The following is a 72,089-nucleotide window of genomic DNA, read 5'->3' on the forward strand; positions in this document are numbered from 1 at the left end:
CGTGAAAATCTACATATATATATATATATATATATATATATATATATATATATATATATATATATATATATATATATATATATATATATATATATATATAGTCAGTCTTTCATTGTATCGTTATTAATCTATTTAACAACATGTTTTTATTATTACTTATTATTAGTTTTTATTATTACTTATCTCCTTCAATTAAAACATAAATAAAACATTTTTCATTTCCAGGCTTTTTTGTCCAGCCACTGATAAAACAAATCCCATATCTTATAAAATTGTGCATCTTCTTGTTCTCTAATTTCAAATGTCAATTTACTCATTTCAGCACACTCCATATCTTTCAAATAACTTCCTGTTTTGGTATTGTTTCATTTTTCCAGTTTTTTGCAAATACAATTCTAGCTGCTGTTAAAATGTTTACAATCAGATATTGCAAGTCTTTATTGTAAGTTTCTGGTATGATTCCCAATAAAAAATTCTCTGGTTTAAGGTCTGTGTTTGTGTATCATTTTCTCCAACCACATGTGAATTTTAGTCCAGTATCTTTTAGCTTCAATGCAAGTCCTGGTAATATGAGCCCAGTGTCTGATGACATTTCCAACACTTTTCCAATTTATTCTTGGATATTCTTGCAATTCTTGTTGGGGGTAGATGCCACCTGTAAAACATCTTATACAAATTTTCTTTATATGCAGTTGACATTGTCTTTTTATAATGTTGAGACCACAATTTCTGCCATTTCTCTAACTCAATCTCATGTCCAAAATTTTTTCCCCAAGCTATCAGTTTCTTTAACTTTTTCCTCTTGTAGTTTGACCTCTAATAAATATCCATATAGTTTTTTAATTACTCTTTCATCAGTACCTGTTAAAATTTTGTCTAGCTCAGTCATTTTATTGTAAAGATCTTTTAATTTTCTGTCTTCATTATATCTAGAGTGTATCTGCACATATGAATACCAATTCATTTCTATTCCTTCTTGTTTCAACTCTTGGATAGATTTGAGTTCACATTTTGCGTTCAATATTTCAACATATCTAACTGTTTGTTCCTTCTTATATATTATTGGATATGAAAATGCTTCAATGGTTGATATCCAGACTGGAGTTTTTAAGTAATGTAATCTTTTAACCTTTTCCCAATTTAATAGCAAAGCCTCCCTTATATAATGTCTTCTAAAATAACCATGCGCTTTAGTTCCCTTATACCATAAAAAAGCATGCCATCCCAACAGTAAATCATTACCCTCTACGTTCATTTTTTAGTGTTATCCACTCCTTAATCCACATCAAGTTTGTTGCTTGATAATATAATCCCAGTCAGGTAAGCCCAATCCTCTTCTTGTTCTAGCATCTTGTAGCAATTTGAGTTTTATTCTTGCTTTTTTCCCTTGCCAGATATACTTCAAAACTACTTTGTTTAGATCTTCAAAAAAGTCCTTGCCCAATCTGATTCCTTGCCTTTTGGTGTTTTGCCAAATAATTTGACCCCTTTGTCTTTAGAGGAGCCCCTCATATATTGGAAGACTGCTATCATGTCACCCCTAGTCCTGCTTTTCATTAGACTAGACGTACCCAAGAACCAGGAGAGTTCTGGAGGTAAAAAGTTTCCCCTGCACATTTGCACTAGTTGTTTCCGGTTTGAGGGGCGATGCTCATTTCCGTTTCTAAGCTGAAGAGCCAGCACTGTCCGAAGATGTCTCCATGGTCATGTGGCTGGAATGACTAAACACCAAAGGTGCACAGAGCGCTGTTACCTTCCCACCAAAGGTGGTTCCTATTTTTCTACTTGCATTTTACTTGCTTTCAAGCTGTTAGGTTGGCAGAAGCTGTAACAAGTAACAGGAGCTGATGCCATTACGCGCCATTAGCAATTCGAACCACTGAGCTGCCAACCTTCTGATCGACAAGCTTAGCATCTTAGCCACTGAGCCATTACATCTCCAGGAGATGCTAGACCTGCCTCATGGAAGCTGACTGGGTGAGTTAGCACCAATCACCAGGAAAAGGTGAGTTCTAATCCCATCTCAGGTACAAATTCTGGCTGGATGACTGTAGGATATTCAGCAGGAAATTGAGTTCTAGTCCAAACTTAGGCTTGAAAGCTGACTGGAGGACTTTGGGCCAGTCACCAGGAGATGGTGAGTTCTAGTCTTGCCTTAGTTGTGGCTGCATGAACTTGGACCAGTCCCTCTCTCAACCCAATTCATGTTGTTGTTGTGGAGAAAGTAGGAAGAGGAAAGAAACATTGTGTATATTTGCAGCCTTCAATGACATATCAAGAATAATAAAAGGGAGATAAAAATGAAACAATTAACAGCAAACAAATAAATATCAAGCTGGCAAGTCTAGCTCAAAAGTCAGGGGGGGGGGGGGAGAAAGAACAGGAAAGTATTCCTGCTTGGATTTGGGCCATGAGAGGTCCCACAACGAAAACTAACCATGTGATTCCTAGATAAAGAAGAGTTATCTGGACTCTGATTAGGAGGAGCAAAGTCACATATAGGTCTGTAGAGATTCTCAGGCATCCAGGTCATTCATGGTTGTCCCAAAGGTGCTTTTTCAGCAGACAACTGGACTTCCTTGTTTGTTTTTTTCCCCAAGACATTTTGCTTCTCATCCAAGAAGCTTCTTCAGCTTTGTCAGAAGAGTGGGGAATGGATGGATTGAAATGCCTTGCAGACAGCTGGTCATTTGCATCCTTTTTTTAGAGAGTCATTGAGGCCACTTGGAGGTTTATCTGTGTCCTCAAAGCCTCCTGAGTAAATGGTTCCTGTAGTCTGCAATTTTTCCTCTGGAAATCCATTCCTCCTCCCACACCATTCCAAGGGTGTCCATCCCAAATTGTACAGTTAAAAGTCTGTAAAGATTCTCAGTCCTCCAGGTCATGGTTGTCTCGAAGGTGCTTTTTTCAGGAGGCAACTGGACTTCCTTGCTTTTTTTTTTCTTCCAAGACATTTCGCTTCTCATCCAAGAAGCTTCTTCAGCTCTGACTGGATGCTGGGGAATGGGACAGTCACAGATAGGTCTGGTTGCCATCTATACAGACAGTCCTCAACTGTTGTGTTAATTTAGTGACCGTGCAAACAACGGCACTGAGAAAAGTGAGCTCTGGGCAGTGGTGGGATTCAACCAGTGTAACAGCCAGTTTGCTGAGTGCATGCTTTAAGCACGCATGCACACTTTGCACACCAGACGCACACTTCGCACATGCACAGTGAATTTGAAACAGCTCTAAAACTGACCTTCGACTGCAGCCCTGGGGAGTAAACAGTTGAGGAGCAGCAATCCACTCTGGTGTGCTGATTAGCTGGGCTTCAAGCAAAGGAACTGTAGGACAGACTCGCCGAGGGGAAGGTGGGCAGCGCCAAAACTACTGGTTCGCCCAAACCAGTCTGAACCGGCTGAATCCCACCGCTGGCTGTGACCATTTTTCACACTTACAACTGTTGCAGCATCTCCATGGCGAGGTGATCCAAATTCAGACACTGGGTAACTGACTCAGATTTACGACAGTTACTGTGTCCCTGGGTCACGTGTTCCCATTTTCCGACGAACAAAGTCACCAGGAACCCAGATTCACTTAATAACCGGGTGACCAACTTAACAACTGCAGTGATTCAATACAATACAATAGCAGAGTTGGAAGGGACCATGGAGGTCTTCTAGTCCAACCCCCTGCCTAAGCAGGAAACCCTATACCGTTTCAGACAAATGGCTATTCAACACCTTCTTAAAGACTTCCAGTGTTGGAGTATTCACAGCTTCTAGAGGCAAGTTGTTCCATTGATTAATTGTTCTAACTGTCAGGAAGTTTCCCCTCAGTTCTATGTTGCTTCTCTCCTTGATTAGTTTCCACCCATTGCTTCTTGTTCTGCCCTCAGGTGCCTTGGAGAATAGTTTGACTCCCTCTTCTTTGTGGCAACCCCTGAGATATTGGAACACTGTTACCATGTCTCCCCTAGTCCTTCTTTTCATTAAACTAGACATACCCAGTTAGAATAGAATAGAATAGTAGAGTTGGAAGGGACCTTGGAGGCCTTCTAGTCCAACCCCCTGCCTAGGCAGGAAACCCTATACCGTTTCAGACAGATGGCTATCCAACATCTTCTTAAAGACTTCCAGTGTTGGGGCATTCACAACTTCTGGAGGCAAACTGTTCCACTGATTAATTGTTCTAATTGTCAGGAAATTTCTCCTCAGTTCTAAGTTGCTTCTCTCCTTGATTAGTTTCCACCCATTGCTTCTTGTTCTGCCCTCAGGTGCCTTGGAGAATAGTTTGACTCCCTCTTCTTTGTGGCAACCCCTGAGATATTGGAACACTGTTACCATGTCTCCCCTAGTCCTTCTTTTCATTAAACTAGACATACCCAGTTAGAATAGAATAGAATAGTAGAGTTGGAAGGGACCTTGGAGGCCTTCTAGTCCAACCCCCTGCCTAGGCAGGAAACCCTATACCGTTTCAGACAGATGGCTATCCAACATCTTCTTAAAGACTTCCAGTGTTGGGGCATTCACAACTTCTGGAGGCAAACTGTTCCACTGATTAATTGTTCTAATTGTCAGGAAATTTCTCCTCAGTTCTAAGTTGCTTCTCTCCTTGATTAGTTTCCACCCATTGCTTCTTGTTCTGTCCTCAGGTGCCTTGGAGAATAGCTTGACTCCCTCTTCTTTGTGGCAACCCCTGAGATATTGGAAGACTGCTATCATGTCTCACCTTCTTTCTCTTAAGCTAGACATACCCAGTTCCTGCAACCGTTCTTCATATGTTTTAGTCTCCAGTCCCCTAATCATATTTGCTGCTCTTCTCTGCACTCTTTCTAGAGTCTCCACATCTTTTCTACATCGTGGTGACCAAAACTGAATTAATTTCATAACTGTGGCATCAATGGTCGTAAAATGGGGCAAAGATACACTTAACCCAAGTCTCACTTAGCAACAGAAAATCGGGGCTCAATTGTGGTCCTAAACTGAGGACTACCTGTAAAATGTACCCTTCAGGTGTGGTATTCCCTTCCCTTCCCTTCCGGTTCATAAATGTGAGCACATGCGCCATGTCCGTGCATGCGCTCCGCCTTCCATGCATGCTCTTTGCCTCAAAAAGGGGCCTAAGAGGGATGCCCTAGAGCCAGGGCAGGTGTGCGGGGCCACCCACAATTTTCGCTACCAGTTTGGGCTAATCAGTCCGAACCGGCTGAATACCACTTCTGGTACCCCTTGCACTTTTCTGTACTCCCCAAAGTTGTGCTTAACAATTTCTCCTGAGCTCTTTTGGGGACCAGCTGCTAAAATGACACATTCGTCACGCAGCACCTGAGGAACATTCTGGCAAAGAAAACCTCCAGATATTTGAGATTTGTGTATGCCTTTGATGACTATAATGTACAATTTTAATCACTGGATTGGCTTTCATTTCTGATCTCTTGTCTTCTTCTCTTCAATCTCCCCTTTCGGGACGTGTTTGTTATGCCCGTTAGGAAACACAACAGCTTAGAAATCTATTTTCCTCCTGGCTTAATCCCACCCTAATCCTTCCAAGCTCCAAAAATCGTAAAATGCTGATCTCCCCCCCCCTCCCACTCCTTCCCTCTCCGCCCCCGAGCCCCAATCTTACCCAAGCCCTACTTCTTCTTGTATACATTTACGGTTTCTGGGCTAAATCACTTCAGCGTTTTAAGAATTTCAATCACGCGGGAAGTCCTTGAGTCAGGTAGGGGGGGAAGGAAGAGGAAAGGGAGAAAATTAAAAGTTTCCCAACCCTACAGGGGACAATTCCGCTGAATGTGGCCCACAAAGGCCAGCTTTAAAGGAGAACAATCGATGCTTTCATCTCACTCTCACCATTTGGCAGGGTTTATTTTGCCGCTTGTATTGCCTGCACCTGCCGCTTCTCGTGGAACCTGGTGCACCGTGCCAGGAATTGCATCGGCAATGTTATTAAACTTGCCCTCCTGCTTACATTTGGCCTAGTAATGGAGTCAGAACAGCTCCAACTTCCCATCAAAGCAAATTGCTTCTGTAGATTCGTAAATTGGCATAAGGACGGTTCCTAATCCGGCTGGTATCGTTACACCGGATGGAATCGGAGAGGGACACAGTGGCTAAAGAGAGGGATCCACCTTAGACCACGAGATCCAGTTTGAGTCAGTCAGAAAGCCTCTTCCAAGTTTCGTGATGGAGCCCATCATCAGGAAATTTCTCTCTGTCTCCAGAATATGCAAACTGAACTGTTTCAGGCCAATTCTCGAATACAGCTCATCTGCCTGGAATCCACACTGTTTATCGGACATGAATACAATTGAGTGAGTCCAGAAGTATTTCACAAGAAGAGAACTCCACTCCTCTGCTCACAATAGAATCTCTTACGCCACCAGGCTCAACATTTTGGCCTTGGATAACCTGGAACTACACCGCCTATGGTATGGAGAATCAGAGAGAGATCTGAGTGAAGTGGAATCGGATTGTGATGTCATTTTGTAATGGATGATGAGGGATCCACCACCGATTCTGACATCAGCGATGATGAAGCCCCCAATAAAATTGATGGGCAGGTACAATCTACGCTGTGCAATAATTTATATGGCAAGAACAAATTCAAATGGTCTTCTGTGCCTTTTGGAAGCGATAGATCCAGAACTACTAACCAGAGCATAGAAAACATTTGCTAGGCCAATTCTCAAATACAGCTCATCTGTCTGGGACCCATACGGCGTATCGGACATTAATACAATTGAGCGAGTCCAGAGATATTTCACGAGAAGAATCCTCCACTCCTCTGCTCGCAACAGAATACCATAGGATGCCAGACTTGAAATTTTGAGCTTAGACAAGTTAGAACTATGCCACCTTCAGTCTGACCTAAGCAAAGTACATAAAAGTGTCTGCTACAACATCCTACCTGTCGACGATTACTTCAGCTTCAACCTCAATAATACACTGGCAGACAATAGATACAAGTGTGAGAGTGTGCAGAGATGGACAAACTCACAAAAGAAGTAAAGGAAAAGGAGGAAACAGAATATTATATGGTAAGGACTGTGATGTGCGGTGAGGTTTATGGCCGGTGAGGCTGGTGACGTCATCAGGAAGGCAGGGAATTCTTAACAAGGCACCGGCCACGACTTGGTTTCCAGGGTCCTTTTGCGAGCGAGCTGGCAGGGAAATAGTAGCCGACGGTCCGAAAAGTCCGTCGCACTTTCTGCTTTCGCAACCAACTTCCCGTAAACCTGCCATTGCTCAGTGTGAGGAAGGGAGTCACTCGCGCATGGGCATTCACCCTGGAACCATGAGCTCCAGCGTCAGAACCCGACAGAAGGCGGGAATGGGACCACGTGTGCAGGAGGGAGGCTGAGGCTAGAGGAGCCTCCTGCACCTCCCTCTGTCCTGCACACGTGGTCCCATTCCCTGCCTTCCTGAGTCAACATGCAGGGGACCGCGGCTCGCGCAGTCCCATTCCCTGAGGCTCCTCAGCGCCTTTTCCCTTTTCCCTTTTTTTCATGATGAGAGCGGTGAGGAGCTGCCTCCCCTGCCACCCCTGACCGCACATCCCTGGGTAAGGAACGAGTGGTACAAATGGCTAGAGGGCAGGTGTAAAGCTTAAGGAAAGAGTAAATGAAGAAGGCACAGCAGTTAGAAATTAACAATGTATAGGTAGAGAGGAAGGAACCTGTATAAATGGAAACGGTAGATAAGGAAGGATTGTAAATTAGAATAGAATAAAATAGAATAACAGAGTCGGAAGGGACCTTGGAGGTCTTCTAGTCCAACCCCTTGCCTAGGCAGGACACCCTACACCATTTCAGAGAAATGGTTATCCAACCTCTTCTTAAAATCTTCCAGTGTTAAAATTAAAGAATGTATATAATTGCATCTTATGTATACACAAAGAGAAACCGAAATAAGGGGGGGAGAAGTGTATTTACAATGGATGTATACCGAGGTGAAAATGTTTTACAGGAAGAAAATGCAAAAAAATATGTGTCTTTTTTAAAGAAAGAAACTGTTTAATAAAAATAATTATTAAAAAAAGAAAATTTAATAAATAAACACAATCAGAAGAAAAGGAGAACGAGGATGAGAACATGGAAGGCTTTTTCTCCTCTTTTCCAAAATCTAAACATTATCTTGGCCGAACGCCCTGAGTAGGAGCTGATAAATCCTCTTAGAAATTTGCTTGTGGCAACATCTCCATAGCAAGTTTTCCCTGATAAAACCCCGCACCAAATGCGATAGACGTTACAAGCATTCCTAATAGCGGGGAGGGGAAAGAAAGGGATTTGTGTTTTTTTTAAAAAAAAAAAACCTTTCATATCCAAATGTAGAAGAAAGAGCTGAAGAACCAGTTAAGTTGAGCTCCGAGGAAAAGGTGGGGGAGGCGTGGACATTTACTTTTTTTTTTTTTTTTAAAAAAGGTCTTTGGAGAATTTTCAAATTCCTGGAAAGAAACAAAAACAACAACGTGCGATTGAAGAAGAAAGGATGCCGCTCAGAAGGGCGAAAAGGAAACATCACACAGGGGCTCTTTGGCAAGCTGAGGAGTCTGCAACTGGAGAAACTTAGCAATTCCTTTTGTAAGGGGCCTTGAACTGTAAACACGCTTCTTTCAAAGGCGCAGAGGAGCTGGGATTGAAGGTAAGACCCCCTCCCTCTCATTCTCCTTATAAATCAACAAGGAGACACGCCAGGCTTCATGCATCTAGGTGTTGAAGGTCAAGTTGTCCTACTTTTCAATGACTTCAAGTCTTAACCCTACGAGCAACCTGGGTGCATCTGGACTAATTTTCTTTTTGTACCGTTTCTCTGGAAGAGAGGAAAACTGTGTTTTTTTCATCACGCGCCTGTATCGGTCCTGTAGCTGTATCAAGAAGCTGAGCAGGATAGAAAGCGGGAGACCGTGAGTTCTAGTCCCATCTTAGGCATGGAAGTCAGCTGGATGACTTTGGGCCAACCACCAGGAGATGGTGAGTTCTAGTTCTACCTTAGGCATGAAAAACAACTGTGTCACTTTGGGCCAATTACCAGGAGATAATGAATTCTAATTCTGCTTTAGGCATGAAAAATAATCGAGTGACTTTGGGCCAATCACTAGGAGACTGTGAGTTCTAGTGCTGTTTTAGGCATGAAAGTAGGCTCGGTGACTTTGGGCCGATCACCAGGAGATAGTGAGTTCTAGTCCTGCCTTAGGCATGAAAGCCGGCTCGGTGACTTGGGCCAATCACCAGGGGACTGTGAGTTCTAGTCCTGCCTAGGGACTGCCTGAACAACATCTTTGAACTGCAATTTAATGTATGGTCTTGATCCTTTCCACTTGATATCAACCTGGTAAAAAGTAGGAAGTTTTAAAAATAGAAGTCTAAATGTTTTATTGAAAACATTCAGAAAATATGACAATTGAGCAATACCAATCACAGATTGATGGAGAAGCCTTGTAGAGCAAATACTAAAATCTTACAGCATTTCCAGATCCATACATAAGTGGACAGGGAACAAATACTCAAAATAAGAGAGAGACCTATCAAACCCTGCACCAAGTAACAGCGGTGTCCCCCAAGGCAGCGTCTTAGGACCCACTCTCTTTATACTTTACATAAATGACCTTTGCGATCATCTCAAAAGCAGCTGCGTCCTCTTCGTTGATGACGTAAAACTACTCAACACCACCGACAATGCTGTTGCTTTTCAAAACGAACTTGACTATGTGTCTGAATGGTCAAACAATTGGCAACTCCAAATCTTAACCAACAAACGCTCTGTCTTAAACATTGGCAAAACAAAAAACAAAAACCCGAACACCAAATACAAGCTAGGCGTCTATGACCTCGTAGATGACCGCCACTCTGTCAAGGACCTTGTAATCCTCATATCAAACGATCTAAGCGCCAGAGCTCACTGTAACAGCATTGCCAAAAAGGCATTAAGAGTTATTAACCTGATCTTGCGAAGTTTTTTCTCTGGTAATATTGTACTGCAAACTAGGGCATACAAAACCTTTGCTAGACCAATCCTCGAATACAGCTTGTCTGTCTGGAGTCTGCACTGTATATCGGACATTAACATAATTGAGCGAGTCCAGAGGTATTTCACAAGAAGAGCGCTCCCCTCCTCTGCTCGCAACAGAATACCTTATGGTACCAGGCTCAAAATGTTGGGACTTGGACAACCTAGAATTACCTAAGGTCCTACCTAAGCATAGTACACAAAATAATCTGCTACAACATCCTACCTGTCAAAGATTACTTCAGCTTCAACCACAACAACAGACGAGCTCACAATCGATACAAACTCAAGGTAAAATGCTCCAAACTCAATTGCAAAAAATATGACTTCAGCAACAGAGTGGTCAGTGCCTGGAATGCTCTGCATGTATTCAGCTTCAACCTTAAAGTGTCTATTGTTGACCTCACCCCATTCCTAAAAGGTCAGTATGTGCTAACTTGCCTGTCCTTCTGTCCCTTATTTATTTATTTATTTATTTATTTATTTATTTATTTATTTATTTATTTATTTATTTATTTATTTATTTATTTATTTATTTATTTATTTATTTATTTATTTATTTATTTATTTATTTGTATCCATTTCCTGTGTTCTTATTCATGTTTATTCTTATTCCTGTTATCTTGTACATGAGTGACAAACTAAATAATAAATTGTGTGTGTGTGTGTGTGTGTGCGTGCATGCGTGCATGCGCGTGCACATGTGTGTATTTTGTCACAACCCCTGGTATGCCCAAATATGGGAGGGAGCATACTGCTTTCCTTTTCTGTCTATCGGCTCACCCTAGGAGCCATCCAGGCAGAAAGCCATTTTTTTACCTTGCCTTGTTACATTTGTGTTGCATTTGTGCTGATAAATAAACAAAGGGAGACCAGTATAGATCTATTTCAAGCTATCTAGCTGTCATCAGGCAGGATGAGAGCTAGATAGGTTGAAATAGATCTATACTGGTCATATATATATATATACGTGTGTGTGTGTGTGTGTGTGTGTGTGTGTGTGTGTGTCTGTGTGTGTGTCTGTGTGTGTGCCTGTGTGCATGCATATATATATATGTTTTGGGGACTGGATGTTTGTGACTTTAACTGATATCAAATTTAGATTTGCAAATATATATGTGCCCATTATTGTTCTGGCATTAAAATCAATGCTTTTAGAAGCAGGAACATTAAAATGTTCACACTTTCTTCACTTGACACCTTTTCGTAAGTTAATTAAACTTCTGTCCCAGTTGGGGGAAAGAGGGGATGGGGAAATAAATGGACTATTTCTAGTTGGCATCTGAAAAAATTGGACTTGTGTTAATTAACATTAATGAAGACTGTTGCTATTCTTCACAAGATGTCTCACAAAGTTTATAGGATTAAGTGAATTGCCATGGACTTCAATGTTCCCGAATTCCCTGAGGAAAAAAAAAAACACACAATAACATTATTATGCAATGTCTGTGTGACACACACACCCTGCGCAACCCCCCCTGTGCATGTGTTCATGGCCCCCTGCACTCCCCCATACCCCTGTACGTGCATGTGTGCCCCCCATGCCCCATTTTGGGCCTAGTAGGCCTCCCCGAAGCCTACTGGGACCAAAAACACTTCTGGGACTCCACACTTCTCCCCCCTAATGCACATGCACACAACCCCCTAATCCTAACCCCGCCACCTCACACATGTGAGCACATCTCCTTTATACACCCCACCCTCCACGCATGTGTGGCAGAGACCCAAAAATTAGCTGGCTGGTGGGAGGCGCACACAAATGCACAGTGGAGCTGAGCTGGTGTGATGGCTCATGTGCTCACAGAGAGGGTTCCATGTGCCACCTGTGGCATATGTGCCATAGGTTCGCCATCATGGACCTAGGTGAAGCTAACTCTGACTTCACCCCTTCACGCCTTTCCTCTGACCCTGTTTCCTCCTCCCCCCAATGCATGCCACCCGGTCACATTCCCCAATGAGGTAATTTCACAGGTGGTAGAAGTCACTCCCTTCCAGGCATTGCTGGTATCCACGGAGATGGCCTTGTCTTGCTCAGCCAGAATGCAGCTTGTTATGGCTGAGGAGTAAATTCCTTGGTGCAGCTGCGAGGCATGATTTCCCATCCCCCTGCCTATGGCAACTCAGGAGCAGGTCAGAGAAGCTTCAAAAGTTGACATTTGTCTTAATGGATACATCCATAAAGTTTTCTGCATAATTAGATAGAAATAATCCTCCTTTTCTATCTATTTACACCCAAAGTAATAGAACAATAGGATTGGAAGGGGACTTGGAAGTTTTCTCATCCAACCCCCTGTTCAAGCAGGAGACTCTATACCATTTCAGATTTCCAGTGATAGACAACCCAAGGATGATTGTTTTCCCAAGAGGCTACTGGACTTTCTGTTGTTGCTTTTCTAAGATGTTTTGCTTCTCACCAGTGGCAGATTCCAGATCCTGTCACAACCGGTACGCTGTGATGGGGCCAGACATCCACCTCGGGTATGCGTGCAGTGCACCCATGCACACACCACTGCCCTGTGATGCCACCTGCTGGTGAGGTTGCACAGACGTCAAATGCTGTGTGTGTGTGTGCAATTGGCCTGTTTCCCTTGAAAAGAGGTAAGAAATGAGGGTGGGCATGTGGGGCCCACCAAAACACAGTTCTGGTACGGTGGCCACTGCTCCCAGCTGCCACCGGTACACCGTACCAGGCTCTACCACCCAGAACCCACCACTTCTTCTCACCCAAGAAGCTTCTTCAGCTCTGACTGGATGGTGGGGAATGGAAGGATTTATAGTCCTTGCAGACAGCTGGTCATTTGCATTTTTTTAGGGAGTCATTGAGGCTACTTGGGGGTTTGTCGATGTCCCCAGGGTCACCTGAGTGGTGCAAATGGACGTGGATCCTTCTTAGAACTGCTGAAAGGACCATGTTGTAGACTGGAGATACATGATGTCATATCCATCCCCCTGTGTTGAGAGAGGGCTGTTTAATTTTGACATAGATGGCCTTCTTGACCCCTCTTTCAAACCAGCGGTCCTCTCTGTCCAAAATATGGACTTTGTTATCTTCAAAAGAGTGGCATGTGTCTTTTAAATGCAGATGGAGTGCTGAATCTAGTCCTGGTGTGTTTGTTCTCCTATGAGACCATGCCAAGGAGTAGCCGTTTGACTGCTAATTAAGTGTTATAGTCAGGCTGTAATTAGAACTATCAAATGATCCCATTCAGAAGCCACCATAAATGCATTCATGTCATGCCAGATGCTTGTCACTCTTCTGTTTATGAGTCTGAGCCTGCAAAGAGACATCTGGAGGACTTTACAAATCAAACAAACCCATCTCCTTACCTTTTTTTGTGCAAGAACATAACCCAAAGCTCAATATAAAGGCTCAGAATAGTAATAGGATGCGTGGTTGGTTTCTTTGTCCAGTTGTATCCTACTCTAGAGCACGTTGATCATCTCTGTTTCTTGGCTGAAGGAGCCAATGTTGTCCAAAGACATTTTCCATGATCGTGTGGCCACCATGGCTATACACCAAAGGTGCCTGAAACACTGTTACCTTACCACCGAAGTGGTACCTATTCATCTACTTGCATCCGCTTGCTTTTGAATTCTTAGGTTGAACAATTTGGTGGCACAGAGGTTAAGATGCAGTATTGCAGGCTAATTCTGCTGACTGTCGGCAGTTCGATTGACTCAACCTTCCCTTCCTTCCATGGTCGGTAAAATGAGGACCCAGATTATTGAGGGCAATAGGCTGACTCTGTAAAACCGTTACAAAGGGCTGTAATGAACTGTGAAGCAGTATATAAGTCTAAGGGCTATTGCTATTGTGAGGTGGGCTGGACCTGAGGCAGAAACAGGAGCTCACCCAATGTGCGGTGCTTGGGACTCAAGCCTGGGGTGTCAGCTTTCCAGGTGAAAATCTCAGCATCTTTAACCACTGAGCCATCACGCTCCTTAAAGGATGCTTACCGATTAATAAATGACCAGAACAAATGCACATTATTTCTTCCCTATGAGGCCACTATGTAGCAACATCTCCATGCATCAAAAGAGAATTAGGAAGCAGAGCAAAGGAATCAGCAAGGAGTTGCTTTGACCTATGTTCCAATCAATGGGCTTTCAAACTGACCTATCAAGGTTGTGTAACTTAAGCCCTTGTGCCTTCCAATGTAGCTGGCTTGTTGTTAGTTGCAAAGTCATGTCCAACCCATCATGACCCCATGGACAATGTTCCTCCAGGCCTTCTTGTCCTCTGGGGTTCATTTAAGCTCACGGCAATTACTGACTCCATCCAGCCACCTCATTCTCTGTCGTCCCCTTCTTCTTTTGCCCTCAATCTTTCCCAGCATTAAGCTCTTCTCCAGGGAGTCCTTCCTTCTCATTAGGTGGCCAAAGTTTTTGGGTTTCATCTTCAGGATCTGGCCTTCTAAAGAGCAGTCAAGATTGATCTCCTCTAGGTCTGACTGGTTTGATCGACTTGCAGTCCAAAGGACTCGCAGGAGTCTTCTCCAGCACCAGAGTTCAATGGCCTCCATTCTTTGGTGCTCAGCCTTTCTTATGGTCCAACTTTCACAGCCATCCATTGCAACTGGGAAAACCATCGCCTTGACTAGAAGCACTTTTGTTGGCATGGGTGATGTCTCTGCTTTTTAGTATGCTGTCTAGATTTGCCATCACTTTCCTCCCCAGGAGCAAGTTTTTTTTAATTTATTGGCTGCAGTTTCCATCTGCTGTGATCTTGGAGCTCAGGAAAATAAAATGTCAATACCTCCATTTCTTACCCATCTATTTGCCAGGAATTGAGAGGGCCTGATTTCATGATCCCTAGTTTTCTTAATGTTGAATTTCAAGCCAACTTTTACACTCTCCTTTTTCACCCACATCAAGAGACTCTTTAGTTCCTCTTCACTTTCTGCCATTAGAGTGGCATCATCAGCATATCTGAGGTTGTTGATATTTCTCCCAGTAAATTCTCATTAGTAGTTGACTAATGAGACACGATCTTCCTTCCTTGGTTGTGAGGGACCATTAAGGACTTAACAACGTATGATAGAGCAATGGAAGTTTGACAAATGTCATGATTTTTTTTGCAACGTATCATATTTGTTTATACCCAGAATGATGAAAATGAAGTGTTTTCAGATTTCCTGCCCTAACTTTGGGAATGTAGAGAAGTATTTGGGTTCAGCTTGTAGAAAATCAGCACCCACCATCCCAGAAGAATGAAATATTTTGGGAAAGATTAAAACAGCAGAATATTTTATTTCTCTTCAGGAGAAATGGAGAAACATGCTCTTGGAGACCAAAAGCAGCTCCCAAGTCTTTCTTAATACCCCCCCCCCCGCAGATATTTTGTCCCCATCAAGAAAGATTGGGCCAGACTATTTAGAAACCATCCCCAGTTTCCCTGCCCCAAGCAGAACCTGAGGAGGCCAGCTTTTAGAAATACAGATTTGGCAATTCATTCAGAAAGATTGGGTCAGCCTGAAACTCCTGATAAGCAACAAAATTAGGCAAACCAAAGATTGACAAGATTAGCTCAGAGAAACACCTAGGATTTGCATTTCCTCTTTTGCCTTTAGAGCCAACTATGACCCCTACATGACCCCATAGGAATCTGACAACAGCCAATAGGATATTAAAGGACATGTTCTTTCACAGGAACAGGTAGCTCAAATACAGAATCACATGTGCTTGGTGGTTCTGCTTCATTAATAAACCACCTTTCCAATCAGCCTCCACGTTTCCAGTGTCTTTCTCCTGGCTTGGAACTGAACCAGATAGATTTTTCTTCCCACAAGCTCTTCAAATACATTCTATGCATTTCTCCCAGTTCTTACTGGGGGAGGGGGGGCAAGCCTGGAAGATCCCTCAACAAGCAGAGCAGGAAAGACATTCTCAAACATCTCACTTAGTGCTAATAGAAGAGGTTTCCATTCTGCAGGAGAAATTTGAGATGGGTTGCAGGCTAATGCAAATCCATATTGTTTCGCTTTGTTTTATAAGCAAAGAGACCTCTATTGCATCCTGAAATAGTTGAGGAAGGGAAAAATTCTTGGCATTTTTGTCCCAAAGGTGCTTTTTCAAGAGGCAACTGGACTTCCTTTGTTTTTCCTTTGAGGAATGAAAGTAGTGAAGACATTTCATTTCTCATCCTGAACTGAAGAAGCTAGATGATGAATAGAATAACAGACTTGGAAAGGACTTTGTCGGTCATCTAGTTTACAAGCAGGAGACCCCATATCATTTCTGATGGCTGTCCACTCTATTCTTGAAAGCTTCAAGTGATGAAGCTCCCACAACTTCTGTTCCACTGGTTGATTGTTCTCACTGTCAGGAAATGTTTCCTTATTTCTAGGTTGAATTTCTCCTTGTTCAGTTTCCATCCATTATTCCTTGTCCAGCCTTCAGGTGCTTTGGAAAATAGGTTGAACCCCTCCTCTCTGTGGCAGCCCCTCAAATATTGGAAGACTGCTATCATGTCTTCCCTGGTCCTCCTCTTCACTGGACTAAGCATGCCCAGTTCCTGCATCTGTTCATTATGTTATGCAACCTAATCATCTTGGTTGCTCTCCTCTGCACTCTCTCTAGAGTCTCAATATCCTTTAAAGATTAACAGAGTTGGAAGGGACCTTGTAGGTCAACTAGTCCAACCCCCCACCCAAGCAGGAGACTCTACACCCTCCCTCTTTCAAGAAGAGTCTCTTCTTGAAAGCTTCCAGTGATGACGCTTGCACAACCTCTAAAGGCAACTTCTGTTCCATTGGTTGATTGTTCTCACTGTCAGAAAATTAATTCTTATTTCCAGGTTGAATCTCTCTTTGATCAGTTTCCATCCATGATTCCTTGCCTGGCCTTCAGGTGTTTTGGAGAATAGGTTGACCCCCTCCTTTCTGTGGCAGTCCCTCAAATATTGAAATATTGCTATCCTGTCTCCCCTGGTCCTTCTCCTCACTAGGCTAATCATACCCAGTTCCTGCAATCGTTCTTCATGTTTAGCCTCCAGACCTCTAATCATCTTTGTTGCTCTTCTCTGCACTCTTTCTCAACATCTTTTTTATGGTGTGGTGAACAAAACCGGATGCAGTATTCTAAGTGTGGTCTTACTAAAATTTTACATAGTATTAGCACCTCACATGATCTTGATTGAATCCCTCTGTTAATGAAATTTAGGATTGCATGCTTGGATGAGAAGTAAAATGTCTTCAAGGAAAAACATAGGAAGTTTAGTTGCCTCTTGAAAATGCACCTTTGGGACAAGTCTTGATGTGGATGACAGTGAATCTCCATACACCCTGGAATTTTTGCACTCTGGGCAATTTTTCTATGCACCAGAAGACCTTCTCATGTTGGAATTCTAATCTGTAAATTTCCCCTTGTTCAATAAAACAAAGAACTGGAGAGGCAGTAAAATTCAAATAATACAAGTGATTCCCGTTTCCCTCCCCCCTTCCTTTTCCAAAAATGTAACATTCCAAAAGAAGTGGGGGATAAAGCCACTATCAATGCAACATGTACTATCATAGCTGGTACAAACAAACCAACAACAGAAAACTCTCATTATATATGGTTCACTGACTGCCCCAGTTTGCTAGTAATTGAAAAACATGTGCACATACCTATTAAAAATGTTTCCCTTCATGAATGTTTAAGCAAATTAATTTGAGGAAGAAATTGTCTGATTTTTTTAAAGAGAAAAAAGCAACACAGAGACAAACAAAAAATTAACGAAAAGGCAAAGATCATGAAAAGTTGTTGTGACTTTCTCTTGCAGTCTTCTGTTTCTGTATTTTCTTTTCCTGTCTCCTTCCATCACTTCACTTTGCTAATTTTCAAATTCAGATCTCTGAAACCTATAGAGCCAGGGGTGTAATTCAGCAGGTTCTAACAGGTTCTGGAGAACTGGTTCTGGAAATTTTGAGTAGTTTGGAGAACCGGTAAATACCACATCTGGCTGGCCCTGCCCCCATCTATTCTCTGCCTCCCAAGTCCCAGCTGATCAGGAGGCTAATCCTGTAAGGAAGGCAGGAAGGAAACATTCTGGTGTTGTTTCTAGCCTGATCTTTATTGCCCTGCTTACAGAAACTGCCTCTCCGGTTAACCCTTGTTACATTGTAACAGCTAAGACAAAGCATCCATCAATGTGAGTGATGTTGAGTTGTCCATGCCCACCCAGTCACATGACCACTGAGCCCCGCCTACCCAGCTGGTCATTAGGGCAGAGATTGTTAAATTATTTGAATCCCACCACTGCCTCCAAGGTCTCTTCCAACTCTGCTATTCTATTAATTAATAGAACAATGGCTTGCCTCCAGAGGTTGTGGGTGTTTCATCTCTGGAGGCTTTCAAGAAGAGACTGGACAGCCACTTGTCTGAAATGGCTTAGGTTCTCCTGCTTGAGCAGGGAGGTAGACTAGAAGACCTCCAAGGTTCCTTCCAACTCTGTTATTCTGTTTCTTTTGGCCTATTCATACATGCCTGTTATCACTAGAATGCATAGGCAATCCTCGACGTGCAACACTCAAAGTTACAATGGCACCATTTTTTTCACACTTAGGACAATTGCAGCATCCCCATGGTCACATGATTTACATCTGGATGCTTGACAACTGACTCACATTTATGACGGTTGCAGTGTCCTGGGGTCACATGGTCCTTTTTTGTGCCCTTCTGACAAGCAAAGTCCAGGGGAAAAACAGACTCATTTAACAACAGTGTTACTAATTTAACAACCGCAGTGATTCGCTTAACAAATGGGGCAAGGAAAGTGGTAAAATGGGGCAAGACTCACTTAATAAATTTCTCACTTAGCAACATCAATGTTGTCATAAGTCGAGGACTATTGATAGCGGACGCTGACTCATTCATAGATTATTTCCGCACTTTTGGCTGGATTGCTGTTTTCTAGCTCTCCTTCCTTCACCTTCCCTTCTTGCTAATGTTCTAATCTTTGAGTACCTCGATCGCTGTTAGATGATAATGATCAGACACGGGCATCGCGATAAGGGCAGGAAACATTCTTTCACCTTTAAAGTTTCCACTGAAAATCAACTTTCAAAGTGAATGGGATGGTGACTCCACAGAGGGAAACTTTGCAATCACTTTGAGAGAAGCCGGTAAGATTTTGAGGAAAGGAGGAAACTGTGCTCTGTGATATTTAACAGTAACATGACCAGGGGTAAAATGCTAACGGTTTGGACCAGTTCGCCCGAACTGGTAGCAAAAAAAAATGCTACCGGTTTGGGGGAACCGGTATTTCCGACGATCAGAAATCCGATTTCCTGCTTTCTAGCTAATCTAAATCACGTGGCACAATGGATTTCCACCCCCCCCGCTGTTCTACTTACCTTTGCAAGGGCGCTCGGTAACAGGCTCCACCCACCTGCCCGAATGTCATCATGTCCGTTTTTGATGCTCTGCACATGCACGGAGGTGGAACGTGCACTCACATTTGCGAACCGGTAGCGAAGGTAAGTAGATTTCACCCCCGAACATGACCAATTTTTCACATATATGAACATCCCAGAATCCCCCACCGTCATGTGATCAGAATTCATGTGCTTGGCAACTGGCTCTTGTATTTATGACGGTTGCAGTGTCCCCGGGTCATGTGATCATCTTTTGTGACCTTCTGATGAGCAAAATTAATGGGGAAGCCCAGATTCACCTTACAACAGTGTTAGCAACTTAACAACTGTGGGGATTTATTTAACACAGGGTTCGGCAGTCTTAAACACTCACAGAGCCACAAAGATCCTAACTGGAAGTCCCCCCGTTCAATTCTGGAGTCAACCGGAAGTCCGGTTCCCCCACCATAGAGTCTCCTCCTAGCACAGCATTGTTTTTCCTCTGCTGACCAGAAGTCCGGTTCCCCCATCATAGAGACTCCTCCTAGTGCAGCATCCTTTTTCCTCTACCTGTCCTAACCAAAATCCCTATCAATTGTGGAGCTGAGTGGCAACAGGGAGCCGCAAGAGAGGGATGAAAGAGCCACATGCAGCTCCAGAGCCGCAGGTTGCTGACCCCTGACTTAACAACTGTAACAAGCAAAGTTGTAAAATGAGGCAAAACTCATTTAACTATTTTGCTTAACCACAGAAATTTTCGGCTCCGTTGTGGTCACTAGTTAAGGTTGACCTGTATTTTGGGGATTTGTTCAAGTGTTCTTTATTTTTCTGAGAATGGTGAGATTCTCACCGTTATTTATTTATCTGAGAACTGAGAAAAATTTCTTCCAGCCAATTACACGTCTTACACCATTTATTTCTGATATTTAGAAAGGGTGAAAATGTTAAAAGCCCACATTCTCTGGTAGGAAAATTAACAGTTTCTTTGGATGTCCAACTGCTGAATCAGTCGTGTTCTCTTTTTTGTTCTCTCTTTCTTTTCCCATTTCTTTTCCTTTACTTCTCAAGATAACAGGAGCAAATAAATACAGATTTTCATCTCCATCAAGGGGATATGCAACATTTGATTGAGCCGGAGAGGGAAATAATAAGAGACAGTAGCAAGTTATAGGAAAAATGGAGAAAAGGAGAGAGAACGGACTCTGCTGATCAAATCTTTCATTCCCAAGCAGAAATAATTACAGTCATGGTCAGTGGGGATGTTTTGACAATTTTACAATGGCAATGCAGCAAGTTGGTTTCGACAAGATTTGATATTCAGGACAAAACACACCAGCCCAGTTTCTGAGGCACTGCCTATAATCGTTATTGCATTTTACGGATGTTATGCTGTTCTAAAATGTACAAAAAGGAAATATGTAAAAAGGAAACAAGGAGGAGGAGGAAGGGGAGGAGGAGAAGGAGGAAGAGAGAGAAGAGGAAGAGAGAGAAGAAGAACAGGAAGAGGAGGAGAAGGAGGGAGAAGGAGAAGAGGAGGAGGGTTTGATTTGGAGTCAATCATCAGGAGATGGTGAGTTCTAGTCCTAACTTAGCTATGAGAATAGATGATAGATAGATAGATAGATAGATAGATAGATAGATGGATGGATGGATGGATGGATGGATGGATGGATGGATGGATGGATGGATGGATGGATAGATAGATAGATAGATAGATAGATAGATAGATAGATAGATATAGAGAGAGACAGACAGACAGACAGACAGACAGATGATTGAAAGATAGATTTAAACAGATACCCAGATGATAGATAAATGATAAATGATAAATGGATGGATGGATGGATGGATGGATGGATGGATAGATAGATAGATAGATAGATAGATAGATAGATAGATAGATGAAAGCAAGAGAGAGAGAAAGAGAGAGAGAGAGATGATAGATTGAAAGATAGATTTAAACAGATACACAGATGATAGATAAATGAAAGATAGATAAATGATAGATAGATAGATAGATAGATAGATAGATAGATAGATAGATAGATAGATAGATGAAAGCAATAGATAGATAGATGATAGATAGATAGATAGATAGATAGATAGATAGATAGATAGATAGATAGATAGATAGATAGATAGATGAAAGCAATAGATAGATGATAGATAGATAGATAGATAGATAGATAGATAGATAGATAGATAGATAGATAGATAGATAGATAGATAGATAGATAGATAATGGATAGATAGATGAGTTTGAAAGATAGATAGCTATAAACATATACACAGATGATAGATAAATAATAGAGAGAGAGATAGAGATGAGAGGATGGATAGACAGACAGATAGATGATAGATTGAAAGATAGATAGCTATAAACAGATACATAGATGATAGATAAATGATAGATAGGTAGTTGATAGATGATACATAGACATGCTGTACACATACACATGCACACAAACATAGATAGATAGAAAAGAGATACAGATATAAAGAGATAGATAGATGGAATAGATAGATGGATGTAGATACTGTACACACATATAGAGAAAAGAGATACAGATGATAGATAGATCGATAGATCGATAGATCGATAGATCGATAGATCGGTAGATGGATGGATGGATGGATGGATGGATGGATGGATGGATGGATGGATGGATAGATAGATGACCCAGGAGACAATGACTTCTCATCCCACTTTAGGCATGAAAGCTGGCTTTGAGCCAATCACCAGGAGATGGTGAGTTCTAGATCCACCTTAAGCATGAAACCCATCTGGGTGACTTTGTGCCAAGCACCTGGAGATAATGACTTATGGTCATATCTTAGGCTTGAAAGCCGGCTGGGTGACTTTGGGCCGACCAGTTGGAGACGGCGTGACAGGGGGGAAAAAAACCCCATAAAGTTATGGCACATGAACAGAAGTTTGAACTTGCTTGAAGGAATCATGTAAGCTTTACTGAACAAAGCCCATTTGTTGTGCGCTGATCGATCGTGTAGAAAAAAAAAACTTTTGTAGAAAAGCAGACAAAAGAAGATCAAGAGTTTATGCTCATTTGGCTACACATCCACAATCTGTTTTTTTTTTTTTAACAAAAAAGGAAAGTTCAAAAGTATCAAGAAAATACAGATTGTGTGAAGGTGAATGCATATTTAAATTTTTCTTTTATGTTAATGATTTTTTCATTATTTATTCAACATCCCGCATGCCAGGTTCACTTCAAAGTGACTGTTGAATCAATATCTTTGATCTCGGAGCCAGTGGGCTGTTGGCCACCAGTTGCTGGAATGAGAAAATACCCATTTCTCAAAGGACAGACAGTTATCTCCTCCTGCCAGCCTCCCAGGCACTTTCTGGCAAAATTCAGAAGTCAGTTTGGCCAGCATGATGGATAAAGTAAAAGGTCATTAATTCCAACCACTTTGTTTCACTGTTCTGCAAGTTAAATGACTCTGAAAGACAAAAGAAACTTCTGGATGAAAGCCTTCTTGCAAAAGGGGTCTGGGAGTGATCATTAAGACTTGCTGGACCCCATTCTTCATGGGGACTAAGTTTACAATAGTGTTTCCTCTGTGGAGCATCTGAATGGGAAATGGACCAGACACTTGGTGAAGCAGGGATTTTGCTGCTGATGAACAAACGAAACGAGAACCTCCAGCTTTCATTCTCTGGGTTTAAACTTCAGCTTGAGTTGCTCAGCAGATTAAGGGATTTTGTTCAACTTTGAGAAAGGAGGGAGAACTCTGGAATAGAAGAAATATAGGATTTTTTCAGTGGGGGGAAAAAAACAGTGGATCTTTTGAAGGAGAAAAATTAAGTTCCATCTAGTTTCAAAAATATATGAACAGATAGATCGATAGATGATAGGTAGATTGATACATTGATAAACTGATAGATAGATCAATGGATTAAGAGAGAGAGAGAGAGGCTAGATAGACAGATACATGATATACATAGAAAAGTAGATAGAGATACAGATGATATAGAGAGACATAAAGATGATAGATAATTAGATTAGATAGATGATGGATAGCTGATAGATAGATAGATAGATAGATAGATAGATAGATAGATAGATAGATAGATAGATAGATGATAGATAGATATAGACAGACAGACAGACAGACAGATATGGATGGATGGATGGATGGATAGTGATAGATATATAATAGATAGATGGATGATAGACAGATACATGATAGATAGACAGATAGAGACACAGAATATATATAGAGATAGAAAGGTGATAGATTTAGATAGATAGATAGATAGATAGATAGATAGATAGATAGATAGATAGATGGATGGATGGATGGATGGATGGATGGGTGGGTGGGTGGGTGGGTGGGTGGGTGGGTGGGTGGGTGGGTGGGTGGGTGGATGAATGGAGGTAGGTAGGTAGGGATGGATGGATGGATATAGATAGATGATAGAAAGACAGATGGATGATAGACAGATTGAAAGTTAGATATAAACACAGATGGACAGATAAATGATATATGATAGATAGACAGATAGATAGACAAAAAGAATGTCTTGAAGAGAAAGTAAATGAATGTTGATGGAGTTAATAAGAGACAATTTATTTTGCTGGGACCTGGGTAGATAGTCATGGCTAGGGTAAATTGAAATGGGTAGAAATTTAGAGGCTAATGTTTTGGAGCAAAGGAACAAATGGAAAAGCAATGACCTGCACTGGGGGTAAAGAATAGGCAGTAAATTAATTGAAGCTAAATTGATGTAGGTTGTTTGAGAGGTAAATGAAATTGGGGTGGAAATGAAGAGGAATAATATTTTGAGAGAGAAGTTGGGGAGCAATGATTAAAACCGAGACCCTTCACTTTCACTTCCAGACATTCATCTCATTTAGGTTAAAGAACCACAACCAGATTCTTATATTTCAGGAAAAAGAGGATGGAAGAAACTGTGAAACGTTGATTTCAGGGTCTTAGGATATCAGGGCAAGAAGCCAATATTGAAGTCCAATGGGTAAACTTCAACTCCGAGAATTCCCCAGCCAGCATGGTTGCCTGAGGAAATCTGGGAGTTGAAGTCCGCCCATCTTAAAGTGGATGAAGTGGTTAGACTGCATGAAACCAGGCTTAATAGCAGTAACTGTGAGAGGGATCTTGGAGTCTTATTTGACAACTAATTAAATATGAGCTAGCAGTGTGTGGCAGCAGCCAAAAAAGCCAATGCAATCCTAAACTGCATTAACAGAGGGATACAATCAAGTGAGGTACTAATAGGCCACTCTGTAAAGCCTTAGTAAGGCCACACCTAGAATACCGCGTCCAGGTCACCAGCCTATAAAAAATATGTTGAGACCCTAGAAGAAGTGCAGAGAAGTGCAGAGAAGATCAACCAGGATGATGAGGGGACTGGAGTCTAAAACATATGAAGAACAGTTACAGGAACGGGACATGGCTAGTCTAGTGAAGAGAAGGACCAGGGTAGACAGGATAGCAGTGTTCCAATATTTGAGGGGCTGCCACAGAGAGGAGGCGGGGTTCAAACTATTTTCCAAGGCACCTGAAGGTCACACAAGGAATAATGGATGGAAACTGATCAAGGAGAGATTCGACCTGGAAATAAGGAGAAATTTTCTGACAGTGACAGCAATCAACCCAGGGAACAGAAGTTGCCTTCAGAAGTTCTGGGAACTTCATCACTGGAAGAGACTTTATTGCCATCTGTCAGAAATGGTGTCCTGTTTGGGCGTGGGGTTGGACTAGATGACCTACAAAGTGCCTTCCAACTCTGTTAAATCTGTTAATCTGTTAAATGTCTTAAAGTTGCCAAGGTTGAGAAACATTGCAAGAAGACATTCACCACTGGAAAGATGAAGAGGTGATGCTGAAAATGAGGTGCAAAATGAAAAAACAAAAAACAAAGGAATAAGTGTTGTGATATGTCCAAGAGAAGGACAGTCTTCGGAAGGAATAACTCCCTATTTGCTTCACTTGTTAATATAGTTAACATTTAAGGAGACTGAAGACTGTGATACAGAAAATATGACGAGATCCAAGAAGGAGAAGAGGAGCAAAAATGATGAGGAGTCTGGAAGCTAAATCCAATGATGAACAACTAAGGGAACTAAGAATGTTAGCCTAATGCAGAGAAGGCTTGAGGGAGACACGATAGTATCTTCCAGTAGTTGAAGGATGGGGAAGAAGGTGTCCATTCATTCTCCCCAGTTCCTGAGGGCAGGAGAAGAAGCAATGGGTGGAAGCTTCTCAGAGGGGAATATAATCTGAAAATAAGGAGGAAATTCCTGACAATGGGAATGATTAACCAATGGAACAGCTTGCCTCCTGGAGTTGTGGATGCCAAGAAAATATTGGACAACCGTTTGGTATAAGGATTCATGTTTTAGTCAGGGGTTTGAACTAGAAGACCTCCAAGGTCCCTTCCAGTCTTATAGAATACAGAATTGGAAGAGATCTAGAAGGTCTTCCTGCTCAGGCAGGAAATCCTACACCCTTTCAGACAAATGGTTGTCCAATCTCTTCTTAAAAACTTCCAGTGTTGGAGCATTCACAGCTTCTGGAAGCAAGTTGTTCCACTGGTTAATTGTTCTATCTGTCAGGGAATTTCTGCTTAGTTCTAGGCTGCTTAGATTAGTTTCCATCCATGGCTTTTTATCCTGCCCTCAGGTGCTTTGGTTAATAAGTTGACTCCCTCTTCTTTGTGGCAACCCTGAGATATTGGAACACTGCTGTCATGTCACCCCCCTGTCCTTCTTTTCATTAAAGTAGACATACCCAGTTCCTCCAATCATTGTTCATATGTTAGAGATACTGAATATTGGCAATGATTAATTAATAGAATAACAGAATTGGAAGTGGCCTTGGAGGCCTTCTATTCCAATCCTCTGCTAAAGCAGGAGACCCTATAGCAGCGATGGCGCACCTTTTTTGGCTCACATGCCATAGGTGGGGGGAGCGCAGGGGGGTCGTGTGCGGGCGTGCAGCACCCATAATTCAATGCGCGACCCCAGTGTGCATGTCCGCACTACAGGCGCTCCCCCTCCCATTTTCACGTGCTTTTTTCACCCTCCCCAGGCTCCAGAGGCTTTATAAGAGCCTGGGGAAGGCAAAAACAGCCTCCCGAGGCTTCCCTGACGCCTTCAGAGTGCTCAAAACGACCCTCCGGTTTGCTCGGAGGGTCGTTTTAAGCATTCCAAAGGCTTAAGGGACCATCTGGAGGCTTCCCTGATGCCTTCGGAGCACTCAAAACGACCCTCCGAGCAAACTGCAAGTGACTTCCAGTTTGCTCGGAGGGTCGTTTTAAGCATTCCGAAGGATTCAGAGGCTGGCTTCCCGGACGCCTCCGGAGGGCTTCTGGGGGGCGGGGGAGGCTGTTTTCGCCCTCCCCAGGCTCCTATAAAGCCTCTGGAGCCTGGGGAGGGCAAAAAATGGCTTTAAAAAAGGGTGAACTCAGCATGCGCGTGCTGGCCACCTGACAGGGGAGAGCCTTGCATGCCCTGACAAATGGCTCCGCATGCCATCTGTGGCACATGTGCCATAGGTTCGCCATCACTGCCCTATAGCATTCCAGACAAATGGTTATCCAAACTGTCTAAGGAGATTCTCAGTCCTCCAGGTCATGGTTGTCCCAAAGGTGCTTTTTTCAAGAGGCAACTGGATTTTTCTGGTTTTTCTTTGAAGACATTTCGCTACTCATCCAAGAAAGTTCAATCCAGTCAGAGCTGAACAAGCTTCTTGGATGAGAAGTGAAATATCTTCAAAGAAAAAAACAGAAAGTCTAGCTGCCTCTTGGGAAAAAAAGCACTTTTGGGTTGTCCAATCTCTTCTTAAAAACCTCCAATAACGGAACACCCACAATTTCTGGAGGTGCGTCATTCCACCAATTAATTGTTCTGTCAGCTAATTCCTGCTAAGTACTAGGTTGGCTCTTTCCTTGATTAGTTTCCATCCATTGCTTCTTGGGTGGATACTCATTGAGGAAAGATCCTTGATTAGATTGTGTTTCTATATCCTTAGATGCTTAGATCTATGATTCTATGTCCAATTACATCAGGTTCAGATCATTGTTAGTTGCGAAGTCATGTCTGAACCATCGCGACCCCATGGACAATGTTCCTTCAGGTCTTCCTGTCCTCTACCATCCCCCAGAGTCCATTTAAGCTCACATCTACTGCTTTGGTGACTCCATCCAGCCACCTCCTTCTCTGTTGTCCCCTTCTTCTTTTGCCCTCCATCTTTCCCAGCATGAGGCTCTTCTCCAGGGAGTCCTTCCTTCTCATGAGGTGGCCAGTGTCTTTTCCTCTTCAGGATCTGGCCTTCTAAAGAGCAGTCAGGGTGGATCTCCTCTAGGACTGACTGGTCTGATCGCCTTGCGGTCCAAGGGACTTGCAGGAGTCTTCTCCAAAATATTCATGACTGGGAGAGACATGGGAACAAGATCAGCCAATGAATAGGCATAGCAACTAAGTCAGCCAACGGGAGCTTGAACAGATCTGAGTCTGTGCAGATAATTGAAACAGAAACTTAAGCAGTCTGCTGCTCTGAGAAGTAAACTAGCCATCTGTCTGGGCTTGTCTGCTGAAATGAAACTAGCTGCTTGTGTTTGCCTGTAACTCTCCTGCCTTGTGTTTACTTGGAAGAATCACCTGCTGGTATTGTACATTTATTCATCTATTCTTATGTATATAAAGAAGTTAATGAACCCAGCTGAATCAGTTATCTGTGTGTGATTTATGCAACAAACTTTGACGAACCCCGTAGTTAAAAGGGCAAAATTCTTTCAGACCATTAAGAGACTGAACTAGCAAAACAAACCATACTCCACATTTCTGTTTCCTTCTAGAAGCAAAAGTATTTCCTTTTTTTTCTACACCAAGAGATGTTAACCAAAGCCAACAGAGCACAAATCATATATACCTGTGCTGAGAAAAATACCTACTTCCCTGGCATCGAGTTCATTTGAGTTCAGTGGGATGTACTGGTGCGGAGACAGGGACTGACATTAGAAAAGCAACAGTTTTCTATTTAATGGGTAGGTGAACAGGGATATTGGAAAAAGAGGCCATGGTAGGAAAGGAGGAAACATAGGATGAGCCACCAGGATGAAATCTGTGCTGGGCACTCAAGTATATATTTCAAAGGGACTCCCAGCTTCCCATTTTGGAATACTTCAGAGTATAAATCCAACAGCAGCTGCAATTATAAAGGCCATCCTGGGGAAAAAAATATGGGCTTAGCCAAAAGCGTGCATTTCGAAAAAGCTGCATGCATTTTGAACTCCCTCTCTCACTTCTTCTCTGTTTGGAAGAATTAAATCCAGTATGTCTGTCCCTCTAGTTCAGTGGTGGGATTCAAATTATTTTACTACTGGTTCTGTGGGCATGGCTTGGTAGACGTGGCTTGGTAGACGTGGCTTGGTAGGCGTGGCAGGGGAAGGATACTGCAAAATCTCCATTCCCTCCCCACTCCAGGGAAAGGAAAGGTTACTGCAAAATCCCCATTCCCATCCCGAGCAGCTGGGACTCGGGAGGCAGAGAATAGATGGGGGCAGGGGCAGTCAAAGGTGGTATTTACTGGTTCTCTGAACTACTCAAACTTTCCACTACTGATTCTCCAGAACTGGTCAGAACCTGCTGAATACCACCTCTGCTCTAGTTCGCTTCTCTACTTTTTAAATGACAAGTTGCCAGCTAGGTTGGTTAGGAATCTGTTCGCTTTCTCCCATTGATATCAGGATAGTTAAAGTCTCCCATTATTACTGTGGTATGTTTCCTACATATCTGTGTTAATTGATTAGCAAGAAGTACATCTACTTTTTCTGCTTGGTTGGGTGGCCTGTAGTATATACCTATGACCATGTCATTCATTTTCTTTTATATCGACCCACTAGCCGATAACCTGGCATTGCCCGGGTATTTATTTATTTATGGGGGGGGGGGGAATGTCTGGACCAAAAGTAATTTCTAATGTTTGATTTTCTCCCTTCCCAGAGGGAGCCCCCTTGTGGAGTACCGTGAAGCTGTTACTATGGCAACTCCACTATGCAGTACAGTAGAATCCATTTTAAGGCACAACAGGCTGTATATTAACAGAACTTGAATCCAAAATGCACACTATCACTATCAAAATTACTGTGATTTGACACTATAGATATAATTTTCATTTCAGCAGCCCAGGCATTCCAGATTTATGCTAGAACACACACACACACCGGGCGGTGTTTGGGGTGTCTTACTTCCACAATATGCCACAATATTTGTTTGCAGAGAGAAAGTCATCAAGTTTGGTTGAGAATTGTGCTGCACACACACACACACACACACACACACACACACACACACACACACACAGAGCTAGCTGGATGGATGGATGGATGGATGGACGGATGATAGAGATAGTGTCAGTCATGCCTCCTTCAATATCCAAGAAAGAAAAACCTCAACTCCATTTGAATAGAGATAAAGCAGCAAAAAGGAAAGCAAGATCTGAGCCAGCAAGGCGGGAACATATACATATCAAACGTTTACCCAGCACCCTCTCCCCAATTCCCCAACCCAGTGTCCAATCTGCAACTCCCTAAGGTGTCATGTGGGGTGCATCTTCAAAAGAGCCTCATCAGGTTGGTATGCGAAACAGTTGGCCTTGACCAAGTCCAAACATCAACCACCAGCATGTGCAGAAGATGGTGAGAACAAGACTCCTCCAGTACAAGATAAGTCCATTCCCAAATACTATGCCCACCGCCGTTCCTATGGCAGCCAATAGTAAGCAAGCGTAGTAAAACAGCCGTAAGCGAGCAAGCCAAACAGAGGCTGACAGAGATAGGGAGATAGAGTAGTTAGTTATAGTTATAGTTATAGTTATAGTGAGAGTGAGTGTGTGTGTGTGTGTGTGTGTGTGTGTGTGTGTGTGTGAGAGAGAGAGAGAGAGAGAGAGAGAGAGAGAGAGAGAGAGAGAGAGAGAGAGAGAGAGAGAGAGAGAGAGAGAGAGAGAGATGCATTCTAGAAGGTTTTCATCTTTGGTTTTGTGCCTTTCTTTAGCAATATAGTGGATGTTTACATATAATGCAACTCCAGATCTCCTCTGGGTTTTTTGAATAGTTTGTATTTTTCTATCAGTATGTTCCAGTCATGAGTTTCATCCCACCAGGTTTCTTTGATTCCAATTATATCATACTGTATCTACATTCATGTATTAGTAATTCAAGTTCACCCTGTTAAGAAAAGATAGGTAGAAGATGCCATTGCAAGTGTGAAAAATGGTCATAAATCACTTTTTGCAGTAACAAGAATGGTTGTAAGTCAAGGAATGCCCATGCTGATCTAGCAATAGCACTTAGACTTATATACCGCTTCACAGTGCTTTACGGCCCTCTCTAAGCAGTTTACAGAGTCAGCCTCTTGCCCCCAACAATCTGAGTCCTCCTTTTACCCACCTCGGAAGGATGGAAGGCTGAGTCAACCTTGAGCCTGGTGAGAATCGAACTGCCGAACTGCAGGCAGCTGGTAGTCAGCAGAAGTAGCCTGCAGTACTGCACTCTAACCACTGCGCCACCATGGCTCACATGGTAGAAACTCATATGTTGGAGATGCAGTTTTGTATCTTTTATAGAGAGAAAGGGACCAAGTAATGGACATCTTTCCACCACCTCTTTTTTTCCTCTATAGTCTTTCAATCATGTACAAGCATGGATATTATTCTTAGGATCTCTCTTTCAACTCCTTTTCTCTTTCCTCTTGTCCTTCTCCTTTCCCTTCTCCTCTCCTTCCTCTTCTTCTTTCATTTCTCCTTTCCATTCTTTTCCTTCCTGTTCTTCTCCTTGTCAACCCTGAAGCGAACCTGGCTGAAGCCATCTTTGCTGCTCCAGGGTTGGCACAAGACAGAAAGGGATTTTGTAGTCAAAACAAAATGTTTTCCTGTGGGAACCAAGGGCATTTCAACAGGTGGCTGTGAAGAGGAGGAGCAGAGTAACCAAGCAACTAGCCAGCACTCCTGTCCCTTCTCCTTCTCCTTCCTCTTCTCTTTTCCCTTCCTCCTGCCCTTCTCTTTCCTCTTCTCTTTCCCCTTCTCCTTCGTCTTCTCCTTCTCCTTTATCATCTCCTCCTTTCCCTTCTCCTTCCTCTTGTCCTTCTCCTTCATCTTCTCTTTTTCCTTCCTCTTATTCTCCTCCCTCTCCTCCTCCTCCTCCTTTCCCTCCTCCTTAATCTTCTCCTTCTCCTTCCTCTTGTCCTTCTCCTTCCTCTTGTCCTTCTTTTTCCCCTTCTCCTTCCCCCACTCCTTTACCCTGCCCCAATGAGAATAGAAGAGACAACAGGCATGGCAGCTCTCTATCAGAGCATGTAACTTCATTAATAAACTTTACTCATCCTTTTGGCTGTTTCAGCAGCTGTCTCCCCAGCACTCTTAATGGCCTTGTTTCTACTCACACACGCTCAAGTGTCCAACTGCAGGCTCCAACGGACGAACTGGAGAGTTCTAATGAGGGTTAACTCGTTTCCTTCCCCTTACAGATAATGAGACTAGTCAGCTGGATTCAGAAACTTGCAGATCCAGTGAAATTTTGCTCAGCTCGGTACAGATGTTAAAACTAATTGACCAGCAACTTGAGAGTCCAAAATTGGTATATTAAAAGGATGAACCAGAGTAAGCATGATAGAGCAAGGCAGTCATAGCAGGGAGATTGGCAGCCTTTGGAAACTGGGATTCAGCCCTATGTGCTTCTTGTTTGCGATGCGGAATCGGGAAAGGGCTGGCTGTGAAAGGCTTCCTATCCCACAGAGCCAAGGCTGTGTGCTACTTTCTGCTTCAACACTGCCCTCCGCAGCAAACGTGCGTGGGCGAACCAAACACTCAATGCCGCTGAGACTAAAAGAGCATAAAAACCACTGATTCTGCAGTTATGGGGTCATAAAATCCTGCTTTCGATGTGAAAAGCATTTAATAGTGGACAATTTTAATGTCTCCTCTCAGAGAAGCTGAAAGACACAAGGGATCGGGAATAATTACTCAGGATAAAATATTAGGACTAAATGCTTGTCAGGGAAACAGATGGTTCCTTCCCCTTCTCTCTCTCTCACACATTGTCTCTCTTACTCTCTGTCTCTCTCTCACTCGCTGTTTCTCTGTCTCTGTCTCTGCCAGTCTCTCTCTGTCTCTGTCTCTCTGTCTCTGTCTCCCTCTCTGTGTGTGTGTGTGCCTATCTCTCTCTCTCTATGTCTCTCTCTGTGTCTATCTGTCTCTCTCTCTCTGCCTCTCTCTCTCTGTCTCTCTCTCTCTGCCAGTCTCTCTCTCTCTCTCTCTGTTTCTCTGTCTCTGTCTCCCTCTGTGTGTGCGTGCCTGTCTCTCTCTCTCTCTCTCTCTCTCTCTCTCTCTCTGTCTCTCTGTCTCTGTCTCTCTCTCTCTCTCTATGTCTCTCTGTGTGTCTGCCTGTCTCTCTCTCTCTGTCTCTCTCTCTGCCTCTCTCTCTCTGTCTCTCTCTCTCTGCCAGTCTCTCTCTCTCTCTCTCTGTTTCTCTGTCTCTGTCTCCCTCTGTGTGTGCGTGCCTGTCTCTCTCTCTCTCTCTCTCTCTCTCTCTCTCTGTCTCTCTGTCTCTGTCTCTCTCTCTCTCTCTATGTCTCTCTGTGTGTCTGCCTGTCTCTCTCTCTCTGCCTCTCTCTCTCTGTCTCTGTCTGTCTGTCTGTATCTCTCAGTGTGTGTGTGTGTCTCTCTTTGTGTCTCTCTGTCTCTCTCTCTCCGTCTGTCTCTCTCTGTCTCTCTGTCTCTCTCTGTGTCTCTCTCTGTCTGTCTGTCTTTGTCTGTGTCTGTCTGTCTGTCTGTCTGTCTCTCTGTCTCTCTGTCTCTCTCTCTCTCTCTGTGTCACTCTTTCCTCCCTCTCCACCAATGTTTTCCAGCCCAAAATGAATGTTTTGTGTTCCTGACATTTTGACAGTTGACCAAGAGAGGGACATTCGCTGCTAACTCTAAATGGAAGCAAGCCAGGCAAGAGAAGAACGGGGTCCTTAGAACAGCAGAAGGCAAAGTCATGGCTGCATTAGGTAAAATCAGAACTGGCTTTTCCAATGAATGCAGCATTTTTGAAATAGAGGAGTAGTGTATTATACATAGAAAGTAAGAGAGCATTTAAATCTGGTTTGCAGCAGATCTTGTATCAAGGTTCCAAGTAATGAATCCAACCCATCCAGAAATTGAGATGTTCCTCCTTGTCACAGGTCACATTGTCCAATTAGGTGTTCTGGCATCTCCTTGGTAACCTCTTCCAGTCTCTGGCCAGCATGCTGTTGGGATGACCTTGATTCCCACGAGATAGTAAGTTGTTGATCTCTGGTCTGACATTCCAGAGATCCCTCCTCCCCCCAAAGTGTGTCAATCTGAGAAACGGAGAAAATGGATTGCGACAGACCCAATCCATTTTGAAGTTGACACTCTGGAGATACTTCTTTGTGCCTGCGTCATATGGATGAGGCCACATCATTTTCTCCTCCAACTTCCTCTGCTTGCAAGACCTCATGTTTCCTAGGAGTAGGATCAGGTCAAGCTAGAACTATAGAATTGAACACCAATTGGCAGTCAGAAGTCATGATGAAAATTCCTTAAAATTGTACAACATGGTCAACTTCGAAATGGTTCAGGCCTGATGCAGTCATCTTTCCATTTCTCAGATTGCCTCACAATGTGGGAGGGTAGACGTCTGGAATGTCAAGCCAGACAACAACATCAGACCATCCAAGGTGTTGTGGCCTATCAGCCACCGGCCCCTCCAGCAGCTGAATCAGAGGAGGAGGAGATGTGGGAGTCAGGGTCAACATCAAGGCAACCTGAGAACTCCAAGAGGGAAAAGGGAATGGAGCTGTCAGAGAGAGAGAGAGAGAGAGAGAGAGAGAGAGAGAGAGAGAGAGAGAGAGGGAGAGGAGAGAGAGAGAGAGAGAGAGAGAGAGAGAGAGAGAGAGAGAGAGAGAGATGGATACTGGGATGTCCGTCAGCCCTCAGATGGAGAGTCAACAGCCCCCAGGTCTGGAGGTGGTTGATGAGGAAGAGGAGGAAAAGCTGGGTCCAGTGCCTGACACTTGGATGCACAGAAGGCAGAGGAGAGGAGAGGAGTAGAAATCTATGGGCTGGTCCTTGGGACGGAAGAGCCACCGCTGCTAGCAAAGCCTCACCCTAGCTCTGGGGATAAAAAGCAGGGGGCGGAGATGAATAGATGTGGCAGAACAGATGTTGCCCGGGCTGCTGGCGATCTTAATAAATGAATCATTGCTTCAACTACAGAGGTTTTGTTGTGTTTGGGGAGCTGAGTCAGAACACGCGATCATCTCAACAGGTGCTGGCCTGAGACTGAGAGGAGGTGTGGGGGAGATGCCACCTAGATGGACAATGTGACCTGTGACCACGAGGTTGGGAATCTATCTATTCTTTAATTATACTGAAACCGTGAGAAATATTTAGACCCGGTTTTACTTTCATTCATGCTGAAATGATGTACTCAATAAAGCAGTCCCTTGAGAAAGCTGAACATCTCAGAGGGCTGAATGGTTTGGGTTTATTACTAGGCACCTTGACAAACACATGGATAGACTTCACCATAGTTTCAACTGGGAAATTGTGAGTATCCTAGACCAGGGGTCGGCAGCCCACGGCTCTGGAACTGCATGGGACTTTTTCACCCCTCTGCTGTGGCTCCCTGGTGTGCAAAGTATGCATCACAACTGCCAATGTGTGACACCCACCAGCACATGATTTATCGAGATTTTTGACCCCCGGTAGGCCAACCAAGGACAAATCCAAGAAAAGAAAAGTTTCAGAAGTAAACAGAATGTTTAATTCAACTACATAGGCTAGCTCTGTGGCCACTCAGGAATTAGTCAGGCACGGGAAGGATTTTGTGGTTCCCGGTGTTTTCTTTTCTGTGGGAAATGGGTCCAAATGGCTCTTGGAGTGTTTAAGGTTGCCAACCCCTGTCCTGACAATACCCTAATCAAGGAATTACCAACTCAGACAAACAAGCAAACAGTAAACCACCACTTAATCAAGGAATTACAATGAATACTCCTCCCACCAACACTGACAGGACAAGCCATTGTATGTACTGTAAACAGAGAACAAACCCCACTCTCTTCTAGCACTGTTGACATTGTTAAGTTGGGTAATAAAATGTCTGCAAGAAGATAACCAAACTCAGAGAGCACTAAGGACCCCACGGAAGAACTGTACAAGGTGGAGAAAATATTGAGCCACTAGTGTCAATTCATTGTCTATCTCCAGTCTCATTTAGTCATCATCTAAGTAAGTTTTACAAGGATCAGTGGGTCATTTTTTTGCCTATTTTCCAAAGCCAATATTCTTGGGTTCTCAGTCTCTTGAGATCCACTTGGAATTTTGAGAACACATTGAAGGTATGCTCAAAAAGCATTGGTCATGAAAAATGTTCTTGAACACCCAAGCATCATTTCTCTCTCTCCTTCCTTCCTTCCTTCCTTCCTTCCTTCCTTCCTTCCTTTTATCCCTCCCTCCCTCCTTCCTACCCTTTTTCCTTCATTCCATCCTTTCCTTTTTCCTTCCTTCTTTCCCTTTTTCCTTCCTTCCTTCCATCCTTCCTTTCTTCATTTCCCTTTCTCTCATTGTCTTCCTTCCTTCCTTCCTTTCCTCTCTCCTTCCTCCATTTTTCTTTCTCTCTTCTTTCTCTCCTCTCTTTCTAAATAATTATTTGGGCTGTACTCAGTCCCATTTTTTAATTTCTAGAAAAGTTGATGAAGAGACCTAAGGCATTCTGGTAAATAAAGGTAACATTAAAAAACTGATGTTCTTCTTTGCTTTAAGCCACTGCTAATTTATTACTTCTTCTAGCTTATTTATTAGCATTTTCTGAGACCAATATAAAAAGTGGGTAATGCTGAAAGTTTGGTGGCCCTAAAATTATAAACATTTCCAATCAAATTCCAGTGAATTAGATGAAGAAGAAGAAGAAGAAGAAGAAGAAGAAGAAGAAGAAGAAGAAGAAGAAGAAGAGGAGGAGGAGGAGGAGGAGGAGGAGGAGGAGGAGGAGGAGGAGGAGGAGGAGGAGGAAGGAAGGAAGGAAGGAAGGAAGGAAGGAAGGAAGGAAGGAAGGGGAGGAGGAGGAGGACCAGGGGGAGGTGGGGAGGAGGAGGTGGAGGAGGAAAGAAGAGAAGAAGAATGGAGGGAGTGAGGGAGGGAGGAAAAGGAAGGAAAAATGGAAGAAAGGAAAGAAAGGTGGAAGAGGAGAAGGAGAAGAAACAACATCAGGAAGAAATCCACTTTGTTTGCATTTGTAAACTGCGTACTTCTCTTCACTTTCTCGCAAGGCTATTGGAAGCCAGTTGACATATGTCTGTCTTTGGAAAGTATCTGGAAAAGATAGTTGGTGCACACTGTGGCAGCCAGCTTTCTGTCTGGTGCAAACTCAACAAATCCATCACTATTACAATTGTATCAGCTGCCAGGCTTTTTCCAAGAACAATTCCAAACTCTGCAGTTGGATTCTTCTCCATTATGAAAGTTCTTCTTGGATGGTAGGAAATGTTTCCATAAATCCAACCCCCTGCTCAAGCAGGAGACCCTATACCATTGCTGATAAGTGGCTGTCCACTTCTCTTCTTAAAAGCCTCCAGTGATGGAGCACCCACAACTTTTGGAGGTAAGCCATTCCACCGATTAATTGTTCTCCTTGTCAGGAAATGTCTCCTAAGTTCTAGGTTGCTTCTCTCCTTGATCAGCTTCCATCCATTTTTGTTGTCTGTCTCTGAACCCATCAATTTTATCAGTATTCCAGTATTTGATGGGCTGCCACAAAGAAGAGGGAGTCCACTTATTTTCCAAAGCACCAGAAAGCAGCACAAGAAGCAACCTGGAATTAAGGAGAAACTTCCTAACAGTGAGAACAGTTAACCAGTAGAACATCTTGCCTTCAGAAGGGACTCCATATCTGGAGGTTTTTAAGAAAAGACTAGAAAATCATTTATCTGGAATGGCATAAGGTCTCCTGCTTGAGCAGATGGGGAGATAGATAGGATAGGATAGGATAGGATAGGATAGGATAGGATAGGATAGGATTGGATGGATGGATGGATGGATGGATGGATGAATGGATAGATAGATAGATGATAGATAGGATAGGATAGGATAGGATAGGATAGGATAAGATAGATAGATAGATAGATAGATAGATAGATAGATAGATAGATAGATAGATAGATAGATAAATATTCTGCTATAGAAGGGGACAATTGCAAAGTCTCATGAAATTGTTACTCATCTGTACTTAATTATATCAATCGTAACCCTCTAAAGATAGTCCTCAACTTACAACTAGTTGGTATAGAGCCATTTTTTCCTTTTCCAATATTTTTGTCATTTAAAAAAGTTTTTAACTGTAGTTATTACTACATCTTGTAGTAACCTAAGTCCCTGTATTGCTGGCTTAGTAGAATCTATTTATCTTCTATCTTTTGAACCCTTTCCCTTCTCAGCCAGGCCCTAACTAGTCTCTTAAACTCTTGTGGACTCGGGAGATATAGTGTAAGAGGACAAAGCAGTTCTTATCAGTTAACTTAAATATAGACCATACCAGTTGTACTCATCAATCCTTTCTTTCCATGTCTACTACACTGGGCTGAAACCAATAAATCACTTGTGAGTGGACAAATACATACCACCAATAGATCAATGGTAGCCTTTTCTCACCCCCTTTGGTGCTACGTCTTTGTCTCAATAGCTACTGAGATAGTTTGGAAACTTATTCTGTGAAGCCTTTGGTGCTCTAGGAGCTTGGCTGAACAAGGGTTGGTGACAAACAAGCAAGACCAGAAAGCACCAAGGGTTCCAACATTCAATCCTGAGCCACAAATATCCTCTCCTGAACTTATTCTGGTCTTCTTCCCTACGGCTATCAAGGACAACCAATGGATATACAGCAGGGGTGGGTTCCAGCAGAGACTACTGCCGTTCTGCTCAGAGGCATGCTGCACACGCAGGCACAGTATAACTAAAATTGCTCTGCACATGCTCAGAAGCAAAAAAAACAAGATGGCAGTGCCGTAAGCGCCACCAGGAGAACCCGTTCAGGGGCGTGGCAGGTTCCAGAAACCCAGGCTGTCAAGGTACTATTGGTTCAGTCGAACCGGTCCGAACTGGTAGGAACCCACTACTGATATACAGACATCCTGGAAGAACTGGAAATATTTTGGGTTTCATGTCATTGCTCTAATGCAGGGATGTCAAACTCGTGGCATCATTGTGAAGTTTCCAAAAGATGCCCTAATTAATTTACGAGCCTCAAGACAAAGTTCAAAAGAAATCCCGTCATTTATTAGGAGCAACATTTGGGCATGTTCTTCTGCGGAGCAGAAACTGATTTTCGGTTAATTGTCTCTGAACTTTACCCCTGTGTCTCCCCTCCCCTCAGTCTGTGTCATAAATCATATCCACCAACGAGGTGCTGCAGCAGGCTATGAACTTTCGCACCTCACATGCCTGCTGTAGAAATCTGAGATCCAACTCTGGTCGAAGGTATGCATGGAATTCTCCCTCCCTTTTTCATGTCAACCTGACGATAATCTTGGAAATGCTTTACAAGTTGACATTCACGTTGTCGTCACATGACGTATCACAACTTTTTTCCATTTGCTAAACCAGGGGTGGGAGTGGCCAGTGTGTGATGCATCCAGCTGGCAAGCCATGAGTTTGACACCCCTGCTCTAATGTGTAACAATATTTTGTTAACCACTTAACATTTGGGAAGATCTGCAGTTGGCTGGGTCAATGGACTAGGATGAGATTATGGTTTTGGTTCTCCTTGGGATGAAGAAGAGCTTTGAAGTCTTGGTGGTTTTCTAAGGCTATGTAAAGCCTACAATTTTCACAGGATTGCAGATAATCATACTGTTTTCAGAAAAGATGGTCCAGGAGATTTATCAGGACTATTGGAAAAAAGGAAGGAGATATGGAAATTCATGCTCCACAATTCTGCTATCACATATTCTGTATGCAGAACAGCAGAGTTGAAAGGGACTTCTAGTTCCCTGCTTAAGCAGGAGACCCTATACCAGTGATGGGGTTCAAATTTTTTTTACTACCAGTTCTGTGAGCATGGGGTGGCTTGGTGTCCATGGCAGGGGAAGGATGCTGTAAAATCCCCATTTCCACCCCACTCCAGGGCAAGGATAATATAAAATCCCCATTCACTCCCCACCCCCACTAACCTGCTTTCCAGCTCTGTTCTCCTGTGCAGGGCAACAGAAGAAAACCCAGCTGATCAGCTGGGACTTGGGAGGCAGTGAATAGATGGGGGCAGAGGCAGCCAGAGGTGGTATTTACCAGTTCTCCAAACAAGTCAAAAGTTCCACTACCAGTTCTCCAGAACTGGTCAGAGCTGGCTGAATACCACCTCTGCCCTATACCATTTCAGATAAATGGCTGTCCATTCTCTTCTCTTCTTAAAAACTTCCAGATGATAGAGCACTTCTGAGAGAAAGTCACCCCACCGATTAATTGTTCTGTCAGGAAATTTCTCCTTATTTCTTGTTTGGTTGTCTCCTTGATTATAATTCCCGTCTACTGCTTCTTGTTCTGCCTTCAGGTGCTTTGAAGAATAGGTTGATCTCCTCTTTTATGTGGTAGCTCCTTAGATATTGGAAGACTGCTATCATGACACCCCTAGTCTTTCTTTTCATTAAACTAGACATACCCAATTCCTGCAACCATTCTTTATATGTTTTAGCCTCCAATCCCCTAATCCTCTTTGTTGCTCTTGTCTGCACCCTTTCCAGAGTTTCGAGATCTTTTTGACATCTTGGCGACCAAAACTGGATGCCGTATTCCAAGTGTGTCCTTCCCAAGGCATTATAAAGTGGTATTAAAACTTCACATGTTCTTGATTTTATCCCTCTGTTAATACACTCTTCTACCTGCTTTGTTCCAAACAACATAACTTTGAAAGAGGTGAATGGATTGTGCAACAAAAACCTATTCCTGACTTTGGTATAATTAAAAGCTTTTTCAGGACTAATAATGGCTTCTAAAGCCAGAGCCTTGAAAGTGGCTTGTTAAAACAAGACCATCTTTAAGATAGAGGCGTGTGGTGCATGATTCTTGGACTGGTAGATGGAAAATACAACAACAATGTTTCTGTACATTTCTTACCCAAAACAGCATGGCTGGTACCTCCTAAGAACCCAATGCCATAGCAGAATGCTTAATCTCACTTTCGTGTTGCCTGCAGCAAAGATCTCACTGTAGGTGGTCTTGGAGAATGCATCTCTTGGCAGCGGGGTATCCAGAGGGGAAAATGAGTGACGGAAAATTGCTATGATTTCTTCAAAGTATCTCCTGGAGTTTCTGAACTGTACAGCACATAAAAATGGTATTTCCACCCATGAGAAAGAAAGAGGTGTAATGGGCCAGTTTAGCTTCTGGAATACATTAGAAATATCTGGGGTTTTTTTGGGGGGGGGGAGTCTGGACACAGCGAATCAAGGAAACTTTTTAGCCACCCCCAACGAAAGGAAAATTTGATGCTTGTGTGTTTCCTCAAAGTTCCACTTTATTAGAGTGTCATGTTGTCACATCTGGGAAAACCCAAATCTGAGAGCTTCCAAGTTTTCCCACCCAGCTGAAAGTTCAAGACAAGACCCTGCCCCAACATCCACAAGTCCATCACATGGTCCAATCCTTCATTGCCATGAAGACAAATTCCTCCCATCAACATCCATCCAGGTGCAGGGACAAAAGCGACCTTGACTTTCTGAGAAAGAATGTCATTATGGCTACACATCACCCTACTCCATATAATCCCCCCTCTCATTTTTCCACAGTAGAAAGTGTGGCAGGCCTGAAATCTAAAAAGGAAAAGACAGCTCCCAGGTTTGACAGACTGCTTAGAAAGATGGTTTTCAATGGTGGACAGGTGGATACATGGTGGGAGGGAAAAGGGATCACATGTCTTGAAGATCTTGAAGAAAAATGGGGAGAGATGATGAGAGAGCCTGAGTTTTAAACCTTCTCTTGGGCCTCGCCTTGAAGCTTCCTGTTCCTGTGGAAGAAATGTATTCTGATTGGCAGTCAGAGTCCTAGGGAGGCAGAGGTATTAGCTAACTTTGTAGGCTGTCTGTCTTTTGAGTCCCAAGTTTGGTTGAGCTGTTGCTGGGTGATGAAGTAATGAAAGGGCTTTGAGATTCCTATTATGGATGAATAATACCTGCCTGAAGGAGGTAGATCTTTGTTATGTAGAATTGACTGGCTCAGGACTTAATGGCCCATTGACAAAAGTGTGGAGGGTGAGTTTCTGCCTCCCTTTTAAGAGAAATATTTTGTCCTTTTAATATTTCCTAAAATATCTCATTTTTCTAGGAGAGGGGTGGATGCTAACTTCCTACAGGAGGTAAGACAAAGGGCCAGGAATCTGAAGAAATCTTTTCTAAATCCATTTCAAAATATACAATGAGTGGACTACCTTTTGAAGTATTGCCAGACCTGGAATTTTGAGAACACTTGGTCGATGCAGTTAACAGAAAGTCTACCAAGGATATGTTTCTGCCTGCAAATGATCAAACAAGTTTGACTAAACCTCTTTTTAAACAAATAATGGGTGACTGTGGTGGGATGTAGTCTGGATTCCCAGAGGGAAAGGCTGCTTTCCAGATGGCAAAGAAGTGGAGGAGTTTGGGAAAATGTGGGCAGCAGAAAGAAGATTAAAATGGTTCCTCCCTAGCTTATCCCAGAGTATGTCTGTAGTTATGCAAATATTCTTGTGTCTGGAAAAACTGATGTCAGATCCAAAAGCAACATGTTGAACTATAGTTTCCATTATTTTTCTTAAATGTATAGACAGAATCTTGCCAGACTGAAGCAACTATCTATAGATGTATCTATGGTAGAAGTAGTTGCAAGTTTGTAGCTCCCTGAACTTTGTCTTGTTGTTTTCTTGCAGGTGTTTCATTACCCAACTCGGTAACTTCAACAGTGCACAAATAGTTGCATTAGGCAAGATTCTGTCTCAAGGTAGAGAGCAATCAAATAAACTATGGTTAAGTAACTCTACTTGTCATTCTTGGTTCTTCCGGCCTGACAGTGTCTAAGCATACATCTATATCCTTCCCATGTTATCTATCTGTTAATGTGAATTGCTCAATAAAAATAATGTTAACTGTGTTTTTTTTAGATCATTCATTTCTCTAGTTCAGATTTTTTTTTAAAAGTAATTTTCAACAAAATAAGTTGTTCTGCAAAAACAATAACTTTTTAGTGGCATGCATGTTAAAACATTCATAACTGGGAGAGACCTGGGAACAAGATCAGCCAGTGAATAGGCATAGCAACTAAGTCAGCCAATGGGAGCTTAAAGAGATGTGAGTCTGTGCAGAGAATTGAAACAGAAACTTAAGCAGTCTGCTACTCTGAGAAGTAAACTAGCCATCTGTCTGGGCTTGTCTGCTGAAATGAAACTAACTGCTTGTGTTTGCCTGTAACTCTCCTGCCTTGTGTTTACTTGGAAGAACCACCTGTTGGTATTGTACATGTATTCATTTATTCTTATGTATATAAAGAAGTTAATGAACCCAGCTGAATCAGTTATCTGTGTGTGCTTCTGGGTTTGAATTTATGCAACAAACTCTGACAATGCATTATCTAGAGATTGTTCTATTTTCATATTTCTGATTAGAGAAAGACAGACCCCTAGTTGGAATTTACTTAATGCTTTCTTCACCCCATTCTGACAGGAAGGGTAGAGTATGACAATTCACTTATGTGCCCACCTCAGCATACAAGAATTTAGAAGGCTTACAATGTGAGATTTAAAAAAATGGTTTCATCCTTAATTTACAGCTCAGTTGTAGGGAAATACTTGAACTGTATCTAACAGCTTGTGAAATCAGTTGAAAATGCCACATTTTTGTTAAGGCCGCTCTGAAATATGTATTCAAAAGAAGCTTGGGAATTTAGAAGTAAGTATTTTAATATATCACCATATATATATAATCTAATTGTATTGAGCTTACTGGAGCCTAAAATATAAATGAAACTGAAAATACTGGGGGGGGGGGAAGGAAAAGGGAAGGAGAGAAGTTGTGGTGTAAAGGGGGGGAAAGACCCCATAATTACTGAATCATGTGAGTACATTTATAGTTATGTGGATAGCTGTTTTAGTCTGGGAAGATTCTGTCTACAACTTCCCATTCTTTTCGGTGCAATAGAAGGAACATAGCAACATTACAAACTCAACTTTTTATTTTTCCCACTCAGCATAGAGTGGTCTTTTCTATAACACAGTCATGGTGAAACTTTTTTGAGTCGCGTGCCAAAAGTGGGGAGAGCGAAGGGGGGTTGTGCGCGGGTGTGCCACACCCATAATGCAATGCATGTCCCCAGTGGGCATGCGTGCATGACCAGCACCCCCCCCATTTTTGGCATGCTTTTTTTGCCCTCCCCAGGCTCCAGAGGCTTTATAGGAGCCTGGGGAGGGCAAAAACAGCCTCCCCCGCCCCCCTGGAAGCCCTCCTGAGTCTTCAGGAGTTTCCCTGAAGCCTCCGGAGCGCAAAACCCTGGCCCTACAGGCAAACCAAAAGTTCAGGAACGGACTTCCAGTTTGTCCATAGGGCCGTTTTTAGTCCTCCGGAGCCTTCAGGGACCTTCAGGAGGCTTCCCTGAAGGGGCAGGGAGACTGTTTTTGCCCTCCCCAGGCTCTTATAACGCCTCTGGAGCCTGGGGAGAGCAAAAAATGGCCTCAAAAAAGGCTGAAGTCAGCTGGCCAGCACGCACATGCGTTCTGGCCAGCTGACAGGGCAATGCCTCATGTGCCCTGACAAATGGCTCCACGTGCCACCTGTGGCACATGTGCCATATGTTCGCCATCCCGGCTACAACACATACACACACAAAAAAAAACCTTATCTAATCGGTAAATCCCCAAATCAAAGTTTCACTTTTTTTCTATCTCAAACACAAAATCCAGAAGCGGTTTCCAAATAGAAATGCTGGGTGTAGTTTTCTCTTTAATTAAAGTGGTTAATTTGGCCAGCTCAGAGGTGGATTCCTACCGGTTCAGACCGGTTCGGCTGTGTAGGTAGTAACTTGGCCTTCCAAACCTCCAAACTGGTTCTATCATCATCGGCACCATCTTGATTTTCAGTTCTGCACATGCACAGGACAAGCTTCATTGCAAAAATGTTGTTCCACCCCCCCCCCTTTTAACATTGTGCGCATGCGTAGACCTTTTTAGGTGCAAATGTGGAAGTGCGTGTAGCAAAAAAAAAAAAAAAATCCTGCCGAACTGCCAATAATGCCGGCAGCAACCCACCCTTGGGCCAGCTCTATTAGTTCCTTTAGTGTCTCCAACCATTCTTTCATTGTGGGAAATAATATGTATAGTATATTTCCACTTTTTGTGCACAAAGCATTCTTGCCACTGTCAACATGTAGAACAAAAAAGTTTTCTTTGTCCATTAAACTCAGAAGCAAAAATTCTCAACACACTACTGAGGGAAGTACACCCCAAAAGAACAGTGCCAGGAACCATTAAAACAGTGTCAAAAGACTTAAAACATCCCTTCCCCTTTAAGAAATTCAAACCACAGGCAAAGGCACCAGCTGAAAGGAACACTTAAGTAGAGCAATAAAGGGGAAACAAGCTAAAAATAACTCACTAAGAACTCCCTTTCCCTGCCTCCCTGACAGGATTAACCCCTAGGACAGGAATAACAAAAGACCTGGGACCAAAATTAACCCAATGAAACAGGAAAAGCCAGGGCAATCAGAATCACATCAAAACACATCAAGCTACAGGAGCTTCAAAGGGGAATTAAGCACAAAAGGCTCAGAGTCACACCCCCAACCTGCTTGCTATCCAGGAATGCTTGAGCTGTGTCACTACTTCTCCTTGCCTTCCTTAATTAAAGGATTCCACTTTCTGGCAGCTTGCTTCTGAGTCTATTTCTTCTCAGTGTCCATGACTGTCCCAGCTGGCGAATGAACCAAGGAGATTTCTTCCAACACTATTATTAATATGAAACTTCATTGTCAGGACATCTTTAGATGACTTTCTTTAGAAGTTCTTTAGAAACCAGCTAAATGGTTCCTGGAGTCCTTTAGATTTTAAAGTTCAGAAGCTGCCAGAAGTAATGTGTGTGAAGTTCCTAACGGGATCCAAGTACATTTCAAGAACTGAGTTCTAATCATTACAATCCTATTCAAGACCCCAAAATTTGTTCCACAGCAGAGTACAACAGCTTTCCGAAGTGCGCACTACAAAGATATTGCAATTGCACACGTGCAATTGACCTCTTTCTTCTGGCCAACCCATTACTGAGCTCGGCTGGTGTTTTCAAGGCACTCTTGAAAGATCTCTTGAGTTCAACTTCTTTATACCTTTAAATCCCTGGTGTTTGTATTAATTAATATACTTGATGGAGGGACCAGAGGTTGAAATAATCAGCAGCATGGTTATCATGCTTTCTCCATTGCTGCCGAGTGTGCAGAAATAGTGACTTTCCTCGTCTCCAAGGCTACTGTTGCACATTTGACACTGTCCTAGTTTTCAGGTAGCAATTTTTCACGCTGATGAGTCATCGGGGATTAGGAGAAAAAGAGGGAGAGAGAACAAAACATCCTTTAACGCAGCATATTAGACCTTTAAATGAGTCAACCTAGAGTGCAACACATTTTGCTTAGAGACCTCGCAAAAGATGAGAAATTTGTGCTCATTGAAAATTTTGGGAGTTTAGCTTCATATGACTATAACTTTGTTCTTTGCATCTCACAATTCACATTGATTGCCTTTATTTAGTATTGTTGGAAGGAATATCCATCTGGTTCAGTTCCAAGTGGGAGAAAGATACTGGGGATATGGAGGCTGATTGGAAAGATGGTTTATTGATAGACAGGACCATTGAGGTCCTGGGCAGCTCACCATATGGAGTGGAGAGTGAGAGGTATATATACCTTCTCTTGGGCTTTGAGCTTGAGCTCCCTGTTCCTGTGCAAGAAATGTATTCTATGGGTTGTCAGACTCCCAGGGGGCTATGCAGGAGTCATAGCTGAAGCTGTCTGAGATAGGTTTGGTTGAACTTTGGACTGATGTAATGTTCCCAGGTGATTTCGCAATGCAGTGAGCTCTGCTGCAGACAGGGTGTGTCTGTGTGTGCCCACACCCATAATGCAATGTGCTCTGCCCCCCTGTGCATGTGATCCCTGCCATGTCCCATTTTGGCCTAGCAGCCCTCCCTGAAGCCTCCTGGGATGAACGGGCATGGGGTGGAGCGCACCCTCCTCACAACCCATTTTGGGCTGGCAGGCTTCCCTGAAGTCTCCTGGGACCAAAATTGGGGTGCAGAGGGGATGCCAACCCCCACTCACCCCACTCCTGCACATGGGCATGCAACCCCCTCGCCCCTCACGCATCTCCCGCATGCGTGGCATAGACCCAAAAATTAGCTGGCCGGCAGGAGTTGGGTGCACATTCGCAGTGGAACTCAGTGGGAGACAGCTTGTGTGCCTGCACAGAGAGCTCCACATGCAACATGTGGCACGCATGCCATAGGTTTGCCATCACGGTCCTAGAGTATTTCATTCTTCCGGGAGACGGGTGGGTGTTAACTTTCTACATTATCCTCTTATGTTTTATGTTGTTCGCTCATTTAGTCTCCTTTGACTATCACTGAGTTTGTATCTTATGATTTATGATGATTGTATTTTATTATTTATGATCACAATTGATCACTTGTTGCTTGCATGCACACTGAGAGCTTATGTACCGGAGACAAAATTCCTTGTGTGTCCAATCACACTTGGCCGATAAAGAATTCTATTGAGCTATTGATTAATTTTTTTAAGCAATTCTCCAGGAAGAAATGTATATGTTCAGTACAAATTGGTACTTTGTGGAATGTTTAATTATCATTTGTAAAGTCTATGATGATCACAGAGAGGTATTTAGCTGGCATTCCAATTCTTTGATTTTGATGCCAACATTTCTGGAAGATGTCATTCAAGAAGGAATCTTCAATAACTGGTGGAAACTTGCTAAATAACGTTTAACCTAAACTAGCTCATCTTATAGCAAGATGTATGTGGTACCTTGCTCAATAGTAGTAACTGTGAGAGGGATCTTGGAGTCCTAGTGGACAACCATTTAAATATTTAAATGGCAAAAAAGCCAACACAGTTCTAGGCTGCATCAACAGAGAGATAGAATCAAGATCATGTGAAGTGTTACTACCACTTTATAATGCCTTGGTAAGCCACACTTGGAATCCTGCATTCAGTTTTGGTCGCCATGATGTAGAAAAGATGTGGAGACTCTAGAAAGAGTGCAGAGAAGAGCAACAAAGATGATTAGAGGACTGGAGGCTAAAACATATGAAGAACGGTTGCAGGAACTGGACATAGCTAGTCTACTGAAGAGAAGGAGTAGGGATGACATGATAGAAGTGGTGGGTTGCAGGCAGTACACCCCAGTACGGGTGTACCAGTGTCTGCCCGGAGCACTGGGTACCGTTCTTTTACTGTTCTCCAGAGAGCCCACCCACCCGCCCGAGCTCGTTACCTGTATCTGAGCTCTTTGGCGCTTCCGCATATGCGCATGGAGCGCATGGCACCTGCGTGATGTCGTGTAGGCTTGCGGAGGTGTTGCAAGAGGTAAGGCCCATACTGGTTGCAATGGGATCTGGAACCCACCACTGCATGATAGCATGTCTTTGTGGCAGCCCCGATATCTCATGGGCTATCACAAAGGGAAAAAAAACACTTCCAGTGTTGGAGCATTCAAACAGTTCTCCAAAGCATCTGAGAGTAGAAGCAATGGATTGAAACTAATCAAGGAGAGAAGCAACTTGGAACTGAGGAGAAATTTCCTGACAGTGAGAACAATGAATCAGTAGGACAGACGTTGCCTCCAGAAGTTGTGAATGCTCCAACACTGGATGTTTTTAAGAAGAGGTTGGATAGCAATTTGTCTGAAACTGCATATGGTTTTGTGCCTAGGCAGGGGGCTGGACTAGAAGACCTCCAAGGTCTCTTCCAACTCTAATTCTTTTTTTTTTCTTGAAGACGTTTCACTTCTCATCCAAGAAGCTTCTTCAATTCAAGATGAGCAGCAAAATGTCTCCAAAGAAAAACAAAGAAAGTCCAGTTGCCCCTTGGAAAAAAAATATATCTTTCGGACTTTGTACAGTTAAACTTTCCAGGACTTAACTCTTACAGAGAATAGGGACCTTGGAGTTATTCTAGTTCAACCTCCTGTTCAAGCCGCAGACACTATACCATTTCAGGAAAAAAGTTGTCCAGTCCCTTCTTAAAAGCCTCCAGTATTGGAGCATTCACAACTTCTAGAGGTAAGTTGTTCCATTGGTTGATTGTTCTAACCATCAGGAAATTTCTCCTTAGTTCTAAGTTGCTTCTCTCCTTGATTAGTTTCCATCTCTTGTTTCTTGTCCTGCCTTCTGGTGCTTTGGAGAGTAAGTTGATCTCTTCTTTGTGGCAGCCCTTCAAATATTGGAAGTCTGCTATCATGTCACTCTAGTCCAGTGGTGGGTTTCAAATTTTTTTTAGAACCTCTTCTGTGGGTGTGGCCAGCTTTGTGGGAGTGGCTTGTCAGCCATGTGACCAGGTGGTAGTGGCTTGCTGTCCATGTGACCGGGTGGGCGTGGCCAACTTGTAAAATGTGGTGAAACTCACTTAACAACGCTCTTGCTTAGCAACCAAAATGTTGGCTCAGAAACTCTGGCATTTGAAGCACGCAAGTCTTAAAGCTGTCAAGTTACAAGACTCTTGTACCCCTAACCCTTTAGAAAAAAAAACTCAGAGGTGTTCAAACTTGATAGCTTTAAGACTTGTGGACTTCAACTCTCAGAATTCCTCCTCCAGTCATGTTGGCTCAGGAATTCTGGCATTGAAATGTGCAAGTCTTAAAGCTGTCAAGTTACAAGACCCTTGCACCCCTAACCCTTTAGAAAAAAAAACCCAGAGGTGTTCAAACTTGACAGCTTTAAGACTTGTGGACTTCAACTCCCAGAATTCCTCCTCTCGCTCTTCATCTTGATGATGTGCAGACGGGCGGGAGGAAGGGGCTGGAACAGGTTCTAAACGGCACTGTAGATTTGTGGAACCTCTTCTATAGAAGAGGTTAGAGCTGGCAGGAATCCACCCCTGCTCTAGTCCTTCTTTTCACTGGACTAGCCACACCCAATTCCTACAACTCTTCTTCATATATTTTAGCCTTCAGCCATCCAATCAACTTTGTTGCTCTTCTCTGCACTCTTTCCAGAGTCACCACATCTTTGTTTATTAGCGGAATTTTTCAATCTTAATATTTTCCCCTTGAGCTTCGAGGCCTCCAGATACACAAAGATGCCATCTAGCTACATGCAGTGTTCTTTGTGTGTGTGTGTGTGGGGGAGAAATAATGCAAATTGAGTTTTTCCATGAAAAGTAATGAATCTAAAGTGGTGATGGGCTGCACAGCGAGCTTCTCTTTAGCAAGAAAATAGAACCACAATGAAAATGCCCCAAAAAATGATAAGGTGTTGATTAGGTGGGTGAGATTTTAATGCTTGGCTTTAAAAAAAGGTTAGTGGGGGAGGTAGGACGGGCCTGGAGGCGTTTTTGGAAACGATGAACATTGTTTTAGGGGTGCCCCACTTTCTGGCCTACTCCGTCCTTCCTTCTTTGTGTTTCCTTGCTTGATTGCCAAGCTGAAAAGCATCAGCAAAATGATGGATTAATTAGCAGAAATCTAAAGCAATTATTTTCCTTCTCTTTCTCCTCTTTTTTAAAGGCCATGTGGGAAGAGAGAGAGAGAGAAAGAGAAAGAGGAGGAGGAGGAGGAGACGGGGAAGAGCTTTATCTCCCTACGAGATCTTTTCTGCAGCCTTCATTATTACCCCATGGTGAGTTTTGAAAGTCATTTACATAATAGCTCACAAAAATGTACTCAGCGAAACTCCGGGCCCACTTAACATGAGGGATAATTACGCCGAGAGAATGATATTCCTCTGCCAACTCCATTCGCGAGAAACATTTATTTGCCCTCCATTCAGTTCCCCCCAAAACTGAAGAGCCATTTGCCATATTGCAGAGGTGTGCATTTTGCAGGTTGCAGAGTTGGGCAAGTCAAAGCCACACTTTTTGTCATCCTCAAATCACCTGGATGCTGGTTTTTTTCCCCCCCCTTTTTTTCTCCTTCTCCTATATCTCCCGCCTTGGGACCATTGTATCATCCCATTGGGAGAACTGAGAAGATCTAATTACCAGCAGAGTGATGGAGAAGCCTCCAGTTAATGGCCAGCTATTCAAATATCTCCATGTAATCGCCAACCGCAATGTCTCCCCATCGCATACTGTGTTAGGAAAACTCATCGCATGTTTATTGTTTTTTCCCCTCTACTGATCCTCTCCTAATGAATTAGTTCCGTACTTCCTTGGGTGAGGAATTAAGACAGAGAGCAAGGTGGTATGACGGCAAGCGAGTTATGGCAAAGGAACGTCGAGGGGAAAAAATGCAATTTAGACCCAACCCCCAACCAAACCAGCAGGTTGCTTTTTTTAAAAAAAAAAAAAACTGATTTTCAATTGTTGGAAGAAATGTCCATTTGGGTTCAGTTCAGGGGTGAAATTCAGCAGGTTCTGACAGGTTCTGGAGAACCAGTAGCAGAAATTTTGAGTAGTTCAGAGAACCAGAAAATACCACCTCTGGCTGGCCCCAGAGTAGGGTGGGAATAGGGATTTTGCAGTATCCTTCCCCTGGAGTTGGGTGGGAAGAGAAATAGAGATTTTACACTCTCCTTCCCCTGCCATGCCCATCAAACCATGCCAACAGAACTGGTAGTAAAAAAAAAAATTGAATTTCACCACTGGTTCAGTTCCAACTGGGTAGAAAGACGTTGGAAACATGGAGACTGCTTGGAAAGGTTTTAATGGTGGACAGGATCACATGGCTTGAGGTCCCGGGGAAAAAAAGGGACGGAGATGCTGGGAGTGCCCTGGGTTTTATGCCCTCTCTCGGCTTTTGAATTTGAGCTTGTATTCTGATTGGTTGTCAGACTCCCATGGGGCCATGCAGGGGCAACTGTGTAGGCTGTCCTGAGTCTCAGGTTTGGTAGATTCTTGCTGGGTGATGATGTAATGAAAGGGCTTTGGGATTCCTATTATGGCTCTGCCTGAAGGAGGTAGATCTTTGTTATGTAGAATAGACTGGCTCAGGCCTTAATGGCCCATTGACAAAGATGGGGGGAATGAGTTTCTGTCTTCCTTTTAGGGGAAATATTCTTCCCTTTTAATATTTCCTAAAATATTTCATTTTTCTAGGAGAGGGGTGGGTGCTAACTTCCTACACTATGAAATACATTTCTTAGTGCTTAATAAACATTGTGTGGTCTGGGTGTTTAATTTGCTTAACAATACAAATTTACATTCTTAATCTCCACCCCTTTTTTTCCCAACCATTGGTAAAATAAATTCCATGTTTGATAATATTCTACAACTTATTTCTTAATTTTCAGTGTCAATCTACTGCACAGCCTATTCTAGTATCTTCCTGACCATCTCTTCATCTCGCAGTATATCTTCATTTTTACAGTAGTGTAAGAATATAATCCTCACTGCTTGTTAAGACATGCAATATTAAATATATACTTTTCTTGTCATTTTTTTCTGATATTATTGTTAGGTAAGCTCCCCATTAGAAGAGCGAATGTGCAGAGAAGCATAATGAGAGTGGTGTGGAAGAACATGCACAAACCAGCATACAGGGACACCGAATAGTAAAAGTAATAGTATTTTACCTATGTGGAAAATAGAGGTATTCAGAGTTCAATTTACACACGGTTCAGTGAGTCAGTTATCAATGTTCTCAGTTAATGAGTGATCCTTGGAACACAGTCCAGTATCACATAATCAGTTCAGGACACAAAGTCGCTAACAGTAGCAAAACTCACAGTAACTCACGATGTATCAAGCAGTATCCACCGATCAGCATCTAACAAACAGAGAGCTAACAGTCATTCTGGCTCCATCTTATGGCTGCTTGAAGTAACAGCAACCAATCACATTTTAGCAATACTTAAAGCTACAGTACTACCATCATGGTTTATATATTGCTGACCCAACTGTTAGCTTACATTCCTAACAATTATAACTAATAAAAACAGTTTAGGTTTAGAATCTACATGTTTCCTGATTAGCTTTGCTAGCTACTTGTCTATCTTTGCCCAAAATATTTTCGCTTTGACACCAGTCCACCACATATGATGAAATGTGCCCATTTTTTTGTTACATTTCCAACAATTGCTAGACATATTTTTAAGCATTTTAGCTAACCTAGCAGGTGGTAAATGCCATCTATAAACATTTTATATGAACTTCCTTTATAAGTGGCTGCCATTGTTAATGTATAGTTCCTTTCCAAACCAGCAGGTTGTTTGTTGAAGTATCATGTAAACCAGGAGTTGGAAACCTGCGCCTCCAGAGCCAAAGGTGGCTCTTTCATTCCTCTGCTGCAGCTCCCTATCACTGGTTGGCTCGACAATTTTTTGGGTTTTTGGTTAGGACAGGTAGAGGAAACAGAACGCCACACTAGGAGGAGACTCTATGGTGGGGGAACTGGACTTCCAGTTGGCTCCAGAATTGAACAGGGAGCTTCTGCCTAGGCAGGGGGTTGGACTAGAAGGCCTCCAAGGTCCCTTCCAACTCTACTATTGTATTGTATTGTATTGTATTGTATTGTATTGTTTAGGACCTTTGTGGCTCTTTGAGCATTTAAACAAAGCATGTAAATGAAAACTCAATCATCCCGGCTAAAAGTATTATAAGAAGGTTAAATCACGACAGCCAGACCAAAGTTTTGTCTGAAATGATATAAGGTTTTCCGCCTGAGGGTTGGACTAGAAGACTTCCAACGTCCCTTCAAACTTTGTTATTCTGTTAACGTTTATTAAAACTGAGGCATTTGGTTACTCATCCAAGTAACTTCTTTGGTCAAAATGAAAATTTGGGGAAGAGAGTTCAAGACTCATGGGAAAGAACCAACTTTTTCCATACAGACTGCAGGGGGTTTCTCCCCAAAATGAAAAGCATTTGTTTTGTTACGTACTTTTGTTCATTAAAATACTTTTTTGCTTATTAAACTACTTTTCAGGTTCCTGAATACAACTAGTTCTCTACTTAAGAATGAATGAGCTGGAAGGGACCTTGGAGGTGTTCTAGTCCAGCCCCCTTCTCAAGCAGGGGAACCTATACTATTTCAGATAAGTGACTGTTAATTTCTTCTTAAAAACATCCAGTGATGGAATGTCCACAATTTCTGGAGGCCAGCTGTTCCACTGGTTAATTGTCCTCACTGTTAGGAAGTTTCTCCTTAGTTTCAGGTTGCTTCTCTCTTTGATTGGTTTCCAACCATTGTTTCTTGTCCTGCCTTCTGGTGCTTTGGAGAATAAAATTCACCCCCTCTTCTTTGTGGCAACCCCTCAAATACTGGAACACTGCTATCATGTCACCCCCTCATTCTTTCTTTCTTTAGACTAGCCAAACCGAAATCCTGCAGCCGTCTTCATATGTTTTAGTTTCCAGGCCTTTGATCTAAAACATGTGAAGAACAGTTACAGGAACTGGGCATGGCTAGTCTAGTGAAGAGAAGGACCAGGGGAGATATGATAACAGTCATCCAATATTTGAGGGGCTGCCACAGAGAGGAAGGGGGTCAAGCTATTCTCCAAGGCACCTGAAGGCCAGACAAGGAATAATGGATGGAAACTGAACAAGGAGAGATTCAACCTGGAAATAAGGAGAAATTTTCTGACAGTGAGAACAATCAAGCCATGGAACAGAGGTTGTTTTCGGATGTTCTGGGAGCTTCAGCACTGCAAACTTTGAAGAAGAGACTGGGCTGCCATTTGTATGAAGTTGTGTAGCGTCTCCTCCTTGGGCAGGGGGCTGGACTAAATGATCTACAAGGTCCCTTCCAACTCTGTTAATCTGATCGCCTTAGTTGCTCTTCTCTGAACTTTTTCCAAAGTCTCAAGATATTTTTTTTTTTGGTAGTATGGGGACCAAAATTGCTTGCAGTATTCCATACTTACTGCTGTGCTCATTTGGTGACCATTTGAAGATACAAGATCACTGAAAAAAGAGATTTAAGATCATTGCAGCCTCTCCCCAGTCACATGATCAAAATTCAGACGCTTGGCAACCGACTCATATTTATAATGGTTGTGGTGTCCCCTGGTCACGTGGTCCCCTTTTGCTACCATCTGACAAACAAAGCCCATGGGGAAGCAGATTACAATACAATACAATAGCAGAGTTGGAAGGGACCTTGGAGGTCTTCTAGTCCAACCCCCTGCCTAGGCAGGAAACCCTATACCGTTCCAGACAAGTGGCTATCCAACATCTTCTTAAAGACTTCCATTGTTGGGGCATTCACAACTTCTGGAGGCAACTTTTGTTCCACTGATTAATTGTTCAAACTGTCGGGAAATTTCTCCTCAGTTCTAGGTTCCTTCTCTCCTTGATTAGTTTCCACCCATTGCTTCTTGTTTTACACTCAGGTGCCTTGAAAAATAGTTTGACTCACTCTTTTTTGTAGCAACCCCTGAAATATTGGAACACTGCTATCATGTCTCCCCTAGTCCTATCCAGTTCCTGCAACCGTTCTTCATATGTTTTCGCCTCCGGTCCCCTAATCCTCTTTGTTGCTCTTCTCTGCACTCTTTTTAGAGTCTCCACATCTTTTCTACATCGTGGCGACCAAAACTGAATGCAGGATTCCAAGTGTGGCCTTACCAAGGCATTATAAAGCAGTATTAACACTTCATGTGATCTTGATTCTATCCCTCTGTTGATGCAGCCTAGGACTGCGTTGGCTTTTTTGGCAGCTGCTGCACACGGCTGGCTCCTATTTATGTGATTGTCCACTAGGACTCCAAGATCCCTCTCACAGTTACTACTATTGAGCAAGGTATCACCTATACTGTACCTGGGCATTTCATTTTTCTTGCCTAAATGTAGAATCTTACTCTTTTCACCATTGAATTTCATTTCATTAGATAGTGCCCAACATTCAAGTTTGTCTTCTGTATCTTATACCTATCTTCTGGAGTGTTGGCTATTCCTGCCAACTTCACTTCCCAATTGCGGCAGATTTATAGCACCAAAGTAGATATTACAAGCTTATTTATGTCCCTGGCCCATGACAACTGGAAGCAGGGGCGCAGATCATATTTTAACATGAGAAAGAGATCTGTGCATAATGGCAACACATTCCCCATTCTCATACATTATTTTAGGCTGGTTTTGTCATTTCTGGAATGTTCCCGGCTCGCAGAGGTTCAAGAGAAGAGAAAAAAAGATATAACTTCAAAAAAGAAGAGAGATAACCAGGGAAGAATGACCTATCAAAGCATGCAGGTAGAACTGGACTTACTACCACAACTGAGCCCAAAATTTAAGTGAGATAGTTGTTAAGTGCAATTTTCCCCCTTTTGCGACCTTTCTTGCCGTAGTTGTTAAGCGAATCACTGCAGTTGTTAAGTGGGTAATCCGGTTGTTAAGTGAATCTGGCTTCCCCATTGCTTGTCAGAAGGTCGCAAAAGTGGGACACTTCAAACTGTCATAAATACATGTCAGTGGCCCAGCGCCCAGGTTTTCATCACATGACTGTGGGAATGTTTCAAAGAACATAAATGTGAAAAAAAAACTCATCATAGGTAATTTTTTTTCAGTGCTGTTGTAACAATCAGTAAATGATTTTTTGTAACACCTACATTTGTGGTTAACTGAAAATCCTTTACAGACTTTTTTTTTTTGCAAGAAAGAAAAAGTGCATTCATGATTTGTTTATTTGATCATTGCAAACAAAATGGAGAATAGAAAAAATGAGCTTTTTGTATTCATATGTAAGCTAATATTTAAATATATTTGCTCAGAAGAGATCAAAAGTTTCTAATTTTCATTTTTCTCTACACTTTTTATTTTTCCCTTCTCTTATCTTCTTCCCTACCTCCCATCCATCCATCCATCCTTTCTTTCATCTTCCTTCCTGCCTGCCTACCTGCCTTTTTGCCTCCCTTCATTTCATCTTTTGTTCATTCGTTCCTCTCTTCCATTTTTCTTCCTCCATCCCTCCCTCCCTCTCATCTTCCTTCCTTCCTCTCATCCTTTCTTCCTCTCATCTTCCTTCCTTCCTCTCATCCTTTCTTCCTCTCATCTTCCTTCCTTCCTCTCACTGTCAGGATTCTGACGGATGCCCTAATGAAATCATGAGCCTCCAGCCAAGCTTCAAAAGAAATCCAGTTATTTATTAGGAGCAACATGTCAGCACGTACCCAAATGAAGCCACCTCTGACCCCACATAATTTACAGCCCAATTATGATCCTCCCTTCCCCCAGGGTGTGTCATAAATCACAATCTCCAATGGAGCCGTTTTGCGGGCTGTAGAGATCATGCCCCTCCAGCTGTTGCGGGTAACCTGGGATACAGCTTTGAGAAAGATATGCACGGAATGTGCTTCTGTGTGGGCTGCCATGCCATTTCCTCATTTTTACATCCCCCCTTTTCTATGGTAACTCAAGAGAAGGCCAGGGATGCTTTGCGAGTTGACACTCATCTTCCTTCCCTCCTTCCTCTCATCTTCCTTCCTCCCTCTCCCCCTCCCTTCTTCCTTCCAACCAACCCTCCTTCCTTCCTTCCTTCCTTCCTTCCTTCCTTCCTTCCTTCCTTCCTTCCCTCTTTCCCAACTTTCTTTCCTCCCTCCCTCCCTCCCTCCCTCTCTCCTTCCTCTCATCTACCTTTCTCTTTCCTCCTCTGCTTTTTTCACTTTTTTTGTGTTTGTTTCTATCTCCTTTATAAAACTTTTAAGAATATTTATTTCAAAAAAAGAAACGAAGAAAAGCAATGGAACCCACAAAGTTAAGGGGGGAAAAAAGCATTGGCACCACAAAGTTAAGACTACAAGCTGATGCCCAACTCTTTGTATCAACTTGATAGTCTGCAGGGAAGTTCTTCTACAATTATTGAAGGAACCTCTCTTTCAAAAATACACTTCAAGCATTCATCTGAAAATATGTCACCACACAATGATCCCAGGAAGTATAGTAGAAAAAATTGTATAAAAGTGTCTCTACCATAGGAGGGGGGGGGGATAAAATGCCACGTTTTTTTTCTGAAAAGCCTAAAAATAATTAATTGCCTTGCCTGCTATGCAGTAAACTCGCCCCACTATTCCGTTTTCATTTTTTTCCCTTGAGAAAAAGTAGAACTATTGGACCTTGAGAACAATGGGTGGAATGTTATCATTTTAAAACCTTCATAGTAGAAATTTGGGACAAAAGACTTTGTGGTTGGGTTGAAGACGAGGAGATAACTAGAAATGTTCAACTCCAATGAGTAAGGTGAAAAATGGTGGGGGGAAAAAAGCAAAGTTCTACATTTAGGCAAGAAAAAAGAAGATGCACAAGTACAGTATAGGTGGTACCTTGCTCAACAGTAGTAACTGTGAAAGGGATCTTGGAGTCCTAGTGGACAACCATTTAAATAGGAGCCAGCTGTGTGCAGCAGCTGCCAAAAAGCCAATACAGTTCTAGGCTGCATCAACAGAGGGAGAGAATCAAGATCACGTGAAGGGTTAATACCACTTTACAAGGCCTTGGTGAGGCCACACTTGGAATACTGCATTCAGTTTTGGTCGCCACGATGTAGAAAAGATGTGGAGACTCTAGAAAGAGTGCAGAGAAGAGCAACAAAGATGATTAGGGGACTAGCGGCTAAAGTGTATGATGAATGGTTGCAGGAACTGGGTATGTCTAGTTTAATAGAAAGAAGGACTAGGGGAGACATGATAGCAGTGTTCCAATATTTCAGGGGCTGCCACAAAGAAGAGGGAGTCCAACTATTCTCCAAGGCACCTGAGGTTAGAACAAGAAGCAATGGGTGGAAACTAATCAAGGAGAGAAGCAAGTTAGAACTGAGGAGAAATTTCCTGACAGAGAGAACAATTAATCAGTAGAACAACTTGCCTCCAGAAATTGTGAATGCTCAAACTTTGGAGGTTTTTAAGAAGATGTTGGATAACCATTTGTCTGAAATGTTGTAGGGTTTCCTTCCTAAGCAGGGGGTTGGAGTAGAAGACCTCCAAGGTCCCTTCCAACTCTCTTATTCTATTCTAAAGGTCTTTAAAAGTTCAGAGGGAACCCTTAGAAACCCCACAAAACGTATCAATTTGCAATTCTGAGTGTCGCACAAGGCCAAACTAATTCATTCCATGGCTGGAGAACTCATCATATTAGCTTAATGTGTCAATGAAAGTCAGTGAAATTATTCCCCGCTTCTCACTTTGCCTACCCTTTGGAGGGGATCTGCTCTGCAGGACCACCACAACAGCAAAGCTGACCCTTGACCCAGAAAACTATGTATCCCTGGACTACAGAAATGCCCCGGCTTCATTTGAAAGCACCCTGAGATCTCTGCTGCTTGACCTGAGATAGTTGCATGATATGGAAGCCCATTAAGCATATATGCATGCAAATCATCCAACACATCCCTAACTGAAGACTTCCTTCCTTTGGGCACGTGCAAAAATTCTCTCTGGGAGAATTATTCTCTAATCTTTGTTCAGAATAACCAACCATTTCAAACGATGTGGCCATTCAACTTCCCTGGAGCAATCTCTTCCACATTTAAACTATTTCCCCAAAGATACAGAGGGTTCTACATGAATATACAGTAGAAGAATCTGCATATTGAATCTGTTGTACCTAAGGTTGCAATGCAGCCCCTTGGTCGGTCGGTCTCTGTCTCTTGTCTATCATCATTATCTATCTATCTATCTATCTATCTATCTATCTATCTATCTATCTATCTATCTATCTATCTATCTATCTATCTAACATTCTTTGTCTGTCTGTCAGTCTGTCTGTCTGCCTATCTATCTATCTATCTATCTATCTATCTATCTATCTATCTATCCATCCATACCTACCTACCTACCTACCTACCTACCTACCTACCTACCTATCATCTATCTATCTATCTATCTATCTATCTATCTATCTATCTATCTATCTCTATCCATCCATCCATCCATCCATCCATCCATCCATCCATCCATCCTCTATCTATATCAGGGGTGGGTTCTGGCTGCTGCTACTGCTGGTTCACTCAGGGATGCGCTCTGCACATGTGCAGGCTTGATGCGCACTACGAGTGCATGCACAGTACTAAAAAAAACAAGATGGCAGCACCTATGGTGCCACCAAGAGAATTGTTTTGGCGGCCTGGCGAGCCATGTTATTACGTATTCAGCCAAACAGGGCTAAACTGGTGAGAACCCATATCTGATCTATCTATCTATCTACCTACCTACCTACCTACCTACCTACCTACCTACCTACCTACCTACCTACCTATCTATCTATCTATCTATCTATCTATCTATCTATCTATCTATCTATCTATCTATCATCTATCTCTCTCTCTCTCTCTCTCTATCTATCTATCTATCTATCTATCTATCATCTATCTATCTATCTATCTATCATCTATCTATCTATCATCTGCCTATCTTTGTCTGTCTGTCTATCTATCTTATCATCATTTTATCCTGTCTTAAAATCATCTTCTTCTTCTTCTTTTCCTTCCTCCTCCTCCTCCTCCTTGTATTCCTGCAAGTACAGGGTCCACTTTTCGAATCATTGAATGACACTTTGCATGTTCAGCTGTGTCTCTGTGGCACAGACCTGCAGCTTGAATATCTTTGTTGATGGTGACTTGCCAGCTCTATTTTGGACACCCATGAGGTTGCTAGCCAGTTGATAGGCAGTCTTGGCCACAGTGGAAGGTGCTCTTCTCTGGACATGTCCATACCAATGGAGTCGGCCTTCTCTCATCATCTCTAATTGGTGCCCTACCCAAATGTTGTCAAAAGGTATCATTTGTGATGTGGTCAAGAAGAGAGCTGCCCGATATCCAACGGAGCATTTGCATTTCCATTTGCATATCTTATCTTAAAATGTGCCACGAAAATAGAGCCATGGGTTATCAAATGCCTGAAATGTCTTATTGTTCCATTGCAAAAATCACTTATCTAGTCATCCAGATAAGGACTACAAAACTGAAAAAGCTTATTGGATGAGAAGCAGAGCACTTTCTGAAGAAAAAAATCCAAGAAAGTCCAGTTGCCTTTTTTTTTTGGGGGGGGAGATACCTTGAGGTCAACTATGACCTGCATTATTGAGCATCTCCATAGACATTAACCTGGATATGTTCTTGAACCTTGCAATCTCCTACTGCACACATAAGCAAAGGACAATAACTAAACACTTGGACTTTAGCCAAAGTCTAGTTTAGCCACTTGAAAAAAGGACTTGATTAGCCATCTTTATTTTTTGAAAAAGAGAACAACCAAGTTGGAAGGTGCCTTGGAGGACATCTAGCCCAACCCCCTGCCCAAGTAGGAGACCCTACACCATTCCAAGACAAGTAGTTGTCCAATCTCTTCTTAACAATCTCCACTGATCGAGTCCCCACAACTTCAGAAGATGAGCAGTTCCACTGGTTGGTAGATGGGTTGGTTGGTTGGTTGGTTCATTCATTAATTCACTCATTAATTAATTCATTCATTCACTTATAGTGGTGGCTGGCTGCCTCTGTGAAAGGAATTTTTCAGGCGGTGTTATCTTTACCCACGGCACACCCGAATGAAGGTAGGCAATCAGGGGAGGCTGCTTTCTTGTCCTTCCACAGTTTATTCACTCATGGGAATCGAGCCGCCGATCTGTCAGTGTTAGCGGCGCACAGACCCAGCATCTTACCATCTGAGCCCCTGAGGCCCCTACTGCTTAATTGCCCTCGCTGTTAGGAAATTTCTCCTTAGTTGTAGGTTGCTTCTTTCCTTGATTAGTTTCCATCCGTTCCTTCTTGTCTTGCTGAAGCATTTCTGGTTGTGCTGAAGTATGGGCTTCTTGTGGACTGGATTTGCATACAAAAGTCTTGGAGGGGAAGCAGTATCTAAGGGTTCTTTGCAGGGGTGGGCTTCAAAAAATGCAGCAATGGGTTTGCTGACCCGTTGCTGGATGGCTTTGGCCATGGTGGGCATGGCCTAATCAGCCTCCTGCACTATGGTGATGGCAGTGTGTGTGTGTGTTTGCCCTCTCCAGGCTCTGGAGGTTTTCCTTGAGCCTCCAGGAGGGTGAAAACTGCTTTGCCTGGGCTCCAGAGACCCTCCAGAGGCCAGAAACCGGCCCATTTCTGCACTTCCAGAACTTCCAGTTGAGCCGTTCCCCCCCCCTCCCTGAGACTCTGCACAGGCCCTACACTTACCTGGCATGATGAATGGGCTGCGTGGAGACTCCTGGAAGTGGAAGGGATGAGGCATGGTGGGCAGGGCCAGCCAGAAGTGGAATTTGGGGGTCCACCGAACTGCACAGAATCATCATTAGAGGATCACACGAATCCGTGCAAATCCCCCAGCAGCCCACCCCTGGTTCATTGCCTATTTATGGAAGATAAACAACTAAAGAGTGACAAGTCATTGTGAAGCTGAAGGGAAAGGATGAAGGGGGAGGAATTGAAAGAAAGAGACAGAGAGACTGGTGAGATGGAAATCTCATAGCATTTGACAGCTATGCTCAATTCTTCCCAGAGGATAAAGTCACCTGGGGCAAACAAAAGAAGAGAGACCATTAAACTCGAGTATTTTTTTTTCCAGGATTCTTCAGAGCTGCTAGAAGTTTATTAGGAACAGCAAGAGGTGTCAGAATACAAAACAAAAGCTGCAGTTGACAACTCGGTTAGTCCAGAGAGGTTATTGTGTTGTCCAGGACTGGAAAACCAGGTCATTCTGTAGAGCCAGTTAGAGTTAGGATTCTCCCTGCCTCTCAAAAAGATCTAGATTGTAATTGATTTATGTAGTCATTATATGTTGTTGTTAGTTGCAAAGCCATGGATGTTCTTAAGAAGAGTCTAAATCAGGGGTGTCCAAACTTGGGAACTTTGGGAGTTGAAGTCCACAAGTTTTAAAGTTTGGACACCCCTGGTCTAAATGGTCACTTATCTGAAATAGTACAGGTTTTCCTACTTGAGAAGTGGGCTGGATGAGAAGACCTCCAAGGTCCCTTCCAGCTCATTCATTCTAAAGTAGAGAACCTGTTGTTGTTGTTGTTGTTAGTTGTGCAGTTGTGTCCGACCCATCGCAACCTCATGGAAAACATTCCTCCAGGCCTTCCTGCCTTCTACCATCCTCTGGAATCCATCTAAGCTCACACCTACTGCTTTGGTGAATCAATCCAGCCACCTTATTCTCTGTCACCCCCTTCTTCTTTTCCCCAGCATTAGGTTCTTCTCCAGAGAGTCCTTCCTTCTCATTAGGTGGCCAAAGTCTTTGAGTTTCCTCTTCAGGATCTGGCCTTCTAAAGAGCAGTCAGGGTTGATCTCCTCTAGGACTGACCAGTTGGATCGCCTTGCAATCCAAGGGACTCGCAGGAGTCTTCTCCAGCACCAGAGTTCAAAGGCCTCAATTCTTTGGCACTCACTCCAACTTTCACAGCCATCCATTGCAACTGAGAAAACCATAGCCTTGACTCTACACACTTGTGTTGGCAGGGTGATGTAACTGGTTCCAATTTACATGAAAGCTGGAATATGTCTACTAAAGTAAAAACAAGGGTAGAGGAAGCTCAAATGGCATTCTTCAAAATGGAAAAAGTCTTCTGCAATAATGACATAAGCCTAAAATTGAAAATCAGGCTTGTCAGATGCTACATATTTTCTATCCTGCTCTACAGAGTGGAGAGGTGGTCTCTGACAGAAAGCCACTTGAAGCGACTAGAAACATTTGAAATGTGGATTTACAGGTGGCTTGCTACGAGTAAGTTGGGTTGACAACATCAGAAAGGAGGAGGTGATAAGCCACCTGGGAAGGCCAAGGGAAATAATCAAAAGCATAAAAAAGCTAAAGTTAGAATATTTTGGACATGTGATGTGACACACAGAAAAATGTGGCATTCTTCACTTAAACCTCCAGGGAAAGATTAAAGACAAATGAGGTCCAGGCAGAAGAAAAACATCATGGCTTCAAAATCTAATGGACTGATATGGACAAAAATCACTTTTTCATGTGGCTATTGATAAAAGTAGGATCACCAACATGATTGACAACATACAATGATGGATATGGAGGAAAAGGAGGAGGAGGAGGAGGTGGAGGAGGAGGAGGAGGAGGAGGAGGAGGAGGAGGAGGTGGAGAAGAAGAAGAAGAAGAAGAAGAAGAAGAAGAAGAAGAAGAAGAAGAAGAAGAAGAAGAAGAAGAAGAAGAAGAAGAAGAAGAAGAAGAAGAAGAAGAATGATGATGATGGAAGGGCATACTTTACTTAATCCCTCAGGGAAAGATTGAAGGCAAATAGGTCAAGGCAGAAGAAGAACATCATTGCTTCAGAATCTAAGGGACTGGTTTGGACAAAACTCAACAGCACTTTTTCATGCAGCTATTGATAAAAGTAGGATCGCCAACATGATTGCCAATGTCCAATGACAGATATGGAGAAGGAGGAGGAGGAGGAGGAGGAGGAGGAGGAGGAGGAGGAGGAGGAGGAGGAGGAGGAGAAGCCAAAAGCCAACATGGGTTTGTCAAAAACAGATCATGCCAGATTAATCTTATTGCATTTGACAAAGTGACAAAATTAGTGGACCAGAGGAATGCCATCGATATAGTTTACTTGGACTTCAGTAAGGCTTTTGATAAGGTAGACCATAACCTTCTACTAGATAAAGTAGAAGAATGTGGGTTGGACAGCATCACCACTAGATGGATTCGTAACTGGCTGACCAACTGCACTCAACGTGTAGTCCTCAATGGAACTGCATCTACATGGAGGGAAGTATGCAGTGGAGTACCCCAAGGCTCTGTTTTGGGCCCAGTACTCTTCAACATCTTCATCAATGATTTGGATGAGGGAATAAAAGGGGAACTCATCAAATTTGCAGATGACACCAAGCTGGCAGGAATAGCCAACACTCTTGAAGACAGGCTTAAGATACAGAAGGATCTTGACAAACCTGAACATTGGGCGCTATCTAATAAAATGAAATCCAATACTGAAAGGAGTAAGGTTCTACATTTAGGCAAGAAAAACAAAATGCACAGGTACAGTATAGATGGTACCTTGCTCAACAGTAGTAACTGGGAGAGGGATCTTGGAGTCCTAGTGGACAACCATTTAAATATGAGCCAGCAGTGTGCATCAGTAGCCAAAAAAGCCAACACAGTTCTAGGCTTCATCAACAGAGGGATAGAATCAAGATCACGTGAAGTGTTAATACCACTCTGTAATGCCTTGGTAAGACCACACGTGGAATACTGCATTCAGTTCTGGTCGCCACGATGTAGAAAAGATGTGGAGACTCTAGAAAGAGTGCAGAGAAGAGCAACAAAGAGGATTAGGGGACTAGCGGCTAAAACATATGAAGAATGGTTGCAGGAACTGGGTATGTCTAGTTTAATAGAAAGAAGGACTAGGGGAGACATGATAGCAGTGTTCCAATATCTCAGGGGCTACCACAAAGAAGAGGGAGTCAAACTATTCTCCAAGGCACCTGAGGGTAGAACAAGAAGCAATGGGTGGAAACTAATCAAGGAGAGAAGCAACTTAGAACTGAGGAGAAATATCCTGACAGTTAGAACAATTAATCAGTGGAACGGCTTGCCTCCAGAAGTTGTGAATATCCCAACACTGGAAGTCTTTAAGAAGATGTTGGATAGCCATTTGTCTGGAATGGTATAGGGCAGTGATGGCGAACCTATGGCACGCGTGCCACAAGTGGCACGCGGAGCCATTTGTCAGGGCACGCGAGGCGCTGCCCTGTCAGCTGGCAAGCGCGCATGCGCGCGCTGCCCAGCTTAGTTCACCTTTTTAAAAGCTATTTTTCGCCTTCCCCAGGCTCCAGAGGCTTTATAGGAGCCTGGGGAGGGCAAAAAGAGCCTCCCCCGCCCCCCCGGAGGCTTCAGGGACCGTCCCTGAAGCCTTCGGTACGCTTAAAACCACCCTCCGAGCAAACCGGAAGTGACTTCCAGGTTGCTCGGAGGGTCGTTTTAAGCATTCCGAAGGCTTCAGGGAAGCCTCCGGACGGTCCCTGAAGCCTCCGTAGGGCCTCCGGGGGAGGCTCTTTTCACCCTCCCCAGGCTCCTATAAAGCCCCTGGAGTCTGGGGAGGGCGAAAAAAGCATGTAAAAATGGGGGGGGGTGTCGCGCGTTGTGCGCGCATGCGCACTGGGGGGTCGCACGTTGCATTATGGGTGCGGCACGCCCGCACTCGACCCCCCTGCGCTCCTCCCACTTGTGGCACGCGAGCCAAAAAAGGTTCGCCATCACTGGTATAGGGTTTACTGCCTAGGCAGGCGGTTGGACTAGAAGACCTCCAAAGTCCCTTCCAACTCTGCTATTGTATTGTAAGAATGGAAGGGCATACCTCACTTAATATTCAGGGAAAGATTGAAGGCAAATGAGGTCCAGGCAGAAAAAGAACATCATGGCTTCAGAATCTAAGGGACTGGTTTGGACAAAACTCAGCAGCACTTTTTCAACTGGCTGTTGATAAAAATAGGATCGCCAACAGGATCACCAACATCCGATGATGGATATGGAAGAAGAAGAAGAAGTCATTAAATGAATATCCATAACCCTCATCTCTGGGCTACTTTCTTTTCAAACTCATCAAACTCCTCATAATGCTTCTACTCGGCAATACTCTAAGTTTTTTTTTTTTTTTGGCAAAAACAGGGTTAAGTTCAGAGCTTTTGCTCAGCCCTTCCAAATTGTGGACATTGGTCCAATTTTGTCATTCTGTTGTAGCTTTATTGGTGTCTTTGAGATCAATCCACGTTTGTGGCATGGTCAACTCATGGATGAAGGCTCGGATATTTCCTTGCAGGATTTGCTGGCTCAGTCAGAAACTGTGGAGGACTTTGTGATTGAGAACCTTCCAAGTTTTCGATCGAAAAAAGGCTCCCAAATCCTAATGCTGCTATCTGTATGCTTCATATGTTTTTATTGGAATGAGATGTTTCACTTGCTCCCAATACATCATTTCTTATTAATGCCAAAATGTTCTACTTGCATTTCGTCTGTCTACAGAGCATTATTCCAAAATCTGCTGGGTCATCCAAGGGGTCGCTGGCAAGCTTGGGATGAGTTACAGTGTCTCTTTCTGGACAGCAATGGCTTTTATCCTTATTTGTCCTCTTTGTGTTTTGTTTGATTTTGATTGGGCTCATTTTCCCCCAGAGGGAACTCTAAAAAATCAGCTCTATTTATACTCATTTAACTGTTAAGTGTGCTGCCTAGATATCAATTCTCCTCCTCCTTCTCTTCCATCTCCTCCTCTTCATCATTTCCTCCCCCCCTCTCCCCTCCTTCTCCTTTCTCCTCCTTCTCGTTTCTCCACCTCCTCCATCTCCTCCTCCTCCATCTCTTCATCTCCTGCTCATCTCCTCCTCTTCGCTCCCCTCCTTCTTCTTTCTCCATCTTCTCCTTCTCCTCCTTCTCTTCCTGCTCCCCCTTCTCCATCTCCTCCTCTCTCCCCTCCTTCTCCTTTCCCCTCCTTCTCCTTTGCATTTCTTCTCCTCTCTCCCCTCCTTCTTTTTCCTTGTTCTCCTTTCTCCTCCCACTTCTCCTCCTCCTGCTCCTGCTCCTGCTCCTCCATCTCTATCTCCTCCTCTCTCCCTTTCTTTTTCTTTCTCCTTCTCTTTTCTCCTCCCCTCCTCTCCTCTTCCCCCTCCTTCCTCCATTCTCCTCCTCCTCTTCCATCTCCTCTTCCTCTTCTCTTTCTTTTCCTTTCTCCTTCTCATTTTGCTTTCTCATCTCCTGCTCCTTTCTTCTTCTCTTCCTCCATCTCATCATCTCCTCCTCTTCTTCACCTCTCCCCCTTCTTGTTTCTCCTTCTTCCCTTTCTCCTTTCTCCTTCTCTTTCTCTTCCTTCTGAAAAATGTTCATCCTTTTTTCTTGTTTGTCCTATGTATCCCAGAGATGTGATTTTTTTCTCGGGAAGATGGCATTTTTACAATACATCTGTTGGTCTTTCTATTATTGTTTTGCACTGTCCTCAACAAAGCAAATAGTACAATGGCATCTCCACAATGCAAGCTCTGACATTATTCTCCTTCAGCTGGGATAACATCAGTTTGCATAGCCCCATTGTTATCAGCAGGTGACAGGTATGTCAACAACAGAAAGAGATTTGATTTAAGGAAGGTTAACAATCAATGGTTTAAGGGGGGAACATTTAAAAAATGTTGGGCTACCTGCAAGTCACTACTTTATCTCCTTGAAAGTCTGTCATTTCAACGTCTAGCAAAATGGGTGAGGAGAAATACTGGTGTTTTCTTGATCTTGCTGGACATTCCTTCTAAATAAGCAATAATATTCATATTCATATTAAAAGTAAAGAACTGAAAGGATCCATTTGTAGAATAGCCAATGATTTGTGCCGTATGGGTGGGGGGAAGCAGGTCTTTATTATCATTCCATTCTTCTGGTGGGAAGTTAGTTAGTTTACTTAATTGTCATTGTACCTTGTACAATGAAATGAAATGCGATCTTCATGCCTTCATGCCTTGGTAAGGCCACACTTGGAATACTGCATTCAGTTTTGGTCACCATGATGTAGAAAAGATGTTGAGACTCTAGAAAGTGTGCAGAGAAGAGCAATGAAGATGATTAGGGGACTGGAGGCTAAAACATATGAAGAACGGTTGCAGGAACTGGGTATGTCTAGTTTAATGAGAAGAAAGACTAAAGGAGACATGATAGCAGTGTTTCAATATCTCAGAGAATAAGAGGGAGTCAAGCTATTCTCCAAAGCACCTGAGGGTAGAACAAGAAGCAATGGGTGGAAACTAATCCAGGAGAGAACATATATAACTATCTCTCTCTCTCTTTCTCATCTATCTATCTATCTATCTATCTATCTATCTATCTATCTATCATCTATCTATCTTCCAATATCTCAGGGACTGCCCCAAAGGAGAGGGAGTCAAGCTATTCTCCAAAGCCCCTGAAGGCAGGACAGGAAGCAATGGGTGGAAACTAATCAAGGAGAGAAGCAACTTAGAACTGAGTGGAAATTTCTTGACAGTTAGAACAATTAATCAGTGGAACAGAAGTTGCCTCCAGAAGTTGTGGATGCTCCAACACTGGAAGTCTTTAAGAAGATGCTGGATAGCCATTTGTCTGAAACGGTATAGGGTTCCCTGCCTAGGCAGGGGGTTGGACTAGAAGACCTCCAAGGTCCCTTCCAACTCTGCTATTGTATTGTATTGTATTCAGTGTACACTGAGAGTTCAGGTTGTGGTTGTTAAGGAATTATGTGCAGTCATTAAGCACAACATCAGGTAGTGGCTGGTTTCCTCATTGACTTGACTTATTGGAAACTGGCAGTGAAGATCACAAGTGGGGGTGATGTGAGTATTGAAACTGTGTGCCTTATTGAAGACTGATATCCCACACTGGACCTTGCTTGCCTGTAGACCTCTCCTGACAGCACGCTCCTGTAGACGCCATCTTTTCTGTCTAGACTTATAAACTTTCTCTGAACTTTACAATGCCTGTGAAAAAGGCCCCCATTCCTAAACCAGCATCGGCTCCATCTTCTTCTATTTCAAGTCCTGTTCCACAACAAACACAATTATCTTCCTTTTTACAACCAAAAGCCTCCGAGGGGGAACAGCAGTCTCAAGAAATGTTTCAACAAATGTTCCAGTCAATCTTAAAGGGCAGGACGAAATAAAAAAACAGCTGGCGGACTTAAGGGAAGAACTCAGAGAGAATAAACACCAGACTTTACAAAATAGCCAGAAAATAGAAGCTCTGGAGGAGGATGCTGTGGGGGTAGGAGAAGAGATGAAGGCTTTACAAAATAATAATAATAATAATAATAATAATAATAATAATAATAATAATAATACTGGGATTGAAAATTATATGGAAAAAATGGAATTTGAAAGGATATCTCTCTTTCTTAGATTTCAAAACATACCTGAAATGGAGGGTGAAGACTTAAGGGAGATTATGACAACAATGCTAGCAGAGTATATTAAAAGAGATAAGCAACAGCTGGGGTGGGATATTGATCTGATATATAGAATTAACTCAGCATATGCTAGAACACACAATGTTCCAAGGGAAGTTCATGTTAAATTTTTTTAGAAAGACCACAAGAGATGAAATTCTAGGAGTTCAAAGGGGGGAACCTTTAAGATATAAGGACAAAGAAATAACCATTCTGAAACAGATACCCAAAAGAATAAGAGATAAGAGGAAGAAATTCTTCTTTCTAACTAAAACATTATATGAAAAAAAATATCTGGTTTAGGTGGTTAATTCCAGAAGGCTTGTTGATTCTCTGGGAGGGGGTAGAGTGAGAATTAATACAGTAGTGGAGGCAGAAGCCTTCATGGAAAAACACAAGAACCTCCTAGATGAAACAAGAGACACTGCACAAGACATGAAGCGGGAAGGAGCCATAGCTCAGCCAACAGACAGGGAAGAGGAGGCAGCAATGAGACTTAGGTCACAGAAATGATTTAAAAACACAGTGCAATTGTTAATATAATGAAATGGTTAGAAGTGATATAAAGTATGGTTGAAGATGTTAAAGAATTTGAAGTAAACCTAAACTGCTAATATGTATGTAATAATGATATTTTGATATATATAAAATAAGAGAGAGATGTAAGATCCCGGGGAAGTACCACCTTCCGTATGATGTAGCTGTCAAAATTTTTCTCCACATTTATGTACCCTTTTCCCCAAAATATTTGAAAAAACCAATAAAACTTTTTTAGATATATAAAAAAGAAACTGTGTGCTGGTTGCCAAGTGCCCCAGTTGTGATCCTGTGACTGTGGGGACACTGCGACAGCCACAACTTCAAGGACCAGCCATAAGTCTTTGTGTTGAGCACTGTGGTAACATCAAATGGTTGCTGAACAAAAAGTCACTAAGTGGGGGCTAACTGTAGAGTCAAAAGCCCTTCCCTGTCATTATCAAAGCATAATGATACTTCTGATGATCGGACCAACCACTTGGTGGGCTCCATAGTAACCCTTGAGTCTCTGGCCTGCTGGCAAAACCATGTCTTCTTCATGCTTTTTGAAAGAATGTTGGGAGAGGGATGCAAACTTATGATTTCTGCAAGGATGATGTTCCACATACCATATTTTTCAGAGTATAAGACACACCGGAATATAAGACGCCCCAAGATTTTGAAGAGGCAAATTTTTTTAAAAAAAGGTTTTTGCACTCTGCAGACCTCTCAAAAACTTTTCGTGAAAATGGGCCTATTTTTTTTCAAATAAAAGGGCATGAATAGCCTTTAGGAGGCTTGTAGAGTGCTCCTGGAAGGGGGGGGGGGCAAAACTGAGCAAAAATATGGCCCATTTTTCATTTATTTCTGCCCTCCCCAGCCCCCAAGAGCACTCTGGAAGCCTCCTAAAGGCTATGTAGGGCCATTTTGGTGAAGGGGGTGGGGTTTCAGGAGGCCAAAAATGCTGTATTCCCTCTTTTTTGAAGGAAAAGGGTACATCTTATACTCCGAAAAATATGGTATATCTTCAGTTCCTCTCAGCTTAAAAAGAATGCCTTGGAAAGTTGGAAGAGTAGAAGAGGAAAAACTGAATATAAGGCTTAAATATAATTCTTTATACAGAATGCATGTTTTTTAGCAGCAAATCATGGCAGCATTTGGGACACCTGGACATCTTCTATTATTGGGGTGGCACAGTGGCTCAGCAGTTAAGACACTGGGCTTGTTGGCTGGTAAGCCAGGCTTCCAGGTTCAAGACCCAGAGCACTATGTGACAAGGTGAGCTCCTACCCTCGCTCCAGCTCCTGTCCAACTAGCAGTTCGAAAGCATGCAAATGTGAGTAGATAAATAGGTACCACTTCGGTGGGAAGGTAACAATGTTCCATGATGCCATGCTGGCCACATGATGTCAGAAATGTCTTAGTTAGGTCCGTGGTGGGATTCACTTACCTTTGCCAACGGTTCGCAAATGTGAGCGCGCTCTATGTTAAAATTGAACAGCCATCTCTCAACAAAGGGAGAGGGATATGACACCAACCTATTATCACCTGTTTACCACACAATCCTTTCAGCAGGTCCAAGAGGTTCCACACCTATTTGCACTATCAGAGTCTTAGCCACTCAACCACCTCTTGTATGTGTATAACGAAGAGCCGGTGCTGTCCGAAGACATCTCCGTGGTCATGTGCCCGGCATGATTAAATGCCGAAGGTGCACAGAACACTGTTCCCTTCCCACCAATTTTTCTACTTGCATTTTTACGTGCATTCAAACTGCTAGATTGGCAGAAGCTGGAATATGTCACAGGAGCTCACTCCGTTATATAGTGCTAGGGATGCAAACCGCCAAACTGCCAACCTTTTTGATTGACAAGGTCAGCATCTCAGCCACTGATCCACCATGTCCCTTTGGGAAGAGATTCTGAAGATGTCACCATTAGGGAAAGAAGAACTTCTGAACTGGAAGTTCGATCCACCCATCTCCAGTGTACAACACAGTCCTTCTACCAATTCCAAGTTGGTCCCTCATCCATTTGCACAATTCAGATAAATCTCCAATTGGCTTCAATGACTCTCAGAGGGACTACTAATGACCAGATGCCTGCAAGGAATATAAAGCCTTCCATTCCCCACCATTCAGTCAAAAGTGAAGAAGTTTCTTGGGTGAGAAGCAAAACACCTTCAAAGAAAAGCAAGGAAG

Source organism: Natrix helvetica (genome assembly GCF_964273705.1).
Source record: "Natrix helvetica genome assembly, chromosome: 2".
Classification (NCBI taxonomy): domain Eukaryota; kingdom Metazoa; phylum Chordata; class Lepidosauria; order Squamata; family Natricidae; genus Natrix; species Natrix helvetica.